General features: G+C 42.9%; 3 long non-coding RNA genes across 3 annotated transcripts; 2 read left to right on the top strand and 1 right to left on the bottom strand.

Moving 5' to 3' along the window:
• The first annotated feature begins 15,494 nt into the window (after positions 1 to 15,494).
• On the top strand, positions 15,495 to 28,078 carry LOC144583425 (uncharacterized). The gene is made up of 3 exons (XR_013537182.1): positions 15,495 to 23,024; positions 23,122 to 23,254; positions 27,392 to 28,078. It is a non-coding gene; the product is annotated as an uncharacterized LOC144583425 (long non-coding RNA).
• Positions 28,079 to 52,413: 24,335 nt separating this feature from the next.
• LOC144583424 (uncharacterized) lies at positions 52,414 to 55,475 on the bottom strand. Its single transcript, XR_013537181.1, has 2 exons — positions 55,251 to 55,475; positions 52,414 to 53,103 (listed from the first exon to the last, which is right to left on the bottom strand). It is a non-coding gene; the product is annotated as an uncharacterized LOC144583424 (long non-coding RNA).
• Positions 55,476 to 66,358: 10,883 nt separating this feature from the next.
• Positions 66,359 to 70,411, top strand: LOC144583423 (uncharacterized). Its single transcript, XR_013537180.1, has 3 exons — positions 66,359 to 67,204; positions 68,393 to 68,448; positions 70,278 to 70,411. It is a non-coding gene; the product is annotated as an uncharacterized LOC144583423 (long non-coding RNA).
• The last annotated feature ends 1,678 nt before the right edge of the window (positions 70,412 to 72,089 follow it).

Raw genomic sequence — 72,089 nt, 5'->3', positions numbered from 1 at the left:
CGGGGTCCTTCCGAGGCCACCGCCGACATTTTCCCCCAGCTGAGCGGCGGGGCTCCTGCTGAGCTGGGGGAAAATGCCCCTTCCGAAGGGGAATGCAGGCGGTGGCTTCGGAAGAGTCCTTCTGAGGCCACCGCCAGCATTTTCCCCCAGCTGAGCAGCGGGGCTTCAAAGCTCCCACCGCTCAGCTGGGGGAAAATTGGTCTATGAGGAAAAATCGCAAAGCGATTTTCCCCCATAGTCAACATCGTAATGCGATCGCAAAAGCGAATTTCCCCCATAGTCAACATCGTAACATTGTCAACATTGGTATGCGGATTCATCGTTAAACGGGGCGCTCGTTAAGCGAGGCACCACTGTATTTCAATTAGCAAATGACCAGTCTAATTGATAATTAAATTTACTGCAGTAAATGATTGCCTACTTTCCCTTTGGCGAGTTTTTCTTTGTCCTGTTACTTGTTGCCTCTCTGAGGATTCTTGGAAACAGTATTGCCTAAGACATCACTTTACTTGGTATATAAGCTACCTGAGAACACATTGTGTCAGAGTAGCATCTTAAAGAAAGCAAGGGATTGGGACCTCTACTCAGGTAACAACTCCTTCCTTCCTTCCTTCCTTCCTTCCTTCCTTCCTTCCTTCCTTCCTTCCTTCCTTCCTTCCTTCCTTCCTTCCTTCCTTCCTTCCTTCCTTCCTTCCTTGAGGTCAAAATATACAAATGGGACATGCCCAATGAAGGTGGTCTGTTCTGGGGAGGAAACTCATGGGTTTCTTTTTAATTTTATTTTTTAGAACGCATCAGAGCAAGAATTTGTTGAGATATAGACAGTGATAAAGAACCGAAAGTCTTTCAAGAAAGAAACACGGCTTGAATGGTAAGGCTGCTGGCAATTTCTCTCTCTCTCTCTCTCTCTCTCTCTCTCAGGAGGACAGTTACATAGATATTTCAATTGTTTTTTTTTTCTTTCTTTCCCTCCCTCTTGGTTTGTTTACAGGAAACAATGGTGAAGCAGGGACCCTCCCCACTGTGGCTGCTCTTCGTCCTCTCCTGGTTGGTAATGGAGAGTCAAGCTTTGGATGATTTTGAATCCTTTAAAAAGAGGAATGTTGATTATCCAAAAACTAAAGCTCCTAATAATGATATCTACTGTGAAAATATCATGGAAAGCAGACACCAGACCCATTTACAAGTCAATGTTTATATTCATGCCCCAGATGATGTACTGAGAGCCATCTGTCTTGATCCATTTGGGAGACCACATAGTGGTGCATGGACATCCCGCTTTCCTGTTAAATATACTGTCTGTCAATATTTTTCTGGGGTTATTTATGGTGTTGTTGGAAAAGATACAATTGCTGTTTACTGTCAGAATGGCTATCCTATTGAATTTAGAAGTCTTAATGTTCACTGAGCACAGTACGCTTTGGCTAAAGAGGTGAAAGCCATTCTGACTAATTCTATCAAGCCATAGTCTATTGTCTCTGGAACATCTTCACCATCCCTATCCAGAACCCTATTTGTGAGTTCACTTTCATGTATCAGTGCTATAATATTCTCAGTTTAGAATCTTTTCCTGTGCTTTTGCTGTACAATCACCAGAGAGTCTTCAAACACCAAACCATGCAGATGCTTGTTAAATAGTCTGCTTTTTTGTCCAGTACTTTCTGCATGTAACTGAGAAGCTTCTACCAGACATATGAATTAACTTATGAATCCCCGTCAGCTTGGTGGGACAAAATGTTCAGTGTAACCCTGAGTTCTGGAGAAAAAGGGGAGAGCTCATAATCAAATATCTGGAACTCTCAGGATTCAGATGTCTTAAACACTGGCTTTCAGGCTCCTCAGGTATATAATCGTATCCCTGTTCCTCCCATTATAGTCAGACAACTGGTAAATTATAGGACTTATGTCTTTTTCCATGTCTGATAAGGATTGTGTCCTGGCTTTCCTGAAATAAATCTTTATTTTATTTGAGCATCACACTCTGTTTTCCTGACTTTCATTCACAAATTCCTGGTGCATATGTAGAATACATCACCATGAAATGAACTGGGAAAATAACAGAAAACCACGGACCTTGTTGAGAGGATGGGTCTAGAGCGCTTTGGTTGTTGGGTCTTGCAGACTGAAGACATGCATAATGTGAATAATAACTTGTTTCCATCCTTATCACACTGTCCATAATAGGTTCCAAGTTCTATCTTTCCGTAATTACTAAGAACAGCCCCAGTTCATCCTGTGCCTTTCCCAATGACATGACTTCCAGAGTTGTTGAGAAATGACTTACTGGAGGAATTTCTAGATATTGGAAATGCTGGGAAAAATCCCTAGAGGAGACCCGCCTGAAGGCGCTTGGATAGAAATCAGTAGAGAAGCCTGAACACCCGATGGTGAAACACCCACAGATTCTCTGCAACAGAAGCCATCTCCAGTTCAAGCAGAAAGACAACTTCTTGAAGAATCCCAAATTCTTTGGGGTGGCTGCCCACTCCTCTAGAAGAGAACCTGGTGGGTGGGACTAGGATTACTATGAAGGCAGATGTTGTAGGAATAAGCTCTCTTGCAGGCACACACACAAACACACAAACAAACACACACAAACACACACACACACACACACACACACACAGAGAGAGAGAGAGAGGTACTCAGACATTTCAGGGTATGTGTAAAAGATTCTCTACCACTACAAAGAATATAAAGGGAAAAAAAGAGTATACATTATCTCTTATTATCTTCATATGAGAACATTTATCATAAAAGAACCATATACCCAGGAGCCACATCAAGTAGATTTAACAGACCTGGATGGGAGTCCAGGCTTCAGTGCCTACAGATCAGATCAGCGCTGGCACCAGCAACAGACATCCTTCGGCTTCTCTGAAGGAAAGCCTGCTCTGAAACCTTTCCTGGATCTTTGCTGGCATACCCCTGGATGGGCAGACATGGATTTCAGTTTCCCACAATGCCCCCAAACACCATTCTGTTGGAAGGTATGTATTTTTGTGGAAAATCGTATCAGCAGGTCTTGGCCCTCTTAGTGGGTTTCAGCCAGAACATAAATATATAAGATGATACCAAGACACACCAACACTTAGAAGTGACCGAGGAGGTCCATCGAGTTTTGGAAGGATTTCCAGTAGGCCGAAGAGAAGGGTACAAATCATGGCTTGGTTGTTTGTCCTGGTTCAGCACAGCGGCCACACATTTGGAAGCGAAGGAGGGAAGTGTGCACTGCTGCCAGTGAGTGGGCAATCGCCCAAAGGAGGCAGGAGACAGAAGCATGGGGCACCCACAGAACCACATGTGTGGGTAGTGCCTCGAACTGGGCTGAACTGCTGAATGAAGGTTCGTGCCCATCTTTCATAGGCAGCATGTCAGTGTCCTCAAAGAAATGTGGACAAGTGGGTTCTGTCAGGTCTCTCTGTGACTCTGGAGCAACTGCAGACCAGTGCAAGGCACCACACTCATCATCTCTGGAGAGAAGAATCACCACAATATGCCTTATATATCTCACTGTGTAGGCAGCTGAGAGACTATGGTGACACGCTCTGTATGGAGGTCCTGGTACAGTGTCTAGTGTGGCTGATAAGGCCAATTCGAGAGTGACCATCCCTTCCACACTGAAGGCAAATACAATCTGTCCCCTGTCCAGCTCTCTGATTTTGCAGCTGCTGGGACTGCCTGTTTGCCTTGGCCTGCTGAACAAGTCTCTCTTGAAATTGGGGGATGCCATGCTGCACCAACTGCCTCCAGGCTGAACGCTCAGAGGTCAAAGTTTCCCATCTGTTCAGGTCCATTCCTAAGGCCTTCAGATCCCGCTTGCAGATGTCCTTGTATCGCAGCTGTGGTCTCCTTCTGGGGCGATTTCCCTGCACTAATTCTCCATACAGGAGATCTTTTGGAATCTGACCATCAGCCACTTTCACAACATGCCAAAGCCAATGTAGACGTCGCTGTTTCAGTAATGTATACATGCTAAAAATTCCAACTCATTCCAGTACTATTCTATTTGGAACTTTGTCCTGTCAGGTGATACCAAAAATGCATCAGAGATCATTGAGCTTAGGTAGAAGTACTCATGAACAACTTCCAATTTTTGTGTGGAGATGGTAATAGAGATAGACTATCAGTAGATAGACACCTTAATTTCCTCATGAAAAGACTTGATGATGTTAAGGAGTCGAGGTGGACCTCCAATCTTGGGAAGTATTTTAAAAAGGCCGAAACCAATTCAAAGGCCTTTGTTAGTTCTATGAAGGCCACAAAGCGTGGCTGTTGCTGTTCCCTACATTTCTCCTTCAAATGTCTGAAGGAAAATACCATGTCAATGGTGGATCTATGAGCTCAAAACCCAAATTGTGATTCTAGATAGATTCTGTCTGCAGGCACCTGGAGCCTCTTTAACACAACATAGGCAATCAGCTTCCCTTCAACGGTGAGAAGAGAGATACCACAGTAATTATTGCAGTCGTCCCTGTCACATTTACGTATTTTGGTACAATGTGACGATGTTTGCATCCTTCATGTCCCGTGGTACTCCCCCTTCCCTCCAGCAAACAAAAGATTTCATGCAGTTCAGTGATGATGAGAACAGGCCCACTGAAGAAATGCAAAATCAGTTTCCTGTACTACGTTTTCCTGCTCAGTGACCCACCTCTTCTCATTATGTCCTGTTACTTTTTGTCTCTCTGAGGATTCTTGGAAATAGTATTGCCTAAGACATCACTTTACTTGGTATATAAGCTGCCTGAGAACACATAGTGTCACAGTAGCATCTTGAAGAAAGCAAGGGATTGGAATTTGTGCTCAGGTAACATCCTTCCTTCCTTCCTTCCTTCCTTCCTTCCTTCCTTCCTTCCTTCCTTCCTTCCTTCCTTCCTTCCTTCCTTCCTTCCTTCCTTCCTTCCTTCCTTCCTTCCTTCCTTCCTTCCTTCCTTCCTTCCTTCCTTCCTTCCTTCCTTCCTTCCAAATTTTTATGTTATACAAATATATGCTAGGTGTGGTTAATGTTTGGTTTGAATTTCCATCAACCTCGTCAAACAGAAAGTTCAGGAGGAATGTTGGGAGGTTTAGTTGAAAAAAGAAACCATATTGGGTGATGCTGGCATGTAAAGGTAAAGATTCCCCTTGACAATTTTGTGCAGTCTTGTCAGACACTAGGGGGTGTTGCTAATCTCAGTTTCCAATCCATAGAGTTAGAGTTTGTCCAAAGACAATATTCTGTGGTCACGTGGCCAGTGCGACTAGACACGGAACTCCGTTACCTTCCTACTATTGTGGTACGTATGGCATTCCAGTAGAACTATTTAAAATCTTAAAAGATGACGCTGTTAAGATGCTACATTCAATATGCCAGCAAGTATGGAAAACTCAGCAGTGGCCAGAGGACTGGAAAAGATCAGTCTCCATCCCAATTCCAAAGAAGGGCAGTGCCAAAGAATGCTCCAACTACTGTACAATTGCGATCATTTCACACGCTAGCAAGCTTATGCTCAAAATCCTACAAGGTAGGCTCCAGCAGTATGTAGACCCAGAACTCCCAGAAGTACAATCTGGATTTCGAAGGAGTAGAGGAACTAACATGTGCTGGATTATGGAGAAAGCCAGCGCATTCCAGAAAAACAACTACTTCTGCTTCATTGACTATGCAAAAGCCTTTGACCTTCCCACTATGGTGGTACCTATTGATCTACTTGCATTTTCATGCTTTCGAACTGCTAGGTTGGCGGGAGCTGGGACGAGCGACGGGAGCCGAGCGACGGGAGCTCACTCCGTTGCACAGATTCAATCTTATGAATGCAGGTCTTCTGACCTTGCAGTACAGAGGCTTCTGCGGTTGATATGAACAAAAACACATTTTTACACTGCTTCTAGTGACCATCTTTACAGTACTTAAGCAAGTACACCTCAAAATGAAAGAGTCTAGTTTATTTTATGAAATGATTTACTTCTTGTTGGTAACATCTGTAAAGCCTCCTTCTGCGGACACTGCTGTGGATGCAAGAGCATTTTGCACACACACCCCGGGCTCGGTGTGCACAGGAAGCCTGATGGGTGGGGGAGCGAGGCTTTCTTTTAAAAGGCTGCTCATCCCCCAGCCTTGTTGTTTTTCTGCTGCACTCATCAGGCCCCCCACACTATATTAAGAGTGAGATTAGCTTCGGGGCCAGAGGGGAATTTTTGGACTGTCCCTATAATTAGTACTAAAGGAGCAGCTGAGTTTTTGCCCATCCTGTTCTTAATTTTGCTTTTTTGACAGTAAGGTTGGGTGAGGTCTCTTATTGTTGGTCACACTGGTGGTTAAGCATGACTTGGAAGGCGAATTCAGTGGGCACCTGGCAGGTGTGTAAGCCATCCCAACTCCCCGTGTTGCAGATCTTGGGATTATTTTAGGATAATGAGCTGGGGGTCCCCAGGGGGACAGATCGCCTTGAGTCATGAGTCTCCTTCAGTCTGTGTCCCTGGGGGGTATCCACTCATTAAGCAAACTCATCTAGTGAAAGTCTGTGTCTGGGGCAAGTCCGACCCCAGAGCCAGATCACCATTCTGCCCTACTGTAGGCCCCCTTGTGAAAGTGGATGTGATGTTTAACCCCCCACCTGTGTCTCGCCTCATTACTCCGGGCTGGTTGGGCAAACAGATATGGGTAAATTCTTCCTGTGGATGATGCTTTGTCAGGAAGTGCTGTCTATAGAGCCAAAAGATCAGCAAATCTCCTCTTCCCAGGAAACGTTGTGGCAGATTCCTGTTTTAGATATTACCAGTAGGATGCAAAGCTGGATTGAGGCCACAGAGCCTTGGAGCTGGCCTCTCTTCACGTAAGGAGAACGTAGGTTTCTGTTGATGCCTATAGGTGTGGACGCATCACCTGGAACTCCCACCGTTCTCCTTAGAAATTCCTAGAGAATTGTGAACAATGGAGGTCAAAATATACAAATGGCACATCCCCAGTGAAGGTGGTCTGTTTTGAGGTGGAAACTCATGGGTTTATTTTATTTTATTTTATTTTTTAGAACGCATCAAAGCAAGAATTTGTTGAGATATAGACAGTGATAAAGAACCGAAAGTCTTTAAAGAAGGAAACACGGCTTGCATGGTAAGGCTGGTGGTAATTTCTCTCTCTCTCTCTTTCTCTCTCAGGAGGACAGTTACATAGATACTTCAATTGTTTTTTTTTTTCTTTCTTTCCCTTCCTCTTGGTTTGTTTACAGGAAACAATGGTGAAGAAGGGACCCTCCCCACTGTGGCTGCTGTTCATCCTCACCTGGTTGTTGACGGGGAGTCAAGCTTTGGATGGTTTTGAATCCTTTAAAAAGGAGAATGTCGATTATCCAAAAACTAAAGCTCCTAATGATTATATCTACTGTGAAAATATCATGAAAAGCAGAGATCAGATCTATTTACATGTCAATACTTATGTTCATGCCCCAGATGATGTACTCAAAGCCATCTGTATTGACATATTTGGGAGACCACTTACTGGTGTATGGACATCCCGCTTTCCTGTTAAATATACTTCCTGTTTTGAAAGTAAGGGGTATTTTCATGGTATTACTGGAGAAAAGAGAATTCTTGTTTTGTGTTGGAATGGCTATCCTATTGAATTTAGAGGTGTTAATATTTACTGAGCACAATATGCTTTGGTTAAATAGGTGAAATCCATTCTGGCTAATTCTACCATGCCATAGTCTATTGTCCCTGGAATATCTTCAGCATTCCTATGCAGAACCCTATTTGTGAGTTCATTTTCTTGTATCAGTGCTATAATATTCTCAGTTAGAATCTTTTCCTCTGCTTTTGCTGTAGAGTCACCAGAGAGTCTTCAAACACCACACCGTGCAGATGCTTGTTAAACAGTTTGCTTTTTTGCCCAGTACTTTATGTATGTAACTCAGAAGCTTCTACCAGACATGTGAATTAGCTTGTGAATCCCCATCAGCTTGTTGGGACAAAATCCTCAGTGGAACCCTGATTTCTGAAGAAAAAGGGGAGAGTTGATAATCAAATATCTGGAACTCTCAGGATTCAGATGTCTTAAACATTGGCTTTCAGGCTCCTCAACTATATACTGTATTTTTTGCACCATAAGACTCACTTTTTTCCCACAAAACAGGGGTGTGGAAAGTCTGTGTGTCTTATGGAGCGAATAAAACAGATTATATTTTCCTGTTTTCTTCTCCTAAAAAATTGGTGCGTCTTATGGAAAGGTGCGTCTTATGGAGCGAAAAATACGGTAATCATATCCCTGTTCCTCCCATTATAGTCAGATAACTGGTAAATTATAGTACTTACGTCTTCTTCCATGTCTGATAAGGATTGTGTACTAGCTTTCCTGAAATAAATCTTTATATTATGTGAGCATTACACCCTGTTTTCCTGAGTTTCATTCACAAATTCCTGATGAAAATGTAGAATACATCGCCATGAAATGAACTGGGAAAATCTCAGAAAACCACGAACATTGCTGAGAGGATGAGTCTAGAGCACTTTGGTTGTTGGGTCTTGCAGACTGAAGACATACACAATGTGAATAATAACTTGCTTCCATTCTTATCACACTATCCATAATAGGTTCCAAGTTCTATCTGTCTGTATTTACTAAGAACAGCCCCACTTCATCCTGTGCCTTGCCCAACGACATGACTTCTAGATTTATTGAGAAATGACTTACTGGAGGAACTTCTAGATATTGGAAATGCTGGGAAAAATCCTTAGAGGAGAAACGCGTGAAGGTCTTTGGATAGAAATCAATAGAGAAGCCTGAACACCTGATGGTGAAATGGCCACAGAGTCTCTGAAACAGAAGACATGTCCAGTTCAAGCGGAAAGACAACTTCTCGAGCAATCCCAAATTCGTTGGAGTGGCTGCCGACTCCTCTAGAAGAGAAACTGGGGGGATTAGGATTACTAGGAAGACAGGTGTTGTAGGAATAAGCTCTCCTGCAGGCACACAAACACACACAGAGAGAGAGAGAGAGAGAGAGAGAGAGAGAGGTACGCAGACACAACATTTCAAGGTATGTGTAAAAGATTCTGTACCAATACAAAGAGGGACGTGGTGGCGCTGTGGGCTCAACTGCAGCAGCCTATGCTGCAGGGTCAGAAGACCAGCAGTCATAAGATCGAATCCACACAAGGGAGTGAGCTCCCGTCGCTTGTCCCAGCTCCCGCCAACCTAGAGGTTTGAAAGCATGCAAATGCAAGTAGATCAATAGGGACCAACTCGGTGGGAAGGTAAAAGCATTCCGTGTCTAAGTCACACTGGCCATGTGACTACGGAAGATTGTCTTCAGACAAAAAAAAACCATGCTGGCTCTATGGCTTGGAAACGGGGATGAGCATCGCCCCCTAGACTCGAATTGTCAAGGGGAACCTTTACCTTTATCTTTACAAAGAATATAAAAGGAAAAAATGAGTATATATTATGACTTCTTATCTTCATACGAGAAGATTTATCATAAAAGAACCAGGAACCACATCAAGTCGATTTTACAGACCTGTATGGGAGTCCAGGCTCCAGTGCCTACAGATAAGCTCAGGGCTGGCACCAGCAACAGACATCCTTCGGCTTCTCTGAAGGAACGCCTGCTCTGAAATTTTTTTGCGGAGATGGTAATAGAGATAGACTATCTGTAGATAGACATCTTCATTTCCTAATGATTGCACCTGATGATGTTAAGGAGTCGAGGTGGACATCCAATCTGGGGAAGTATTTTAAAAAGGCCATCCCTGCTAACCAAATCAAAGGCTTTTGTAAGATCTGTGAAGGCCACAAAGAGTGGCTGTTGCTGTTCCCTACATTTTTCCTGCAACTGTCTGGGGGGAAAATTCCATGTCAATGGTGGATCTATTAGCTCAAAATCCACACTGTGATTCTAGCTAGACTCTGTCTGCAGGCACCTGGAGTCTCTTTAGCACAACACAGGCAAGCAGCTTCCCTTCAACACTGAGAAGACAGATGCCACGGTAGTTTTTGCAGTCGCCCCTGTCACCTTTATTCTTGTACAATGTGAAAATGTTTGCATTCTTCATGTCCTGTGGTACTCCACCTTCCCTCTAGCAAACAAAAGATTTATGCAGTTCAGTGGTGATAGTCTCTTTACAGCACTTCACTGGAAGTGCAGCATATCCCACTAGAGTGAAAAGAAAATCTGAGGAACTGTTGATAAAATATGTATCCAGAGTTTTTGCTTGTGGGAGAACAGACCTCTGAAGAAATACAACATCAGTTTCCTGTACGTACTACGTTCTCCTGCTCAGTGACCCACCTCTTCTCATTATGTCCTGTTACTTTTTGTCTCTCTGAGGATTCTTGGAAACAGTATTGCCTAAGACATCACTTTACTTGGTATATAAGCTGCCTGAGAACACATAGTGTCACAGTAGCATCTTGAAGAAAGCAAGGGATTGGAATTTGTGCTCAGGTAACATCCTTCCTTCCTTCCTTCCTTCCTTCCTTCCTTCCTTCCTTCCTTCCTTCCTTCCTTCCTTCCTTCCTTCCTTCCTTCCTTCCTTCCTTCCTTCCTTCCTTCCTTCCTTCCTTCCTTCCTTCCTTCCTTCCTTCCTTCCTTCCTTCCTTCCTTCCTTCCTTCCTTCCTTCCTTCCTTCCTTCCTTCCTTCCTTCCTTCCTTCCTTCCTTCCTTCCAAATTTAATGTTATACAAATGATACATATATGCTAGATGTTGTTAATGTTTGGTTTGAATTTCCGTCAACCTCGTCCAGCACAAAGTGCAGGAGGAATGTTGGGAGGTTTAGTTGAAAAAAGAAACCATATTGGGGGATGCAGGCATGTAAAGTTAAAGGTAAAGTATTCGCAAAGGCTTTCACGGCCAGGATCTAATGGTTGTTGTGGGTTTTTTGGGCTCTTTGGCCGTGTTCTGAAGGTTGTTCTTCCTAACGTGTCACCAGTCTCTGTGACCGGCATCTTCAGAGTACAGCACTCTGTGCTGTTCAGTGCTGTACTCTGAGGATGACAGTCACAGAGACTGGCGAAATGTTAGGAAGAACAACCTTCAGAACACGGCCAAAGAGCTTGAAAAACCCACAACAACCACTAAAGGTAAAGATTCCCCTTGACAATTTTGTCCAGTCGTTTCCGAATCTAGGGGGCGTTGCTCATCTCCGTTTCCAACTCATAGACCTAGCGTTTGTCCGAAGACAATATTCTGTGGTCACATGGCCAGCGTGACTAGACACGGAAAGCCGTTACCTTGCATGCTTAGGAACTGCTAGGTTGGCAGGATCTGGGACCTGCATGGATTCGATCTTATGACAGCAGGTCTTCTGACCTTGCAGCACAGAGGCTTCTGCGGTGGCAATTTCTCTCTCTCTCTCTCTCTGAGGAGGACAGCTACATAGATACTTAAATTGTTTTTTTTATTTCTTTCACTCCCTCTTGGTTTGTTTATAGAAAAACAATGGTGAAGAAGGGACCCTCCCCACTGTGGCTGCTCTTCGTCCTCATCTGGTTGGTGACGGGGACTCACGCTTTGGATGATTTTGAATCCTTTAAAAAGAAGAATGTCGATTATCCAAAAACTAAAGCACATAAGTATAAGATCTACTGTAAAAATATCATGGAAAGCAGACACCAGACCTATTTACATGTCAATGTTTATCTTCATGCACCAGATGATGTACTGAAAGCCATGTGTCTTGATTCATCGCGGAGACCATTTACTGGTGGATCGACATCCAGCTTTCCTGTTAAATATACTCTCTGTCAAGATATTTCTGGGGTTTTTTCTGGTTTTGATGGAGAAAGTAGAATTACTGTTTACTGTCAAAATGGCTATCCTACTGAATTTAGACGTATTAATATTCGCCGAGACCAATAAGCTTTGGCGAAATAGGGGAAGGCCATTCTGACTAATTCTATCATGCCATTGTCTATTGTCCCTGGAATATCTTCAGCATTCCTATACAGAACCCTATTTGCGAGTTCACTTTCATGTATCAGTGCTATAATATTCTCAGTTAGAATCTTTTCCTCTGCTTTTGCTGTAGAATCACCAGAGAGTCTTCAAACAACCACACCGTGCAGATGCTTGTTAAATATTCTGCTTTTTTGCCCAGTACGTTCTGTATGTAACTGAGAAGCTTCTACCAGACATATGAATTAGCTTATGAATACCCATCAGCTTGGTGGGACAAAATCGTCAGTGTAACCCTGACTTCTGAAGAAAAAGGAGAGAACTGATAATCAAATATCTGGAACTCTTGGGATTCAGATGTCTTAAACATTGGTTTTCAGGCTCACCTGTCAGCTCATCAACTATAGAATCGTATCCCTGTTCCTCCCATTATATTCAGACAACTGGTAAAGTATAGGAGTTACGTCTTCTTCCATGTCTGATATTGATTGTGTCCTGGCTTTCCCGAAATAAATCTTTATTCTATTTGGGCATCACACTCTTTTCTCCTGACTTTTATTCACAAATTCCTGGTGAAAATGTAGAACACATGGCCATGAAATGAAGTGGGAAAATCTCAGAAAAGCATGAACATTGCTGAGAGGTTGAGTCTAGAGCACTTGGGTTGTTGGGTCTTGAAGACTGAAGATGCCTGGGGACTCAATTTGGGATCTTTGCCCATTGCGTGTGGCAGATCCAGCTGTTGCTCTTCAGGGACCAGTTTCCTTGATCCTAAGCAGTCTAAAAGTTATGCCCAAACTTAATTGTGCCACATCGCATGGGATGCTGCATTTTGCTGAGGGGAACAGCTGTTGGGCAACATAGCCTGGTCCATCAACACCATGAGGTTGCTTGTTGCTTGGGCAACTATCTGCCCCTCTCTCCACTAAGCCATGTGTCAATGCAGTATCATCCAAAGAGAGAGGATGGGTGAGTCTAGGAATCATCCCCAACGTCCTCTTCCACAAAGAAGGAGCTAAGACAATGCTGTGAAAACCAGTGGGCCCATCTACTTCCTTCCTTTTTTTGTCTTCTGGCTCATCTTCCAACATGAATGAGGGCATAAGGGTGTAATAACTGCTTTTGAGCCAGGAGTTACACATGAAAACCAGCATGCAAGCCTTTTCTGGAAGAGTGGCCCCACCAGGTTCATTATGCCTTCTGCCACTGCATTTTCATGGCCCATATCCATATCTTTAACAGCTGCATGATCTCTGGCATTTCTGGAAGTGGGGGGGGGGGGGAGGCTGATCACAAAGCAGGATTTTTCCAGGATGCAGTTCCTCCATTACTTTGGTGTAAAACAAAGTAATGGAAGAAAAACAAATGGCAAAAATGATCCAAAAATGCTAATTCATCAAGCCTTGCACACCAGCCTTGTGAGGTAGGACACCCAAAGAAGAGATATAGCAAACATAGCCCTTGTAGCTAAGAAACTTTCTTTAGACACTCAAACCCTTGTTTCCTCCAAGGATCACACTTACTTCGGTAAAATAGAAAAGATTTATTTTAAAAAGGGTAAAAAATTATAATACATAAGAAATACAAACGAGTTATAAACTGTTCTGTTAAATGCCAGGTTTTTAAGGATAAAGTAAGCTTCTGTCATTCCTATAAAACAATAAAAAGATTAATTAACTAACTAGAGTATAATGATTTTACTACTTAATTACCATGCTATTCTAAGTCACCATTGCTAAGTCGCCTAATCAATCAAAGAAGGCTGTAAAACCAATTTCCTCCTCCTCCTCTTTCTTCTCCAGCTCATACACACAAACAGTACCCCTTCCTATAACTTAAATCAAAGTCTCTGCTTCTAGATGGTGTCCAATCGGCATGCAGTCCTTTGTTCACAAGTCCACACCCAACTTGTAACTTTCTAGAGTCCAGTCTCCTGTTCCCAGGCTGGAGAGCAATTAGGATGGAATTCAATGTTGATCAGTCTTGAGATGTAGCTTTGACTCATCCCTGTCGAAAGTCACAACAATCAACTAGATCCCAGGCTGAGATCCTGAACACCTGTGGAACTCTGAAAAAGAAGTACTACAAAACCTACATCCTCGGAGGGTCTTTACTCACAGCCTTTGATGGAACGTTTTGAAGACGACACCTTCAACATCAAACAATTCCATGGGTTTTTCACCACTCTTCCCAAGTTTTAAATAAAAAATAATGACAAACTATCCCCATGTTTATTTCGGAGTCCTTTTGGATATAATTGTACATATTGACAGTGGTAATTTTCTAAATGAAGTATTTGTATGTGTTCTGTATGAAGAAAGATGTCAAATAAACCTTTTGGAAAGAATAATGCTTCCAACCTAAGGGAAGGTAGGAAGCTGTCTGTCTTTTGAAGGATTCAGAGCTCTTACTTGGAGAGTAAGTCAGAATGTCTTCTCCTCCTTGAATGGCTCTCTGGACCTACTGCAGTCCTTGGTGCCTTGGTTCCACCTGTTCCTAATTGCTACAGATAAATTTCAGTCTTTGAATGGCCTGATGCCTTTGGGTAATAATTAACTGGTTTGGGAAATCTTGGGAGAAATGCCAAAAGCCAGATTTCCTGAAAGGTTTTGAACAAGAGTTTCAAGAGAAACCTGAAAATCTAGTCATGAAACGGCTGCCTACCCACTCTTCTTCACTCAGAAACAGAAAATCTTCGCTGACCTAATTGTGGATACATGAATTGCCCTTTGTACCACCCTGAAGATGAGAAAGAGTCTCAGTCCTTCCAAAATTGTTTTCAGGAGGAGTGGGAGATATTGTAGCTGACACCATTGAAGTGGTTTCATTCCCTCCTCCTCTCAGCTGTTTGCCGCCATTGCCATCTAAGGGAAGACAGCTGAGGTAACTATAGTGACAGGCCCAATGCTTGAAAGGGTGACAAAAAAAGCAATGGTTTCCTTCCTGAGGGAATGCTCACCCCCCCCTCAGCACAACCCAATTTTAACCCTTCTTTGTTACCTCCACCTTCCACCACCCATTGAGGAACTGTCAGGGGCAAGGGGACAGGTTTTAACAAACACTCAGCCACAGACTTTGAAGCTGGGTGCCTAGCTGCAAGTACAACTATCTCAATAAATATTAGATCAGCATTACATTCTGAAAAAAAATCTATTTTTAATCTTTCATTTCTTATGGAAGTAGCAGTGGCCTAACTCACTGGTTCTTAACCTTGGCTTACTCAGGAGTTTTGGACTGCAACTCCCAGAAGCCTTCACCACCAACTGTGCTGGCTGGGGTTTCTGTGAGTTGCAGTTCAAAAACATCCAAGTAACAAAGGTTAAGAACCACTGGCCTAACTCACAAGCTTGGCACACTAACTCTAGACCTCTGTGTATCATATGAGGACTCAGAAACATGTACAGTCCTGATTCGGCCTATCTTTCTTTCATATTATGTTTACGGCCATGACCAAAAATAAAAAGTTGAGCATGGCTGCTCTAGACTTAGGACAATCCAGACAGATTATCAGCACCCTGTCTGTACTTCATCTAGAGCTGGAGAGTGGTAGAATCTGAATTGTGGGCACAAACACTGCATTTCTCACAAGGAGCCCAACTCCCTTGAATTTCTGGGAGAACAGGAGTAGATAGACATTTTAGAGAGATTTCATAAGTGGTTTCCCTAGCTTTTCTAGTAATTCCTATCCAAAACCTTGCCAGAATTTGGCCTTTCTCCCAGGATTTCCAAAGCTATTATAGGGATAATCCAAAAGATCTGAGGCAATGGGTAATAAAGACACAGACAGTTCAGGGACTGGCCTAAGAAATGAGCCAATTCTTTTAGGCCATACTAACTTGTAGAAGTTTTAAGTGTGTTCCCCTGTGCATGACCATGACATAAACATTTCCTAAATGTCATAGAGAAATGAAATGGATTTACGTTTCAAATTGATAGCTATCGGAGTCAAAGAATGGACAAATTGAGATGTAATCCCAAGAAAGACTCTGGAAAGCACATAACTACTTCAATTACTATAATGTCTCATTAATGTTGAGCAGTGCACATGTAAGCAGTACCTGTCTCTCCCTGACATATTCAAAATCATGTACATTCACTCTCCATATGAGACAAGAGTTTTAATGTCTGTTGCAATTGGTGATTGGTGTCTATGTGTTTTCTGGGGACTGCTAGGTTTACACAAATTCCTCTGCTATGGATATGAACAACATATAAAGTTTTGTTTGCTACGCCATAAACGCGTAGCTTGTGAGAACTCCTTAAGACTCCTTTTGCCTCTGTACTGTGGGGTGTTCTACTCACTGGTCAATAACAGATGAGTTTAATCACACTCTGCTTTTTGCTGTTGTTTCTAAATCTTCACTGTGGAATGAACCTTTAGTTAATTTCTCCACATCAGTCCCGCAAGCCAGCCGTTCAAGGGAACAGTAGACCATTCCAGCAGCAGAGAAGCAAAAGGGCCTCAGGGAACAGAGTGAGGATGGTTGGCCTGTGGTCCACAATCTGCAAGTTGTTGCCCCAGCATCTGGCTTCCCTTTGGGCTCAGGTGGAATGTGGGCATCTAGAAGGGGCCTGGGTATAGCAGAACACAATGGCTTTTTCCCAGAAGGCAGTCTCCCTCCTTTGCAGAAGTTTGGAGGCACTGTAGCGGAACATGGCACCTGCTGTGGAACAGCTGTAGATTATGGAGTTCGGAGTGCGCTTTAGCTGGTCTAAACCAGGCTCAGCCAGCCGAAAGCCAGCTTAGATTGGATTCTGGCTCAACTTGCTATCTCTGTCAGGATATCCTAAAACAATACAGTGGTGCCCCGCACAGTGACGATAATCCGTTCCGGAAAAATTGTCGCTATACTGATTCGTCGCTATGCGGAACAAAGAAGCCCATAGGAATGCATTGAAACCCCTTCAATGCGTTCCTATGGGGTTAAAACTCACCGTTATGCGAAAATCCTCCATGTGGCCACCATTTTCGCTGCCCGGTAAGCGAGGAATCCCGGCAAAAACACAGCGGGTGGCCATTTTATTTACCCGGTGGCCATTTTGGAACTGCTGATCAGCTGTTAGAAAAAACATCGCTATGCGAAATTTGCAAAGCGATGTTTTACCATTAGAAACATCGCAATGCGATTGCTTTTGCGATCGCAAAAAAGACATTGCTATGCGGATTCGTCGTTAAATGAAGCGCTCGTTATGCGGGGCACCACTGTATTATCTTAGACATCTGCTTGCTTAGAATATAAGCCACCTGTGATCAAGTAGACCCATAGAAACATCCAGAAGAGAGGAAGCTATTGTGAACAAAGGTCATATAACAGATAATTTTTATATATTTCTTCTCATTCCATTTTGTGTGTGTGTGTGTGTGTGGGAGATAATTTTCCATATTATCCATGGCATCTGCTAGGCTTTTGTGAACTTTTGACTTGAATTTCCCTTTGGTCCATCCAAATATCAGAAATGCTGGCAGAAATCTCAAAAGAACTGCCTGAAGCTTCTTGGGCAGAAGTTAAAAGTCCGAACGCTTATACACTTAATGTACAGTCTTCTGACAGAACAGACCAACTCAACAAACAGAACATCAGTTTCCTGTACTATTCCTGATCTGAGGTTCCTCTCTTCTGGTAAGTCCTGCAGGCTGCCGTCTCTTTCATACCTTTGTGACACAATATTACGTAAGTCATCACCTTTCTTGGTATATATGATCAACCACCAGTGAATCCAGAGTCTCACAAAAGCATACTGGAGAAAGGAATGTATGAGGACCTGTGGCTCTAGTAAAAAATGTTCTTGCTTGCTTTCAAAACTCTTCTGCCTTATACAAATCATACATTGCATCAATGGGGATGTGTGAACAGGAATTCCCAGAATTCAATGGAGGTTTCTGGGAGGAGGTGTCTGTAAATTACATGTGACAAATCCTTCCTGAAGGAGGTCTGTTTGTGGAGAAGCTATGCAAATTGGTGTGGGTTTCTTCAGAGCATGTATCAAAGCAAGAATTAAGATAAAGAAATGGATAAATAATTGATCTCTCCCTCCCTTCCTCCCTCCCTCTCTCTCTCTCTCTCTCTCTGTGTGTATGTGTGTGTGTTTCAGTCCCAAAGGATGGCCACATTGATACTTCCTTTCATTTTTTCCTTCCTCTCTCCCTCTCTTGCTTTTTTAAAGAGATGCTCGAACAACGATGAAGAAGCGATCCACTCTACTGTGGTCCTTGTCCACTGGTGATGAAGTGTCAAGCATCCAGTGGTTTTGAATCCTTTAAACAGGAGCAGTTGATTATCCAAAGACTGGAGCGCCTAAGAAGGATATCTACTGTCAAAACATCATGCAAACCACATGTTACAGACACTTACATGTCAATAGTTCTATTCATGCCCCAGATGATGTGCTAAAAGCCATCTGTCTTGATCCATTGGGGAGACCACATAGTGGTGAATGGATATCCAAGTTTCCAGTTAAACATATTATGTGCGGTGTAAGTTATCATCATATATGAGGTATTGGAGATGAAACAAAAATTTATTTATTTATTTATTTTATTTTATTTATAGCCCACCTATCTGGCCTAATAGACCACTCTAGGCGGCTTCCAGTATAGGATAAACGATAAAATAAAGCAAAAATTTTTTTACATAATCGTATTATAACACACACAGTACAAGGATAGAGTAGAAAATAAATAAAAGAAGAGTAAACAAAAATGTACTTTACTGTCAGAACGACTATCTTACTGAATTTAGAGGAACTGACAGTTCTCATGCTAACTGAACAAAGGCCATTTTGACTAATTTTACCATGCCTTAGTAGTGACCCTATAACTTCTGCAACTTTCATATGTAGAATCCTTATCCTGTGTTTTCTTTCCTGTATCTGTGACATAATATTCTCAGATAGGATCTTTTCCTCCACTCATGCTGGAGACTCGCCAGAGAATCGTCCAACCCCACACTTTACAGCTGCTTAATAAATATTCTGCTTTTTTTGTCCAGTATGTTCTCCAAGTGGCTGATATGCTCTTATCTGGGAAACTTGTATTAGCTTATGAACGTCTATCTGCCTAGATGGACACAATCCCCTGCATAGCCTTCACTGCTGAGCAAAGAGAGGAGATTCTCGAAGGCTTTCATGGCCGGGATCCGATGGTTGTTGTAGGTTTCCAAAAAACCTACAACAACCAAAGAGAGGAGAGTTGACAATCAAACATCTGGAATGGTCAGGGTTCAGATGCCATAAGATTGCTTGCTTGTCACTTCCTCAACTGTATAATCAAATCCCTATCCAGGAACTGCCCCCCAAAGTCTGTCCAACAAAGAAAAACAATGCAACAATCATCATCATGTCTTTTTCCCCCTTCTGGCTCTTCTTGGAAGAACAGGTGTGTATGTGTGGGCGGGTGGTTAACGGCTTCTTTTGAGCTGAAGCTGCTTTGTGACGCGCAAACCCTTTCATAGCAGGATGATGCCCACTGGCTCATTATGCCTTCCTCCCCCGCATGACTCATATCCATATCTTGAACTGCTGCATAATCCCTGGCATGTGTGTGGATGTAATTGATCATCTTTGGTTTTCTCAGGTTGCAACTCAAACATTGTATTCCCAGGGTTGAGATCCTTGATATTTCCCCACATGAGGAACCTTGATAGTGATTTGGATATTGCAGTTTAAGAATAATGCCAACTGGTGCAGGTGCAGAAGAGGGCAACAAGGATGATCGAGGGATCTGGAAACCAAGCTCTATGAGGAAAGGCTGAAAGAACTGGATCTATTTAGCCTTGAGAATGACCTCAGGAGCATTCGAACACTGGAGGAATTCAAGAGGAAATTAGACAATCACCTGGCGGATATTCTTTGATTTGGATTCCTGCATGGAGCAGGGGCTTGGACTCAATGGCCTTATAGGCTGCTACCAAATCAATGATTACCCATGATGGTGTTTTATTTAGAATCTGCTGTTTGTAGATTTATTCCTTTTAATATTTTTATGGTTCTACTTTATTTTAGTTCTATGCTTTAATTTATTTTTTTAATTAGCGTTTATGTTAATAAACCATTCTGAGCACAACCTAGGCGTAAAAAAGACTGGGAATAAATTCAAATATTATGACATTACTCAAGATAATAACATTATAGGCAATCATCAAGGTTTTGATGATCACCTATAAAGTCTCTCATGGTTTGGGACCCCATTACCTGTTGCAGTGTCTTTTCCGAAGGTCATCTACTCATACCACTAGGTCCACCCATGCACTCACTGGTCTTCTGGGTGGCCACTCCAGGGGAGGCAAAAAAAAAAAAAGATCTACTAGAACCAAGGCCTTCTTCGCAATGGCACCAACGCTATGGAATCAACTTCCAGTGGAGCTGCCCCTGGCTTCTTCCCCATCAACATTCAAAAGATGCCTGAAAACATTTCTTTTAGGAGGGGCCTCTTTTTTTGGATACCTGCCTTGATTTTTTCATATGCCTCTCTTTCACCTTATAAGTTACAATTTGCACATCTTATGTCACTGACTATGTGTGTTTATTTTACCTTGATGTTGTTTGTTTTATTTTGGTATAAACTGCCCAGAATAGTGCATGCATTACTGGGGTGGTATATAAGATGTATTGTTAGTTAGTTAGTTAGTTAGTTAGTTAGTTAGTTAGTTAGTTAGTTAGTTAGTTAGTTAGTTAGTTAGTTAGTTAGTTAGTTAGTTAGTTAGTTAGGTAGGTAGGTAGGTAGGTAGGTAGGTAGGTAGGTAGGCAGGCTTGGGCATGTCGTGAGAATGGCTGATAGTTGGATTCCAAAAGATCTCCTGTATGGAGAATCAGTGCAGGGAAATCACCCCAGAGGGAGACCACAGTTGCGATACAACGACATCTGCAAGCGGGATCTCAAGACCTGAGGAATGGACCTCAACAGATGGGAAACCTTGACGTCTGAGCGTTCATTCTGGAGGCAGGCGGTGCATCATGGCCTCTCCCAATTTGAAGAGACCCTTGTCCAGCAGGCCGAAGCAAAGATGCAGTCCCGAAAGCAGCAAAACCAGGGAGCTGGACAGGGGACAGATTGTATTTGTCTTCAGTGTGGAAGGGATGGTCACTCTCGAATTGGCCCTCTCAGCCACACTAGACGCTGTTCCAAGACCTCCATACAGAGCATGTTACCATAGTCTCTCGAGACTGAAGGATGCCTACTGAGTTAGTTAGTTATATACAGGAGAAGTTTGAAGAGACTATTACCCCCTTAATAGATAGAATCCCAGGACGTTCAGAGGGAAATAGGCTTGAGTTCCTTCTCTCGGATGTTGATATGCAGATCACCTGTCAAGTTGCGAAATTCTGTGTAGCAATACTTCAATTGCAGAAGTTAAATACCAATTAAATAGTAGCTGCCAGCTGTATGTATGCCAACGTGTATAATGTAATATAGAAAGTTAGAAATTTTAAGGATTTATAAGGTTTTATACTTATGTGGCGAGCCTCGTGAAGAGCTTCTTATGAAGAGCCTCGTGGCACAATGGTTAAACCGCTGTATTGCAGCCAAAACTGTGCTCACGACCTGGGGTTCAATCCCAGGTAGCAGCTCAAGGTTGACTCAGCCTTCTATCCTTCCGAGGTCGGTAAAATGAGTACCCGGCTTGCTAGGGGGGCAACTGCATAATTAACTTATAATCCGCCCAGAGAGTGCTTGAAGCACTATAGGGCGGTATATAAGCAGCACGCTTTATATAAGCAGCAAGCAGCTTTGCTATGTGACTGGTCTAAGGACCGTAAATAAATTATTCTAATTCTACAACAGTGGTTGGAGAGTCACTTCTAGTTTTGGTTTTTATGGATGTGGGAAGTTTAGGGCTTTCAGAGTCCCCGTCACTTGTTATATATATGCATAATAAAGGAAAGCCATTATTATTATTATTATTTTGTCACTGGCCATACTTTGGCCATCTTAAGAGCTTGGGATTTTGGTCAAGTATATATCAAAAACTTCTCCTTTTGACAGGTGATAGGAACAGAGAGGCAGTGAGTATTGAACTGTAGCTTGCAAGATTCATGGTTCGAGGCGTCACATAAGTTAAATTCAGAGTCATATCCTAAAACAGCACTTCTATCAATACTAGAGATTGGGCATGAACTTCTATCAATACAAAGAGATGGTTTGGCGGTTCGTGCTGGTTTGTGTTTTCTTTTGGTGAATAAGTGTTCATCACTTCACAGCCCCACCTCTTCTGATAGGTGCCCACTCAAAGGCCGCACCCTGGATTCCCTGTCCTGCCTCCTCCAGGCATTGTCTCTGAGTGGGTGCCCACCGGAGGAGGTGGGGCTGGATAGTACCAAACATCTATTCAGCCCAAAACCAAACTGGTTCGTGCCCATCTCTAACCGATACCTGACAAGACACAACACAATTGGTCAACTAAAGAATTAATTTCAAATGTAATAACAAAGTCAAGATTAATGATAGCTAGGAACTGGTAAAAAAAGTATGATTTTCACTTAAATGACTGGTATAAAGAGGTCTGGAATATACGTAGAGACTGATGATAAATTAATGTGCAACATCAAAATAAAAAGGGGGAAATGTCAGATAAAAATAGTTTTATAGATATTTGGGGAGCATTTTTTGATTTTGTATTAAGAAAGGGAAAGGGATGCGTATCTTGGGGGCCCACGAAGGGAGGAAGAATGGTTATATCTCCAAATGTTCCTCAGTTGATGGGGAGAGCATGGTCTGTAGACTTGTTTTTGATGTTTTGTGTTGTTAGTGTCCCCCCCCCCCCGGTAGATTTGTATGCTTTTAAAATGTTTGTTATGACATTTTTTAAAAGATTAAGCAAACTTTGACTTTCCCCCTTCATTCAATGACTGTGGGAGGTCTTGTTTGTAAGTTTTCTCTGCTGCTGAGTAGTCAATTTCACAATATTAGATAATGATTTACCCAACACATCACCGTCTGTGGTAAACAAAGACAGCTGGAATTTAGGTCATGGCTTCCCGAGACGCACTGAAGGAAATGTTCATGTGAGCCATAGAATAACATGGGAAAGAATTGCACACCTTCATGAGCTCATGCACAGGGTTTGGGATAGAGGGAGGAACTGAGAAAGAAGATGATGCACGGCTGAGCATTTCTCAGAATTCAGAGTCAATGTGCAACTGGTCATCAAATGTACATATCTTTTTCTTCATTTGCATAGCATGTTTGGACATTCAAGTGTTTTGCATTTCCTAAATCCTGTCATCAATTTTTTTTTGCATAATTGCAGAGGGAAACCATGGCAAGATCTGCTTGGCTTTTGGCTATATAAGGCACAAGTGGCCAATGGTTAGTTAGACAGATCCTACTTGAAGAAGACTGTCGGAAGAAGCCTGTGGGAGCCATCGTCTGCATTGTATCAGGTGAGAATGCCTAGCTATGCTTGAAGAAGCAGCAAATCAAATAATAACTAATACTCATGTGCTGTAAAGTCAATTCTGACTCATGGAGACCCTTTTCAGGACTTTCTAGATGGACTATACTCAGAAGTAGCTTCGGTGACCCTGTCCAACCATCTCGTCTTCTGTTCTGCCCTTCTCCTCTTGCCTTCACACTTTCCGAAGATCAGGGTATTTTCCAGGGAGTTTTCTCTTCTCCTGAGATGGCCAAAGTCTTGGAGCCTCAGCTTCAGGATCTGTCCTTCCAGTGAGAACTCTGCTGTCACCATCTGGAATGATCATGGAGCCCAAGAAAGTGAAATCTGTCACTGCCTCCATATCTTCCCCTTCTATTTGCCAGGAGGTGATGGGACCAGTGGCCATGATCTTGGTTTTTTTTTATGTTGAGCTTCAGACTGTTTTTTGCACCCTCCTCTTTCACCCTCATTACACGGTTCCTTAATTCCTCACTTTCTGCCATCAGAGAAGTATCATCTGCATATCGGAGGTTGTTGATATTTCTTCCTGCAGTCTTAATTCCAGCTTGGGATTCCTCCAGTCCAGCCTTCCGCATGATGTATTCTACATATAAGTTAAATAAGCAGGGGGACAACATACAGCCTTGTCATACTCCTTTCTCAATTTTGAATCAATCAGTTGTTCTATATCCCGTTCTAACTGTTGCTTCCTGTCCCACATATAGGTTTCTCAGGAGATAGATAAGGTGGTCGGGCACTCCCATTTCTTTAAGTACTTGTCATAGTTTGCTGTGGTCCACACAGTGAAAGGCTTTTGCATAGTCAATGAAGCAGAAGTAGATGTTTTTCTGAAACTCTCCGGCTCTCTCTATGATCCAGAACATGTTAGTAATTTGGTCTCTAGTTCCTCTGCACCTGCGAAATCCAGCTTGTACTTCTGGGAGTTCTTGGTCCACATACTGCTGAAGCCTACCTTAGAGGATTTTGAGCATAACCTTGCTAGCGTGTGAAATGAGTGCAATTGTCCGGTAGTTGGAGCATTCTTTGGCACTGCCCTTCTTTGGGATTGGGATGTAGACTGATCTTTTCCAGTCCTGTGGTCACTGTTGGATTTTCCAAACTTGCTGGCATATTTACTGTAGCTCCTTAACAGCATCATCTTTTAAGATTTTTAATAGTTCAACTGGAATGCCATCACCTCCACTGGCCTTGCTGTTAGCCATGCTTTCTAAGGCCCACTTGACTTAACTGTCCAGGATGTCTGGCTCAAGGTCAGCATCCACACTATCTGGGTTGTCTGGGATATCCAAATCTTTCTGGTATAGTTCCTCTGTGTATTCTTGCCACCTCTTCTTGATGTCTTCTGCTTCTGGGAGGTCCCTCCCATTTTTGTCCTTTATCATGTCCATCTTTGCACAAAATGTTCCTTTAATATCTCCAGTTTTCCTGAACAGATCTCTGGTTTTTCCTTTTCTATTATTTTCCGCTATTTCTTTGCATTGTTCATTTAAGAAGGCCCTCTTGTCTCTCCTTGCTATTTTTTTTTTGGAAGTCTGCATTCAATTTTCTGTAACTTTCCCTATCTCCCTTGCATTTTCCCTTCTTTTCTCTGCTATTTGTAAGGCCTCGTTGGACAGCCACTTTGCTTTCTTGCGACTAGTAGAAGAGTTTGAATAAGACTGCCCTATCCCCAGGGGGATTGTGTTTTATTAACCTTACAAGTTCACAGATAGTTGACAGTATACAGATAGCTGACAGAGTTCAGATAGGACAATAGTTACATAATGCCATTAGGATTGGCCAAAAGAAAGGCTTTGAAGTTAGCTCCCTATCACTATGAGAAAGAGGAAGAATGGGTAACACGCCTCCTCTCAGAAGCAGCTGTGACATCATCCAGGAGAATTTGCACTACACTGAAGAATCAGCCAACAGCTTAGCAACTTTGGGGAGAGGTGTTCCCCCACAGTGCCCAAGTAGTCCTATTGTCAGGAGATGTTCCCCCATGATATCACCCAACTTATAGAATAGTGCCAGACTCCCACACCACAAATCCATTCCCACTCCCCCCCTGTTGTATGTAGATCCTATAGAATTCTCTGTTAACTATTCCCTGGTCACATGTGCTGTATCCCAACCCCTGATTCCGGAATACAGAAGGTACAAAAACCCCTGCCACCATTCTTTAGGGTGGCCAGTCTACCTCTTGCTTGGGAGAGGCTGCCGCGTCAGGCTACGAGTTCTTTATCTGATATATCGAATAAACAAAAGCCTTTTTGAATTCTCTCTCGAGTCAAGATTTCTTGGCAATTGATTTTGACTTGGAAAGTTGAGGGTCTAGCCCGAACTCAACAGTTTCTCAGTTGGATTGCAACCTGCCTTCTCATTTGAATAGGGCACGAGTCAATGGAGAGGGTTTCCCTCCTGAACCGGAGTTAATCTGACTTATTTCTCCATTGCTCCTATGGGACCTACTCCCTAGATATGAATGGAAATAAATTCAGGTGTGTTGAAAATACATGCTTTGCATTGTGGCAACATCACCCTTAGACACACGGTATGTCAGCTGAAAACTTTCAAAGCATCTGGTTCCTCTTCCCTATTTTTTTCCTTACCATATATAACATTTGCTCCAGTCTAGATTTCTCACTCTTTAATAAGAAAAGTGGTGTGTGTGTGTGTGTGGGGGGGAAGGAATGAGAAAACAGTGAAGGGATGTAGCTCCAAATTAAAAATGGTGCTCTCTGGACCTCTGCAGGAAGTGATAATAGAATGATAGAATAATTCAGTTGGATGAGTCTTATAAGGTCATTGAGTCCAACCCTCTGCCCCATGCTGCTGGAATCATGATCAAGATAGATAAGTAAGACAGGTTTGATTGCATAATTAAAGGTTTGCTTGAATGTATCTTTACAGATTTACTGTGACAGGGTCACAAGAATTATTAATCGGGGAAAGTCCCCCTCCCCCTTAGAAGGATTACGCAGTCTTTGAAAATCCACCCACCAATTTTGAGCCGACTGTTCCATTTCTCACACCGTATGTCTTGTGAGTTATTGGTCCCATAAATGAGATCAAAAACCATGAAACAGGAAAATCCAGGCTCCCTTCATCCCCGTTCGGAGCTAACTGCTTGAGTCAACACAGTTCCCGGGACATGAACTCTTGGCAGCCTGCATTTAAAGTCTGTTTTGATTTTAGTATATGTGCTGCCGAAGAAAGAAACCACTTAATACCGCATCTTTACTGTTTAATGACTCAATTTTGGTAACGTAAGCCAAATTAATTATCTATAGGGAAACCGTTCTGTTCAAAGGACTAGAAAGGCCAATTATTAAACAACATAAGTTTATTTAAGTGAACAAAGAAAACATTTCTCTACAGTTTCATTTCTAAGCAACAGCATAACAGTTCAGCACCTTCTATAAAAATTAACTATTAAACAAAACAAAATCTAAACTATAAACTAAGGTAAACAAACGATATTCTTACGCAGTCCATATTGTTGAATTAGGTTCCTTCACTTGGATCAAAGAGATGCAACGCCATGTTTTCAGATACCCAAAACTCTCTTCTCCCTCCCCAGTTACTTTTTCCAACCTCTTGTAAATTTCTCCAACCTGCCCCCTCCTGACATACTCAACCAATCACGAAGGCAAGAATTAGCATAGGGCACGCCTTACTTTCCCACCAACACCAAAGAATTGTTTATCATTCAGGTTAGAGATATTTTGACTCTGCCGTGTTTTCCTCTCCAGCTGCAGCAATAAGAAAAGCTGAAAATAACTACTAGTAATTTTCCAGAACTTAGCCTGTGTCAGACTCAAAATGGATTCCTCTATGGTTAAGACATGACTACATAACCCATCTCTAATTAGAAAAATACACTTCATCACATGTCTGGTTAAGTGGATGAGTCCACAAAAGCTCACATTAATATATAACAGTCTTTCAGGTGCCACATGGTTTTGACTTGTTTTGTTTCTTTGGATTTTGCCGAATAATCGTGAGGTGATTCTTTGACGTGAAATGTGAAGCTGTGGTGTGAGCATGAATTGATGATCACTTCACATAGTTTTGAGAAAGCTAGCTCCCTCTGGTGATCAATGTCAGCCTTTACATATCCCTTTTCTCTTTTTCCTTGCAGGAGATTTTTTTAGCCCAGGAAATCTGAGAATGGCTTTCCAAGGATCCGGCCCTGTTCTCTTCGTGCTCCTGGCCACTGTATTCATCCTTGGGGCCTATGCCGCTGACTACCAAACCTTCCTACGACAACACTACGATAATCCCAAAAGCAATGTCGGCAAGCGTTATTGTAACACCATGATGCAGAGACGCGGGATGACCAAACCTCAGTGCAAGGCAGTGAATTCCTTCGTCCATGCCTCCAAGAAACAAATCATCGATGTGTGTGGTGCTGGAGGGGAACCTCATGGCAATAACTTGCGACGTAGTCGTAAGCAATTCTCGGTCACAACCTGCAAACTCACAGGGGGTTCACCACGTCCACCTTGTAACTACAGAGAGAACTCGTCACAGAGGTTCATCATCATTGCTTGTAGAGGCGGGAAGCCTGTTCATTATGATGAAGGCCAGATCTGAAGAACGATGCCATTTTCCTTGCTGCTCCTCTGAAGATTTTTTTTTCTGAATTGTAATAATGAAATTCCTGCTTTCTCTTCTTTTGATTTACTGCTCTTTCCTGTACTTTCCTTGCATTGATTTTGCCATTTCAGACTTTAACAGCCCAACAAGCTATCAGCTTGTATTCACCCAATCCCAGCTGAATGTAAGTCCATACTGTGCAAACAATAAATATATTGCAGACACTTCAGCTGAGTGATGTTTCATTTCATAACTTTATTTCATCATTATCCAGGAGTGGGAAGCATGAACCTATCCGAGATGGTCTTCCATGTTATCCCATCCCTGAAGCAAACTTATACTCAAATGATGTTATTGTAATGTGCCATCAAGTCAGAACTGATTTATAGTTACCCTAATAGGGCTTTCAAGTTAATTGAGATATTTTAGGAGTGATCTTACCAAATTTCACTCCCCCAGTGAGTTTCCGTGGCTGAGCAGAGATTTGAACCCTGGTCTCCAGAGTTCTAGTCCATCACTCTGTCCACTACATCACACTGGTTTCCCCTCAATATTAAAATACAGAAGTGAAAAAGACAGCAATGTTGTGTGAGATTTCAGAAAAACCTTGTTCAGAATCTCTGAAGAGATTTCTAGTAGACTAGATATGTACAATAATAGAATAGTGAAGTTGGAAGGAGCCAATAAGGCTATCAAATCCAACCCCCTGCTCGATGCAGGAATACAAATCAAAGGATATCTGCCAGGTGGTTATCTACATTTCTCTTGAATGCTTCCAGTGTTGGAGGACTCACCAACTCCCGAGGTAATGGGTTCCATTGTCTTACTGCTCTAACAGTTAGGAGGTTTTTCTTGATATTCAATTGAAATCTGACTTCCTATAACTTGAGTCCATTGATGCATGCCCTGCATTCTGGAATGATTGGAACAGATCCTGCCCCTCCTCTGTATGACTGCCTTTCAAGTCTTTGAAAATTGTTATCATATCACCCCTCAGTCTTCTTTTCTCAAGGCTGAACATGCCCATTTCTTTCAGACTTTTCTCACAGGGCTTGGTTTCCAGCCCCCTGATCATCCTTGTTGCCCTCCTCTGAACTTGATCCAATTTGTCAGCATTCTTCTTTGTGTGTGGTATCCAGAATGGGCCACAGTACTAACTAGGTGAGGACTAACCAGTGCTGAATAGAGGGAAATTAGCACCTTGCAAGATTTGGAGACTATACTTCTGTTAATGCAGCCTAAAATCGCTTTTTTTTTGGGGGGGGGAGTCGCATCATCATTAATAAACATGTTTAAGAGCACCAGATCCAATACTGAGCCTTGTTACCTCCTCCCAATTGGAGAAGGAGTTATTAATCATCACCCTCTGAGTACAATTATGTAGCCAATTGTGTATCTACCCAACATTTGATCTATCCAGCTCACATCTAGTTAGCTTGCTAATCAGGATATCATGGGACACTTTGTCAAAAGCTTTGCTGAAGTCAAGATATGCCATGTCTACAGCATTTCTTCTGTCTATCAGGGAGGTGACCTGATGAAAAATAAGATCAGTTTTTTATTTTAGATTTTAGATTTGTAGAAAAAAGGCATGTTGCTTATATTCTGCCCCATGGTGCTTAAAGTACTCTCTGGGTGGTTTACAGGTTAATTATGCAGGCTACAAATTGCCCCTTTACCAACCTTAGAAGGGCAGAAGGCTCTTTTATCTATCTATCTATCTATCTATCTATCTATCTATCTATCTATCTATCTATCTATCTATCTATCTATCTATCTATCTATCTATCTATCTATCTATCTATCTATCTATCTATCTATCTATCTATCTATCTATCTATCTATCTTTCAGCTTTTACCCTGCCCATCTAGATTCAATGAATCTACTCTGGTCGGCTTACATTCCAATTCCAAAATTTAAAATACACACTATCAAATGACACAGAGATAAGAAAATCCAAGATGGTAAGACATAGGGAATTAAGAAATGGAAGAGGGGAAGGCCTGCCCGAAGAACCAAGTCTTCAGCTTGCTCTTAAAAATTCCCAGCGAGGGTGCCAGGCGGATCTCAAGGTGCAAGATGTTCTAGAGCAGTGGTTTCCAACCTTGGGCCTCCAGATGTTCTTGGACTTCAACTCCCAGAAATCCTGGCCAGCAGAGGTGGTGGTGAAGGCTTCTGGGAGCTGTAGTCTAAGAACATCTGGAGGGCCAAGGTTGGACACCACTGTTCTAGAGGCAAGGGGCCACTGCTGAGAAGGCCCGGTTTCTAGTTCTCTCCTTCCAGGCCTCTCTTGGGGTCAAGCCCCTCAGCAGTGACATGAGTACAGCTAGGTGGGAGCAGGTGCTCTGCAGGTATTGAGATCCTAAACTGTTTTAGGGATTTATATGTAAGCATTAATACCTTGAAGCCAATGTGGAAAAGAATGGGGAACCAGTGTAAGGCTGCCAGACTGGGGGAAATGTGATTCTATTTTTTCACCCCAGTTAATAGTCTGGCAGAAGTGTTCTGGACCATTTGTAATTTCTGCATCAATCTCAAGGGCAGCCCCACATAGAACGCATTACAGTAGTCTAATCTCGAGATTACGAGTGCATGGACCGGAGTAGAGAGCACCCGAACATCAAGATAGGAACACAGATGGGCAATCCGCCAAAGATGAAGAAGGCAGTGTGGACCACAGACACTACCTGGGACTCCATGATAAGTGCTGGGTCAAGATGGACCTCCAGGTGGCGGAGCACACTCTTTGTGGTGAGAGTCGTCTCTCAAAAAAGAGAGGGAGCTTCCCAAACCACTGATAGGAGAGGTGCCCACCCTCAAGGCAACCAATGCCTTTTCCATACCGTGAGGCAGCCTGAAGCCCGACTGGAGTGGATCCGGGGCATTGGTTTCATCCAGGAGAGCTTGAAGCTGATCGGCCACAAACCTCTCTACAACCTTGCTAAGGAAGGAAACATTGGAGACGGACCTATAATTGCCAATATTGTCCATCACCAAGCCCGGTTTCTTCCTAATGGGCTTAATGAGTTTTTCCTTGAGAGCAAGGGGGACCCTGCCCTACTGGAGAGACCCATTTATTATAGCAGTGGCCCATTCGGTTGTTACGGGCCTGGCCGCTTTGATTAGCCAGGCTGGGCAAGGATCAAGGGAGGAGGTGGTGACAGCATGGTGTCGATCAATTGCCTTGTCAACCTCAGGTGACATCACCGGCTGAAAGTGAGTAATTCTCACCAGACAAGACAGGCTGGATGTCTCGGCTCCATCTACTGGTTTCAAATAGGGGGTTAGGTCCCGGCGGATGGCCTCCACTTTAGCTTTAAAAAATGCTGCAAATTGGTCAGGTGAGATACTAGGCGAGGGGGGAGGCCAATCACTATGACCCAATCCAGATAGATCTCGTACTATGAGGAATAATTCCGCCTGCTGGTTGGAAGCTTCGCTTATCCGGACTGTGAAGTAAGCTTTCTTTGCAGCCTTTATCTTAGAAAGGTAAAGGTTAGAAGCGATCCTAACAGCTTTTAAGTTATTTTCCATCAGGTTCCGCCTCCAAATGCTCTCCTGTTCTGCTTCATAGCTCTCAGCTGCTGGTTAAACCAGGGCGCTGGTTGAGCTCTGCAAGGGAGAGGATATTTAGCAGCAATTGGGTCTATAGCCCTGGTGGTGGCAGCAGACCAGCCGTCAACGAGTGCCTTGACAGGAATGCCAGCCAGTTCAATCGGTATCCCTCGCATGGAATCCTGGAATCTTATAGGATCCAGTAGCCTGCGAGGTTACTATAATACCAAACAATGTGTTTATAATTGTGATGGACTGTGCCTGGTTTTTCTGAATAATAACAATGTGCCATCCAATCTATTGCAACTTCTGATGATCCTTCTCAAAGATTAGCTATTAAGATCTCAGAATTGGTTTAGTCTTCCCTTTTTTCTTGGGTTGCTCTGAGACCAGGTAGCTTGCCCAAAGCTACGGAGGCTGGCTTTTCTTCCAGAAGGTAGACTGGGAAATCATACAGCTGACCTCATCTGACTCAGTAAACGCTTCCGCCGACTTGTCAGCAAAGTATTACATGCCAAAATGGGCTTATTCCATGCGACCCACCCAATGGTCTTTGAAGGAGGGCCCCCATGCTGTGATTCAAATAAAAATCTATGATGGCACTGAGCCAGAGGGCTCTCACTAAACAGATCCATGTGTGGTAGGGATCATAACAGCATGATAATGGATAATTTCCCACCGATTAAAAGTGATTTAGGATTGCATGCGACTCACACACAATGCAATGGCACTGCCTGCACCCCGATTAAAGGAAGCTTTTAAAGAAGTAATGATCATCAATGCATACTCAAAGCTGTAGAACAGGATTGCAGTCACAGAATTGGTCACCAATTACTGTGGGAGTTTTCACTTACCTCAAAAACTGAATGAGGTTTCTTAAGCTTGCTTCTGGTTCTTAAGACTTTAATGGCACTCCCTATGCATCCTACATAGTGCTATTGGTAATCTTAGATGGGCTTTCTATAGTCCTGATTTTTATTTTTATTTCTTTTGTTACACTCCTGTGCACTCATATGCCAAGCAATGATATCTCCACCTCAATTCCCATTTCCTTGGTTGCTCAGAATTGTGAAAACCTTTCTTGCTGGGCATAAGATTTCTCTAACTTGCAACATAAGTTGTTTGTCTAACCACAGGTCCAGGAACTGGATGTATGCTAACATCCAAACTGCCAGTGGCTTTCAATAATGACACAATTTCAGCTAGAGACTGACGAGAATGTCATTGCAATAAGCTTTCAAATAAGAATTTACGGATGTTTACAGCTGTCTTCACTTCCAGAGCGGAAACCATTTGGAATTTAAAACAAAACAAATATAGAAGGGGGGAAAAAGTGAAATTGGAAAATCCATTCACCTGCTGAGAGCATTCGGAAGTCTTAATTCATCCATTCTTGGTCTCAATGCCTCACTATTCAGCAATGTTTGGCCTCCTGAACTAGGGTAGCCATTTTTTGATTTTATGTACAGTGGTGCCTCGCTAGACAGTTACCCCGCATGACAGTTTTTTCACTAGACATTGACTTTTTGTGATCGCTATAGCGATTCGCGAAACAGTGATTCCTATGGGGGAATTTCGCTGGACAATGTTTGGTCCCTGCTTCGCAAACCAATTTTCGCTAGACAACGATTTCGACAGCTCCCTCCACACTCGCAAAACAGGTGTTTTCGGGACCTAAGCTTTGCAAGACAGCTATTTAAACAGCTGATTGGCGGTTTGCAGAACTGCTTTCCTATGACCGATCTTCACTAGACAACGACGGTTCTTCCCCATTGGAACGCATTAAACAGGTTTCAATGCATTCCAATAGGGAAATGCCTTTCGCTAGACAATGATTTCACTAAACAGCTATTTCAGTGGAATAGATTATCATCGTCTAGCGAGGCACCACTGTACTTGGAATAATGTTCATAGTACTGGAGATCATAAACAAAGACTTTGGAAACTATAAGATGCCTGCAGGTGTCATCTGATAAAAGAGACACTATGGCTGTTGAGAATACATTCAAAAGAGATACTCTTTGCACATGCTCAGAATTCTTAATTACTTGAGAATCCTATAGTATAGGCAAATTCCAAGTTTAAGTTTATTGTATTAGCTAAAAGCCATCACAATTGATTGAGATACAACTATGATCAAATAAGATGATAAGAGGCCTATCCACAGGAAGATTTTAAAAAAGGGGGGGAGAAAATCAGGGGGACACATATGGTTTCCCCTTCGTATCTACGAGTCCCCCACACAATTGATTGTGATGGCTTTGAGGAAAATACTGCAGATATTTCTGGCCGCTTTTGCAAACAGCACTGTTCTGGATTTTACATAAGGGTCACAGTCCAAAAATAACCTGCCCACCTTTGTTAGGAGCCTCTTGGCGCAGTGGTTAACCGCTGTACTGCAGCCAAAACTGTGCTCACGACCTGGGGTTCAATCCCAGGTAGCAGCTCAAGGTTGACTCAGCCTTCTATCCTTCCAAGGTCGGTGAAATGAGTACCCAGCTCGCGGGGGGGGGGGCAATGTGTAGCCTGCATAATTAACTTGTAAACCGCCCAGAGAGTGCTTGATGCGCTATGGGGCAGTATATAAGCAGTACGCTTTGTTTTTGCTTTGCTTTATCTGAGGGCTTTCCTCCTGTAGGGCAACCAAGATGTTTCCCAGGAATTTTTATATAGAATTTTGATAGAGTTGACAGTTGAGTAAATAGTGGACAACATCCTTTATCTTACCTGCTCCGCATATACACAACCTTAGATGCTTAGGGACATTCATGGACCTGCTGTCTAAGACAGCAGTTGGCATGGTTTTAAAATGAAGTTCTGTGAATGCGGTTCTCAGGGAGGCAAAAGTAAGTATATGTTAGTATTGCGCCCTTGAGTGGTTTGTTTTCAGCAGATGGTACACGTGAAAGAAATTTGAAGAGTCTATTAAGGCTAAGTCTTGATCATTATCCAATTTATAGATCCAGTCCCTCAACGTTCTTTTAACCCCAGAAAAAAGCAAAAATGTCTGTGGAGAGGGATTTAGATTTCAGTAAGGTTTGAACTGAAGTTGCCCGGCCACAACTCTTCAATTGCGCTTTCATTTCAGTAGACAGTGATTGGACATATCCACCACCCTCTTATAGTAGGAGAATATAGCTAGAACTGCCCTGGCTTTAATGGACACCACTATAGCCTAGACATCTCTTTCCAGTTATGATAAAGCATCTGCTAAGAAGGAAACTGATGTCTTTCCCCTGAGATTCTGGATGTTTTCTCTCTGAAAGTTGCCTTAGGGCCTTCCCCACCCTTAGATTTCCTCAGCACTACACCTCCATATGTATGGCATTACAAATCCCGTCACACCAGCCTGCAGCTCTGAGCAGCTGGGAATGATGAAATATGTAGTCTACAGAGGTCCCCAACTCCCGGTCTGCAACCCGGTGCAGGTCCATGGCCTGAGTTGGACCGGGCTGCAGAGGCAGACCTCCTCCCACCCCCACACAGCCAGTTTGGGTCTGTGCGCAACCACGCCCACGCGAGTGCTCCACTGCCCTTTGCATATGCGCATGAGCGAACGCACACCCGTACGAGCACCCCCTGCTCCTTTGCGAATGCGCACAAGAGTGCACACAGCCCTTCGTGCATGCACTAGCACGCAAGGGGGTGCCCCGCCTTCCCCAGCCAGTCTGCAGGGCTAAAAAGGTTGGGGACCGCTGGTCTAGCACTTAGAAAGATTCAGAGACATTAGGAAAAAAAATTACAAGAAGATTGTGTCATCTTGTGTCATCCGTGTGGTTTCCTGTTCTGCTTTTTCCTCATTCCATGCATTATCCATCCCATAACTGTATGTTCAAGGAAGGGGGTGAGCTTCTTTGCCTCTCTTCTATAAATACTTTTCTCTTCTATAAATACTTTTCTCTCTTCTATAAATATTCTCTATACTTTTCCTCTATCCCTGGAAAAGTATTTATACATGAAGGTGATTTGCTTAGGATGGAAGGGATCTAAGAAAGATTTCTCCCTCCACCTGAACTTTGAATCTATCACCTTTTCAAAACAGATTGGCATAAATTGCAGGAAATAGCAATTTTTGAGTCTCTCTCTCTCTCTCTTTGCTGCTATACTTAGTTGGCTCTAGAGTTATTTACAATGAAAGAAGTCTAGAGAAGAGACAATAAATATAAAGTGAGGATTACTGGGCTTCTTTTCAAATTCTTTGTAAAAGCTCCTCTTCTGTGAATTGTAATGGATTAAAACTGTTGTTGTACACAATAGGGTGCAGTGGATAGAGCAGTGGACTCAGACTTAGGAGATGTTAGTTCAATTCCTTCACTCTGTCATGGAAATGTACTGGCAGTGGGATTGGAACTGGCAAATAATTCTTTAAAACCCTATATTGGTCGCTATATAACGGTGTCATATAACAACAACAGAACAGACATTCCTTTACCTTCCTTTTACCTCCTTTCCATCCTTACCCCCATCACCGTGGGTGACGGGGCAAAATGGAGCAAAGTGAAATCCACCCTTGAATATCCTGGGTGATGGTCTCTCTTCCATCAGGCAGACACAGTTGAAATCTAAAAAGGAATAATGAGTGGAGGTGTTGCCTCAAAACTTGCCAACCACACAATAATAGGATTGCAACTTCATCTCATTTTTTAAAAAATTCTTACTTCCCATCCTCTATTTCTTTTTGCAAAACCTTGCCTGTTAATGGTGGCTGGATAGCTTGGTCAGGTGGAGCATCCTGTAGTCAGGTGTTCATTTCCCGCTGTGCCTCGCAGGAGATGAGGCAGCCCATGTAGCCACGAGCAAGCTACACAATCATACACAATCACAGACGAAGCTCAATAGAAGGACCTGGTAAAGCACGTCTGAGTAGTTTATACCTTGGATATCCTAAGAAAGTTTACCACAAGTCAGAATCAACTGGAGTGCACAGAATTAATTTTAATTATTATTGCTTGTCAAAGACTTAAAACCTCCACTCCTTTTGCGCTTTTTCAGTTGGCCTTATAAAAGCATCATTCTAAAATAGACTTTGTTTGGCTGTTCCTGTTTAATTAGAAATAACTCCCAGTTTGTTCAGTGGGGTTACATCGAAAGCCAAAATCCTGTTGGGATTTTATACCAGTGAAGGTGACACTGAGTAAGTCACAATGGCTAATTGAAAGCAATGCACAAGGTGCTGACTGTGTGCCTGATTACACACCTGGTCATGCCACTGGCGTGCAGACAGACACATGACTGGCACCTCATTAATTAGCCACCACAACTTGCACTAAAAATACATGTCCAAGAGGGTCAAGTGACAGGAGGATTATTTTAGAAATGAGACATTGCTTCAAGGCCTTTAAGTCCCTTCAGGACTAACATCTGGATTCAAAGGAAGGTGTTTGCACAGAAAGCAAGCATGCGACAGTCAAGATATAAAATTTTGAATACTGTATCTACAGTGCTTAAATAATAAGGGGCTGGACTCGAAAATGTAATCCTGAAAATATACACTCTATTTTATAAATAAGGTTTGAACACAGTTTACTAAAAGTAACCGTTGGCATATAAGACCACCAGTGAGAATGGGGTTCCTAAAAACTACCAATCCTAAGGCAACACCGATATTAATTACTAATTATACCAGATATTTGAAATACTTGCCTATTACACAAAGTTAGAAAAGCATATGTGGTAAGTTTGACAGTAACCTATTAATTTTCCAACATGTGGTACAGTATTTCTCTAGATACAGTATTTCCAGAATGTTTATGAGGCTTTGGGTTTACAACATTGTGCATCTTAGAGCAGTTAGCAAATAGCATTGGCAAATAGTATTTGAGAAATCCATCCCATAAACGTATGTTTAAGGAGGGGCGTGAGCTTCTCTTCTCTTCTTCCCCATCTCCGGAAAAGTATTTATACACCAAGGTGATTTGCTCAGGATGGAAAACATCTAAGATTTCTGCCTCCACTGGAATCAGTCTTCAAGACAGATCAGGGTAAGTTGTGGAAAACAGAGATTTTTTAAAAAACTGTCTCTGCCCTGCTCTCTATAGCCGGTTGATTCATTTAGATAAGAGACAATAAATAAGGTTGCGATTACTAGGCTTTTTTTTCAAACTCTTTGTAAAAGCTTTATCACAATATATTGTCATGGCTTAGAACTGTCCTTGTACCCAGCGTGGTGTAGGAGTAATGGACTAAGATTCAGGAGACCTCATTTTGATTCCCTAGCTCTGTCATGGAAACTCATTGTTGACTTGATCGGAACTGGTAAAATAGTGATCATATGCCACTAAGTCAATTCTGACTTACAGCAACTCACTCCTTAAATACCTAATTGATCTTGAAAAACCTATTAGGGTCACTCTAAATCAGTTATGATTCGATGGCGCGTAAGGACAAGAGAACTGTCCTTACTTATAAATATCTTTGTTCCTCCTATAAATTGCAAAGATTTGCAGACTTTGGCAACTATATCCTTGTTAACTGGATCCATATTTATCCATCAAAGATTTACCCATCTTTGGGACATCCATGTTCTAAATCTGGCAGACAGCTTTCCAGAACAGGGAAGTCTCTCCTCTGTATATGTAGATGACAATAAGAACCATGACATAACCATGACAAAAGGCTTATGCTGAGGGCGTCCTTCATCAGGCATTTGTGGGCAACCACAAAGTCTGCTTATGGTAAAGGCAATCTCCACCACCACAAAAGCCACAGTGCTCTCATGCAAATGTTCTCCAGGCTGGGCGGATGCTGGAAAGTCGGAAGCCAGATATTTCTCCACTGTTGCACAGTTAGTTCTTCAGAGACCAACAGTCTCTTGTGCTTAGTGAGAGATATGCATATCAATTGCTACCCTCCCGTGAGGGAGGTGACTTGCCTTTCCTAATGAGAAGGCCAGGCCTGTCTGAGGAGGCTTCCTGTCTCTTAATAAAGGGTTTTTCTAGGTTGAGTCGCAAAGGCTTATGTCTGTTTACTTGGGGAATATTATATTCCTCATTCACACAACAAGACAATGGGAAGACCATGATTGCTACTTTGATTTGCATCTCAGCAAGAACCGGTTCTGGCAGTCACAGCAGTATTAACTCAAATTTACATAGATTCCTCCCTCCTGGACACTCCACACTCTGAGGAGAGGTAGGGTGGACCAGTTCTTCTACGCTAATGAGCTTCCTGAATTGCTCATTAACTGCCATGCCTGGGTAAAACAATGTAACTAGCCACAGACCTATTGTTTTGTTTCTTTGGATTTTGCCAAATGATCGTGAGGTGATTCTTTGACGTGAAATGTGAAGCTGTGGTGTGAGCGTGAATTGATGATCACTTCACATAGTTTTGAGAAAGCTAGCTCCCTCTGGTGATCAATGTCAGCCTTTACATATCCCTTTTCTCTTTTTTCCTTGCAGGAGATATTTTTAGCCCAGGAAATCTGAGAATGGCTTTCAAAGGATCCGGCCCTGTTCTCTTTGTGCTCCTGGCCACTGTATTCATCCTTGGGGCCTATGCCGCTGATTATGAGACATTCCTACGGCAGCATTACGATAATCCCAAAAGCAATGTCGGCAACCGTTATTGTAACACCATGATGCAGAGACGCGGGATGACCAAACCTCAGTGCAAGGAAGTGAATTCCTTCGTTCATGCCACCAAAAACCAAATCATAGATGTGTGTGGTGCTGGAGGGGAACCTTATGGCAATAACTTGCGGCGTAGTCGTAAGCAATTCTCGGTCACAACCTGCAAACACACAGGGGGTTCAACACGTCCACCTTGCAACTACAGAGAGAACTCGTCACAGAGGTTCATCGTCATTGCTTGTAGAGATGGGAAGCCTATACACTATGATGAAGGGCAGATCTGAAGAACGATGCCATTTTCCTTGCTGCTCCTCTGAAGATTTTCCTTTTCTGAGTTGTAATAATGTGGTACCTGGTTTCTCTTCTTTCGATTTCCTGCTGTTTCCTGTACTTTCCTTGCATTAATTTTGCCATTTCAGACTTTAACAGCCCAACAAGCTATCAGCCTGTATTCACCCAATCACAGCTAAATGTTAAGTCTATACTGTGCAAAGAATAAATATATTGCAGACAATTCAGCTGAGTGATGTTTCATTTCATAACTTCGTTTCATCATTGTCCTGGAGTGGGAAGCGTGAACCTGTCCGAGATGGTCTTCTGTAGCATTTCATGAGGTAGACTTTCTCAAGAAGCTCACTGTGCTTAGGTCGAGAGCAAGATATATATTGTTATGAGGACTGGAGTATTGTGGTTTGTGCTGACAAGAACAATCATTACATATTAGCTTAATAATAAGCATTAGACCCTTTGCTTTTGAACACTCTAAATAATCCAGTGGACAATAGATATTTCATTTCCAAGCCGGCTTCTATTTCATTTGTGTCCTTAAACACAGCAATCAAAAGAGTCTAAACCAGATTACACCGTGAGGGAGAGGGGCCTAACATGGGAAATTTAAACGCACCACTGAGTGTCTTCTGTAATGTCTCTCTTTCTCTTGACCAAAGCTTATTTTTCATGATGAAAATACTTGTACAGTACTGTGGTATTGGGCCAAACAAAATCAAAACAATAAATTTAATATGGCGAGGCTAATAATTATACACTACCTTCTTTTGGCCAAATATGAGAGGGGAAGAAAACCTCCCTCTAACAAAATGCATGTTTGTGAGGGCGAACATTTTTCACTTTGTTACCAAAAATAGCTATTTACAGTTTTATAAGGTTGTAAGTGCGGATTCTTTATTTCAGGCAGACAGCTCCAAGCCATAGTTTGGTGGAAAGACCGAGAGTATGGCTTCCATTTTGAAAAGGAAGTGCTTACATAGCAGTGCCAGTCCCTCGCTTACATTTAGGGGCTCTGCAAGAGGTTTTTCTTGTTTTAAAGGTTAATATTAAGCAGATTATTTGAAGATTTTAACCAAGTGTTCCTCTCCTTTCCCACACACTACTGAAATGTCTCACCCCAGCCAGCAAATAATTTTTTAATTTGTATAAGCCTAAGCATGACACATACATTCTTCTTATACAGTGGTGCCCCGCATAGCGACGTTAATCCATTCCAGATTAATTGTTGCTATGCAGAAACATCGCTAAACGGAATGGAAAAAGCCATAGGAACGCATTAAACTTCATTTAATGCGTTCCTATGGCTCCCAAACTCGCCGTTCAGCGAAGTTCCTCCATAGCGCCGCCATTTTCGCGCCCTTGGTAAGCGAGGGCAGGGCGTGAAAACACTTGCAGCGGCCATTTTGGGCACCTGGCGGCCATTTTGGAACCGCCGATCAGCTGTTTAAAAACCATCGCAATGTGATGTTTTGCCTATTCAATGCCTTTCGCTTACCGATCATCGCAATGCGATGTTTTGCCTATTCAGAACATAGCAATGTGATCGCATTAGCGATCTAAAAAAATAGATCGCTATGCGGATTCGTTGTTAAATGGTGCGCTCGTTATGTGAGGCACCACTGTATACTCCCTAAAAGAGGAGCAGTTTCTTGCTTTTGTTTGGTTTTCCCCATAAAAAAAACTTTCCCTTACACTAGGAACTACTCTGTTTCCCCAAAAATAAGACCTAACCTGAAAGTAAGCCCTAGTATGATTTTTCAGGATGTTCATAAAATATGCCCTACCCCAAAAATAAGCCCCAGTTAAGTGAAAGCCCACCACCATTGTGCAACAACCAGAAGATGATGACATGACTGTATTTGAATAAGTGTAGATTGTTGTACATTAAAAAAAATCCCCTGAAAATAAGCCCTTGTGTGTTTTTTTGGAGCAAAAATTAATATAAGACTCTGTCTTATTTTTGGGGAAACACGGTAGTGAGCCCACAAGCATGATTGTCAGTTGGGAAAAGGATGCTAAGCTTTTCATAGCAAAGGGAGGCCTGAATGTTGACAACACCATGTTGACAACTGTTGGTGAACAGGAGATATTTGTTCAATGGCCACTCATGAGTGAGACAGTGGGGCTGCCCCCCAAAAAAATTGGGGATGGGGCACCCCTGTCCCATGCCACCTACAACTTCATCAAACAGAATCCAACTTGGAGAAATATAATTAAAAACACCACATCATCATTTCTGGCGACCATAAAAGTCTACACACATTTGGTACAGAGGGGTATATATTTGGCTATTGTCCTAGCAAAAGTGTTACTGATCTCTGGAATTTGGAATATTCTTCTATAAATTTGCTGTAAAGCTTTCTAATCCTACAAAAATGCCCGTGCTTTTGCTTTGTTTTTCAGTGGGTTGACACTTCAAATCGATTTCTCTTCAGAAGAAGGAAGTTCATTTGACTTCCGGACAAACATACATATGAGGGTCAAGCCACATATGAATCCATTGTATTTACAATGAGCCAATAAATGTTGAATATCTTCCGGTCCCACTTTCATTGAGTCTCTTGAAATCTCAGCAACATTTTCTCTGCATTCACGCCACTATGATTTTGCAGTCTATCCAAAAGAATAGTAAAGAAAACTATATTAAACTGAGAAGCTAAAGAAAGAGAATTATGTTTGAGGTTTACAGATTTTGTAGAAATAAAATTGCCTCATGGCCCTTCCCAGGCCCGGAATAAAGCACGAGACAGCAATATGGGTTAAATGCGGGCCACACTTTATTAAATATACATTCAGATTCAAAAATTTTATTCTCTTTCAGAAGTAGGGGGCCTGCTGTAGTGTGGAAACAGTTAAATGACATATCTAAATACCCCTTGATCGGGGCGGGTGCCCGGCCCCCAGGCTCTGGTGAGCTTAAGGACAGCAGTAACCTGGCCAGCCGCTAATAAAACACCACGAGACCTCGACCCCCCTTTCTTCAAGGGGTGTTAGTCCGGAAATGGCCCAGCGCATCTTCCCACCACAGGCACTGTAATTGCACGATCCTCAGTGCCAGGCGGTCGGATGTACTGTTGGCTTATTTGAAATTACCACAGGACTCACCGTAAATACCTGTTTTTTTCCGCACTACCCGCCAGTGTGACCAAAGTTTATTCCACCAAGTTGCCACAACCCTCTTCCAGTGTGGGATAGGCAAAAACTCCCCCATCCAAAGGCCAATCAGGATGATGGTCAAAATTCCTATCTGGCCCCTAACAGGCGACGAGAAGAACTCACACTAGAAATAGGGAGGGCGAGTGGGTGCCCGAAAAGAAGAGGGTCTTCCAGAGTGGAAAGCCTCCTTAAACACCCTGACTTTCCCCTCCCACTTCAGAGTCCCGTGAGACAAATCTGTCTCGCGATATCCCCGGTGGATGGCAAAGGCCAGCTTTGCTGTTCTAGTTCCGGGGACCATCCTGTCATTTGAATGTGTGGAAACCATCTTACCACCTTCCGTTAAGCAGATACGGTTTAACCCTAGAAAGAAATAATGAAGGTGCCCCCAAACCTCACAAACTATGACTGCAAATTCAAATCATTTTAACATTCTTCCTACCTTCCTACTTTTGACAACACTTAGCCTGCATTTCCTCTCTTTGACCAACAACAATTTGTGGGGAAAATATGTACGTGTACAGAAATGAAAAGAATCTTCAAGACTACACAGGAGAATTGCCTTTACAACACAGCACAAAAATTTGTATACTTTGCACTTATCAAGAACAAGAGAAGTTTCTTAGGGCCACCAATTAGAATGGGGAGCTTAAAAACTATCAGTCCTAAGACATATACACCTTATTCACTAATTACACAAGATATTTAAAATGCTTGCCTATTATACAAAGTTAAAATCGTAGAACCATTGAGTTGCAAGGGGCCTATAAGGCCATCGATTCCAACCCCCCTTTTAATGCAGGAATACAAATCAAATTGGTGGTTCAAATTTCTCTTGAATGCCTCCAGCCCTTTCTTACCGTATGCCAGGAAGCATATGTGGCAAGAAAGCAGGTGTTTTGATTAGTTTAACAGTAACCTGTTCATTTTCCAGTTTGCTTATCTAGGTATTTCCGGGAGGTTTATGGGGCTTTGGGGTTTACAATGTTGCTCGTCATGTAGCAGAGCAAAGAGAACAATTTGCCAATACTATTTGCCAATAGTATTGGCAAATAGTATTAGAGCAACTCTAGGCAGAAATAACAAATCTTGTCTATCAGTACTAGAGGTTATAAACATGGACTAGGGAAATGCTAAGATGCATGCAGATATAGACTGATAAAAGAGATACTCTTTACACATGCTGAGAATTCCTAATGACTTGAAAATCCAGTGGCATTGGCATCTCTTTCCAGCTATGATAAGGGATCTTGTAGGAAGGCACATGAATGTCTTTAAATTGAGATATTGGATGTTTTCTCTCTGAAATATGTCTTCGGTTCATCCCCATCCTTCACTTTCCTCAACCCAGGACCTCCAAATATATTGCATTACAAATCCCGTCACACAAGCCAGCAGCTCTGAGTAGCCGAGGGTGATGAAGGATGTAGTCTAACGTGCCTGGAGGGGTCTGGATGGACATTTGGACATTTAAACCACAAGAAGAGTTGTGTCATCTTGTGTCATGCTTGGGGGTTTTCTGTTCTGAAATTTTCCCCATTCCACGCACCATGTTTCCCGTAACTGTTTATTCTTTGTGCATATGTGTGTGAGAGTGTAAAAGAGGGGGTGTGCTTCTTCTCCTCTCTTCTATTCCTCCCACATCCTTGAATAAGTATTTAAACACCAAGGTGAATTGCTCAGGATAGAAAGCAGCTAAGAAAGATCTCTACCTTTACCTGAAGTTTGAATTGATCTCCTTTTCAAGTTGGATCGGGGTAAGTTGTGGAAAATACAGATTTTTTATTCTCTCTCTCTTGGCTCTGGAACTTAGTTGCTTCTAGATTTATTTACAGTACAAGAAATCTAGATAAAAGACAATACTGGACTTCTTTTCAAACTCTTTGTAAAAGCATTGTAATGAATTAGAACTATCCTTGTAACCTGTATGGTGTAGTGGATAGAGTAATGGACTAGGATTCAGGATACGTCAGTTTGATTCCTTCGCTCTGTCATGGAATCTCACTGGCAGTGGGGTTGGAAGTAGTAAAACCACCCCTTTAAGACCTTTCTTGCTTTGGAAACTCTATTAGGGTCACTATAAATCAGTATTGACTTGACGGCATATAACAGCAACAGAACTGCCCTTATTAAGAAATACTTTTGTTAATAAGGATGCCGGCCACAGAGACTGGCGAAACGTTAAGAAGAACAACCTTCAGAACATGGCCAAAGAGCCTGAAAAACCCACAACAACCATTAGATCCTGGCCGTGAAAGCCTTCGCCAATACATTCAATTGTTTTTTTCCTCTTATTAATTGCAAAGGTATGCAGCCATCAAAAACGATATGCTTATTAACTGAATCCATATTTAGCCATCAAGAGAAGCCGAGTAGAACTAGTTTGGTTGTTGTGGGTTTTTCGGGCTTCTTGGCCGTGTTCTGAACATGGCCAAGAAGCCCAAAAAACCCACAACAACCATTAGATCCCGGCTGTGAAAGCCTTTGCGAATACATAGAACTAGTTTGTTTATCCCCACCTTTCCTCTTTGTGTGCGGACTCATCTGAAGATGGGCGATGCATGGTGTCTTACCGCCTGAGGCAGAGAGACACAGGCTGTTTGATTAAAAGAAAAATTTAACAAAGACAATAACCTTGTGGCATCTTAAAGTCTAACTATTATATGTCTGAATATATCTGAAGAAGTGGACTTGATCCATGAAGCAAACATTAAATACAATGGCTAGTCTTTAAGGTGCCACAAGCTTTTTGTCTTTATTTTTTTTTCTCCCTTGGGATTTTGCCCGATATGCTTGCACATATTAACATGGCTAACACTTCTAAGGCTGTCTCCTCCTACTGTTCAAATTCTTGTTCTCTCCATTATTAACTTCATCCCAAAGGCTTACTGTGTGTTGGGGGGAATGAGGCTTTATGGGTTGAATGACTAAGTGCTGGGACTACAGAACCTAGAATCATAGAATAATTGAGTTAGAAGGGACCTATAAGGCCATCGGGTCCAATCCCCAGCTCAATGCAAGAATCCAAATCAGAGCAGGTCTGACAGATGGTGGTCCAATTTTCTCTCGAATCACTCCAGCGTTGGAGCTCCCGCCAACTCCTGAGGTAACTGATATTTGCCACAAATTTGAAGTTGTGGATTTGAAATAGCAAGTTGGTTTTCACTTCGCTCTATTTTGAGAGAAGTAACTCTTTCCGGTGGTAAATGGTAGCTTTTATACATTCTCTATCTTTTTTTCTCTTCCAGGTGCCTTTTTTTAGCCCAACAGACTTGACAATGGCTTTCAAAGGATCCGGCCCTGTTCTCTTTGTGCTCCTGGCCACTGTGTTCATCCTGGAAGCCTATGCCGCCGACTACAAGACATTCCTACGACAACACTACGATAATCCCAAAAGCAATGTCGGCAAGCGTTATTGTAACACCATGATGCAGAGACGCGGGATGACCAAACCTCAGTGCAAGGCAGTGAATTCCTTTGTCCACGCCTCCAAGAAACAAATCACAGGCGTGTGTGGTGCTGGAGGGCAACCTCATGGCAATAACTTGCGTCGTAGTCGTAAGCAATTCTCGGTCACAACCTGCAAACACACAGGGGGTTCGACACGTCCACCTTGTAACTACAGAGAGAACAAGTCACAGAGGTTCATCGTCATTGCTTGTAGAGGCGGGAAGCCTGTTCATTATGATGAAGGCCAGATCTGAAGAATGATGCCATTTTCCTTGTTTGTCGTGAAAATGTCTTTCTAATAATGCCCTTCTATTTTCCCCTATTCTTTTTGAATTACTGGTATATTTTCTCTATATTTCTATACTTTCCTTGTGTTCATTTTTCTATTTCAGGCTTTAAGAGGCCAACAAACTATCAGCATAATCACACCGACATGCATGTCCATGTCGAGCAAACAATAAACATGTTGAAGAAAACTTAAGTTGTGTGACCTTTCCTTTCTGGTTCTTAAGCATGGCAACAAATAGAGTATGGGCTAGATTACATGCCACGCTGTGAAAAAGAGGGTCCTGATGGGGCAAAATGAAATCCATCACTGATGGTCCTGCAAAATGGTCTCTCTTTCTCTTCACCCAAGCTTATTTTTGGTGCTGCAAATTCTTGTATTGTGGTATGGGTCCAACTAAAATGAAAACAATTATTGTTAATTGGGCTGGGTGGATAATTAGGAACTCTTTTCTTTTGGTGAAAGATGAGGTGGGAAGTAAACCTTCCCCTAAATGGACAGGGAAATTCCTGTTTTTGAGGGTGGATTAAACCGCAGAAGCCTCTGTGCTGCAAGGTCGGAAGACCAGCAGTCGTAAGATCGAAGCCACGCAATAGAGTGAGCTCCTGCCAACCTAGCAGTTTGAAAGCATGTAAATGCAAGTAGATAAATAGGTACCACCTTGGTGGGAAGGTAACAGCATTCCGTGTCTAGTTGTGCTGGCCACGTGACCACGGAAACTGTCTATGGACAAACGCTGGCTCTACGTCTTGGAAACGGAGATGAGCACCGGGCCCTAGAGTTGGACACGACTGGACTAAAAGTCAAGGGGAATCTTTACCTTTGCCTATCTTTTAAAATATAAAATAGGTGGACACAGAAGAGTGTTGTTGTGTACTAAGACTCGGGCATTGTTCCTCATTCCTTCTCCTCTTTGCATAGGCTAATCTCAGATGATTCAAGTTCAATGAACAAGGCAGGAAGCACCAGTATTCAGATTATTAGTTACTGCACAGGCCAGCTAGTCATTGGAAGATCTGCTCATTTTGCTTTCTGCTGCCTTTGGGGTTTTTTTTTTTTTTAAATCTAAATCAATTTCTCTCCCAAATGTGGAAGCCCAGCAGTTGTGTAACTGTCTATCTATGGCATTCTTTTGCATAATCACTTGCACAACCCATCTTTTAACCAGCACAAGAACTGATATGTACCCTGTTTCCCTGAAAATAAGACTGGGTCTTACATTAATTTTTGCTCCAAAAAACGTATTAGGGCTTATTTTCAGGGGATGATTTTTTGTGTGTGTACAATCTACATTTATTCAAATACAGTCATGTCATCTTCTTCTGGTTGCTGCACAAGGGTAGAGGGCAGGCTTTCACTTAACTAGGGCTTATTTTTGGGGTAGGGCTTATATGACGAGCATCTTGAAAAATCATACTAGGTCTTATTTTCAGGTTAGGTCTTATTTTCGGGGAAACAGGATACCAAGGAGGCTGGTGGTAAGGCAGAAACACTTACAGGGTTGCCTTTCTGCTTCTCATGCAGGCAGCAGAACTCTGGCAAAAGAAATTTGTGAATGTTTGTACTTTCCCCCAAAACGAACTGAAACATAATTCTCAAAAGAGGGTGCTGAACAAGTTCAACACGGACAGCACATCTAAGCATGAATAAGACCACATTGAATCTGCCTGGAATATAAATAATTTTAAAAAAGGAATCTATGGGGATTAAAAAAAGGAATGACAGCTTGAATTCAGTATTAATGTAGCTGAATATACAGAGCTTCAAACTCAGTCTTTTCAGAAGGAAGCATTCAAACACCAGCCAAAGTTTTGGCCTGGAATGATTTATTTGTTGATTTGGTTTCTTCTCCCTACAATTGGGGGGGGGGAACCCCTCCTAAAGTACTTTCTGTCCCAGACAGAATACACTTTAAATCAACACTCAATGTTGATAAGATGCTGATATAAGATGAAGACTCTGTGCATGTTTATGTGATACACCACATGTTCAATCCCTGTATTTTTACATCTTCCCTCGAAATCAGTTGTAGAAACAAAACTTGGAGTCTTCTCAGATTGTGAATAAATTGACCTCCTCTAGTACAGAATATGTCGTGTGCTTGAGCCAGAGCTGTCTTAAGAAAGTACACAATTTGATGCTTAAGAAGATTTATTTTAGCAAAAAGTGGCTGGTGGGGAGGACTTCATGTTAGGAGAGGAAAGTATCCAGACTGAGTAATCAACTGCTTTCTGATTAAGTACAAGCTTTCCAACTTAAATGCTTCAGAAGTAGGGTTAGAGATTTGGCCAAGTGTGAGGTTCATGCAAAGGGACCTTTCAAATACATAGATGTTATCGGCTTTGTCATAGCGGCTGACTGTGAATTAGGAGGACAATTCTTTTACATCCATCCAGTTTAACCCGAGAGGCAGGTGTGGTTACAAAAGCCAATCATCTCTGCTCTAACCTTGGTCTACATTCCTGCCAAAGGACTTAAAAATCGACAGCCTCATTCTATTCTGTCTTGACTGGTATGTATCTACGGAAGCCATTAAATTCAACCGGAAATCCTTTCTTACACCGAACTTCAAATATTCCCGTGAGGTATTCACCAGTGAAGGCCAAATCGCGGTTTGTATCATAACAGTTAGTAACTGGGAGGGGGGTTGTATTTTTACGGTATCCAGAGACTGGTTCGCCATCGACCGTGCAAATGGCTTTCAGCTGGTCTTCCGAGGCATGAACGATGTAGTTGTGAACAACCCGGTAGCCGAAGCATCTCTTGCTCATAATCAGTCTGCAATAGACATCATCATTCCGGGCCTGTGTTCTTGGAAAGTCGACATTCTCTATGAGGAAGGTTTCATAATCGCCAGCTGCTTCAACCCTTGCCATCATCCAGGTGAATGCAAGGATGAGGCATATTGGGTAAGGGCTCCTTGAAGCCATGGTTTGATGTGGCTATTGCTGTAGAAAAAGGGGGGGAAATCAACAACAATGAGGTTCTTTATTTGCCCCAGTGGGCAAAAGGCCCTGAGTAATTATTGATACAATATTGAACTGCATCTTCTTTGTCATATGTCTCCCAATAAACTTAGAACAAACTAATCATACTGTTTTGCCTTCACAAGAGTCTCAACTGATAGTGTGTTCAGTTCCTGACTAAATCTCAGGAGAAAGTCACCAGCAGGTCATTGTTTATTGAAATATGAAGATGGCCATTTAATCACTCAACCCAAACCCAGCAGCCCTGGCTGTATAGTTAGCTATGTGTCGGAACCAACTTATTGTGACTCTAATAAGGCTTTCAATGTAAAATGAGATTCTTTACTACTGTTCACACTTGTCACGAAAAACCCGGACAATTGCTTTTTGTCTGGCTGGGCAGTGGTTAACTGATAAAAAAAAGAGCTTCTGGGATTTCCCCTTGCTTGATGTCACTTTGTGAACCATAGTGAGCACAAGAGGGTATCCTGTAGACCATCTTGACTGCTGCCATTCATGCTGTCAACATTCAGGTAAAACCCAGCATCTTTTCCCCTGCTGGCAATGCAGGCATGGTATTGTGCAGCAGTACTGGGCCATTCTTCAGCATCTTGAATCAATGCTACAGATGCACAATATCCCACATTCATAAACTGGATGAGTTTTTTTTTTTGAAGAATTGTGTATAAATACGTAGATACATATAGATATGGGAGCACATGAGACAAATAGAGACTTGTCTCCTTATACCCCTCCTCTGCAACTGGCATGTTGAGGTACCTTCCTTTGAAACCTGGAGATTATACATCTCCATCACGGCTTGTCACCTGAGATGAACGTTTCCTCCAGAAACCTGTCCAATCCGCTTTTAAAGGCATCCTGTCCAGATGCCATGACCACATCCTGTGGCAAGGAGTTCCACAGACTAACAACAAAAGGAATATTTTCCATTTGTCTGTTCTCACTCTCCCCACACTCAGTTGGAGTGGATGTGCCTTGGTTCTGGTGTTGCGTGAGAGGGAAAAGAGATTCCCTCTATCCACTTTATCCACCCTCTGCATAGTTTTATACGTTTCGATCATGTCCCCCTTCAGGCACCTTTTCTCTAAAGAGGTCCAAATGCTGTCGCCTTTCCTTATAAGGGAGGTTCCCCAGCCCAGTCATCATTTGAGTCACTCTCTTCTGCACCTTTTCTAGTTCCACAATGTCTTTTTTGAGGTGCAGTGACCAGAACTGTATGCAATACTCCAGGTGCGGCCTTACCATCACTTTCTGCAATGGCATTATAATGTTGGCTGTTTATTCAACATGCGGCAAATAACAATGCATGGACCTCTTCTGCCTCTCTGCCTTGACATGGCAGTACGACAATGGAAACAATTACCTCTCGAGGTGGTGAGTGCTCTAACACTGGAAGCCTTCAGGAGAAACTTAGACAACCACCTGGCAGATATCCTTTGATCTGTATCCCTGCGCTGAGCAGGGGTTTGGACTTGATAGCCTTACAGGCCCCTTCCAACTCAATGATTCTGTGATTCTATGATAGAGATTGTCAGTCAATCACTGGTTAATGTTATCATGCTACGACATTTTTATAATACTTCAGATGTGCTCAATACAATAAGATGCCTTTGTTCCAAAAGCATCTGGCTCTTATTTTGGTTGTTTTGATGTTTTTGGTCAATTTGTGGGCATTTGTTCTAGATGGTCCCCTTCTACTTCATCGTTTGCAGAGAGTCTTGGATCCATTGACCGGTTCTTAGTGCCCTCCCTGTTTCTGTTGCTGTCATATTGGACCAGTATCTCTCTCTTTCTTTCTCCTAGATGTAGTACAAGAAAAGAGTTTTCCCCTTGAGTAAAACACAAGAGACCTTCTTCTTACCTTGTGTAGTATGGATCGATCGCTCAGCGCACAGGCCCACAGGTCTCTCTTTGAATCTCCCTTAGCCCCTAGAGACTTATAAAGAGGGTGGCAAAGTGAGCATCCTAAGATCACGTTGAAACCAAAGCAGGATGTCCTGCTTGGAAGATATACTACAGAGGAAATGCCAGCAGGACATGGCAATGAATCACAGACAGGTAGAGAACATAGAAGCCAGAAAGTATATTTGCTGTTACTTCAAATTCTCTAAAATGGCTCTTTGTTCCTAATCTACCTCTGCATTTTTGCCTGTTTCCTGATCGCTGTGTGTGAGTTCAATGTGTGTAGAAACTGCTTGTTCCCCACAAATCCACATTCTCCCTGGCTTGTTTGTTGTACACACTGCATGCCATAAATTCTAATCGTTCCTGTTTTTGAGGAATAACTACTATTTTGGCTTATCAAAGATATCCTGTTAAAATCATATTCCATGTCAGCTACTGTAGGTTTTAATTTTATTCTGTTTTTTTTTCAGAGTTAAACAAAAGAAGTTCAAGATTCCATTGAAAAAAATCTTGCTGTATAAGTAAAGTACCTTACTGAAAATTAAAATCACAAGCTGAGGGAAATGTGGACCTCACAAATATATTTTACAATATTATCCCTCCAGGCATGCAAAGCTTTCAAGACTACATGCCTGAGATATTGATTATGCACATGAAGCCACGCTGACCAGGAGGTACTTGCAGACGAAATGTGTAACTTTCTGTAGCAATATTTGGTGAGGCACCAGTGTGCATGCTAAGTAGACCCATTTGAGTTCAGCTACAGAGGAGTGGGCTCACTGAAATCCCATAAATTCAATGGCCCGGCTGTAAAATAATCTACTACACTAAGTCATAGGAATTTAGTCACTGCTGTTGTTGAAATTCTTAATAAACAGATACTTGTGATCTATCAGTTTCCAGCTACACATTTGTTTTCCCCACAACTGCATAGTTTGTGTCTAACTGCATACTAAACCAACAACAACAACAACAACAACCAAGCAGTTGGAGGTGAGGCTGTTAGCAAAAGGTGTACAAGTAAAAGCAACAGAGGCCTCTTCTAGGTTTACTACCACTTAGGAAAGTGTGAAGGAAAGAGGAGAAGGGGACAACAGAGGACGAGATGGATGGACAGCGTCACCGAAGCAACCATCATGAATTTGGCCCAACTCCGGGAGGCAGTGGAAGACAGGAAGGCCTGGCGTGCTCTGGTCCATGGGGTCACGAAGAGTCGGACATGACTTAACGACCAAACAACAACAATTTACCTCAAAGTGTCTGACTTACAAAAGAAGGACCATCTCATGCCTACCAGATTGTATCACCCCACTGTGATAATTTTCAAATAAAATAATTATGAAATGAAACACTACACATTGGAACTGGTATGCAAAAATTTTATTCTCGTTTACATATATATGTATTTAATAGTGCAAAAAGATACTACTAGCTTGCTGGGCAGTTAAGGTTTGGAAAGGCAACAAGAAATGCAAGGGAAGGACAGAATCATGGAAGGAAAAGGATTATATTTAACTCATAAAAACGGGGGTAAATGGAGAACTTTCTTGCGACTCAGAAAGAAGTCCTCATAGGAAAAACAAGGATAATGGCGCCGTTCTTCAGATCTGGCCTTCGTCATAGTGTACAGGCTTCCCACCTCTACAAGCAATGATGATGAACCTCTGTGATCTGTTCTCACTGTAGTTACAAGGTGGGCGTGTTGAGCCCCCTTTTAGTTTGCAGGATGTGACTGAGAATTGCTTACGACTACGCCGCAAATTATTGCCATGAGCTTGCCCTCCAGAACCACACACGCCTATGATTTGTTTCTTGGAGGCGTGGACAAAGGAATTCACTGCCTTGCACTGAGGTTTGGTCATCCCGCGTCTTTGCATCATGGTGTTACAATAACGGTTGCCGACATTGCTCTTGGGATTATCATAGTGTTGTCGTAGGAATGTCTGATAGTCGGCGGCATAGGACCCTAGGATCAAAACCATAGCCAGGAGCACAAAGAGAACAGGGCCGGATCCTTTGAAAGCCATTCTTGGGACTCTTGGACTGAGAAGACTCCTGTGAGGAAAAGAGAGAGAGAGAGAGAGAGAGAGAGAGAGAGAGAGAGAGAGAGAGAGAGAGAGAGAGATATGGATGTGTAAAGGCTTCCACTTACCAGCAGAGGGAGCGAGTGTGTGAATTGAAAAATCAACTTATTATTTCACATTCACGTGGCTTCAAATGTGTGCCAAAAACACCCAGCATTGGGTCACCATTATTCAGAATATGCTGAGAATTTGGCTAAAGAATGGTGCAATCATCTCAAGGCTGGCCAATGAACTTTCAGAGCAAAATTCTTCCCAGGAGGAAAAAAAAAATCCCTGAGGTCACATTGTTTGAGATAAATAATAATAATCATGTTCCACCAAGTCAATTCTGACTTATGGAGACCTTCTCCAGGGTTTTCCGGGTACAGAGTATTTAGAAGTGGTTTACCATTCCCTTTTTTTTAAAGGGAGCATTCTGGGACTGTGCAGCTTGCCCAAGGCCACACAGGCTGGCTCTTCACTTAGAAAGTACAGTAGTAGGGAATCAAATCCCCAACTTTTGGCCCTGCAGCCACATACCTAAACCACTGACCTACCCAGCCAGCTTATTGATTGAAAAGGCTCACCATAATTACTAACTCAGCAAAGATGCATCCAATACAGGCTCTAATTATACAACCAACCTGCCCCATTCATAATTTCTTGCAGGGATCCAGACAGCACCATCTTTAGTTTGTACCTGTTCCCACCAAATCCTCTGTATTTTCCTACTTTCTTCAATTTTTGAAAAGTAAAAGATAACATTTCATTTGTTTCAATGTAGTTTTGTCACTGATATTAAAGTATATGCTGCAGCCAACTTTTTAGCAATCTTCTGTGTCAGAACAATGCAAGGCAGGCAGCTTTAATGCAACTGAATTTATTTCCATCCGTTTCTGGGGAGTAAGTCCCTCAGGAGCAACAGATGAATAAGGGAAATTGGTGCTAAGAACACTCTTGACACCAGAGGGTAAACTGCTATTGAACTGGGAGACCTGGCTCAGAAAACAGTCTCTTACAGGAATTAAGTTTGCTGCTGTGAATTAGGAATATAGTGTTTTCAAAGTAAACAGACATAAGACTCTGTGACTCAGCCTATAAAAGTATTAAGAGACAATAGGTCTCTTCAGACAGTCATGGCCTTCTTATTAGGAAAGATACTTACCTCATGGGGTAGAAAGTAAAGGGTGGCAATTGATACGGCTACCCCTCACTAGTCGCAAGACACTGGTGATTTCTGTGCAAGCCTTCTTTTCTGTTGAACAAAGGCTGCACCAGCATAGAAACATCTGGCGTCCAACTGTCCAAGGCCCACCTGGCCTGGAGAGCGTTTGTCTGACAGCAGAGCATTGTGGCTGTTGCGGTTGTGGAGACTGCCTTGGTCACAAGGAGTCTTTGTGGTTGCCTGATTCATAATGCCTGACTCTGAGGAAAGACCCCCCTCAACACGAGACTTTCGGATGAAGCTAGTGGTGAAAAGAACAGGGTGGAGGCGGCACTGAAGAATGAGCCTGTGTCCCTCTGCTTGCGATGGTGAGACACCATTGCCCATCTTCAAGTGGGTCTGCCCACAAAGAGGAAGAGTGGGGACAAACACACTAGCTCTACTCTGCTTCTGTCGTGGTCCTCATCGACTCAGGCTTGGGAGAGACTTCGCTATCCATTGAGGCTCTCTACTAAATTAAGATTTTTTAAAAAATGATTAAAGAGATCCAGTCAATAAGCATACAGTTGTCGAAGGTTGGAAGCCTTTGCAATTTATAGCAGGAACAAATATCTATAAGGATGGATCCAATCCATAACAATTCATTGGAGTAAAGTTCTTACAGAGAGGCTGAAACCGTTTGCTTGGTGTAGAAAGTTGCAATTAGAAAGTAGACACATTTAATCAGTGGGGATTTGGTAAGTTGATGCCTCTATAAGTTCCAGTGATTCAACAGGTCTACTCTAATTGTGACTTACTATGCTAAGTAACAGGGTTGCAGCCAGAGTTTGAAAAGGATCCCAAGAATGATAACCTTATATTTATTTCCGCTTATCTAGATTTCTTTTACTGTAAATGAATATAGAATCAACTGAATATAGGGACAAGGGAAGAGAGTATTTTTTTTTTTTAAAAATCTGTTTTCTATAACTTACCCTGATCTGTCTTGAAAAGGATATCGTCCCAAAGTTCAGGTGGAGGCAGAAATCTTTCTCAGATGCCTTCTTAAGCAAAGCACCTTGGTGTATAAATACTTTTCTAGAGATGGGGAAGGAACAGAAGAGAGGAAGAAGAAGCCCAACCCCCCCTCTCTCTCACACACACACACTCACAAACAACACACACACACACACACACACATACACAGAGAGAGAGAGAGAGAGATGGGATGAATTTCAGAACAAAAAACCACATGGGTGGCACAAGATGATACTAACTTTCTGGCAATTTAAATGTTCCAAACCTCTGGAGTCCTCCAGGTGTATTAGACTACACCTTTCATCATTCCAAGCTAATGGCTGGTGTGATGGGATTTGTAATGGAACACATTTCAGGATGCTAGGCTTGGAAAAGGTAAGGGTAGGGGAGGCTGTGAGATTTCTTTCAGAGAGAAAGCATCCAGAATCTCAACTCACAGACATTTTTTAGCCTTCCAAGAAAATGCCCTTTGTTGTTGTTTAGTTGTTAAGTCATGTCTGACTCTTCATGAACCTGTGGACCAGAGCATGCCAGGCCCTCCTGTCTTCCACTGCCTCCCGGAGTTGTGTCAAATTCATGTTGGTCACTTCATTGACACTGTCCATCCATCTCGTCCTCTGTTGCCCCCTTCTCCTCTTGCCTTTACTCTTTCCCAACATCAGGGTCTTTTCCAGGGAGTCTTCTCTTCTCATGAGATGGCTGAAGTACTGGAGCCTCTGCTTCAGGATCTGTCCTTCCAGTGAGCACTCAGGGTTGATTTCCTTCAGAACGGATAGTTTTGATCTCCTTGCATTCCAGGGGACTCTCAAGAGTCTCCTCCAGCACCACAGTTCAAAAGCATCAATTATTTGGCGGTCAACCTTCTTTATGGTCCAGCTCTCACTTCCATACATCACTACTGCCCCATGCCCTACCATGGGCCAATTCAGTGAAATAGGATCCCAAGTAATGACAGATTCTAAGCAGGTGCAAAGAGAAAGTATTTTATCAAACAATATAATGTACAATAGGTGCTGTACAGTTTCCAACATTCTCCAGAACCGTCCTGCAGAGTTGTTCCTGGCCACTTGGGCACCCAGGGCAAGCAGCATCAAATCACTGTGCCTGTAGGCTTGGACATGAAAAAGGAGAAGAGGTTTGGCAAGCTCTAAACAAATACCAGCATGCAGTTAGACAGTCAGCAGTGGGTTGGGGGCTATCCCCGTGTTTTGCATCAAGTGTTATATATATGGCTATATGCCTCTTGGGCAAAAGTCATGGGTGTGTCCTCGTTGCATGGAGTTCCAGGAACCCAGGGAATGGGTTCACTCTCTTGAAATCTTGGCTATGGATTGGGAGAAGCAGAGACACAGAGAGAGAGGGACGACGGTGAGATTTCCAGAGTCCTTCAGGCATCGTCCCACCTACAGACAAGCAACTCCTCAGCTGTTGGGATTGGAAGTCTCCGGGCTGGACAACACCAATCTGGAGAAGAGGGAAATCATCCCCTAGAGCAGTGGTCCCCAACCTTGGGCCTCCAGATGTTCTTGAACTGCAACTCCCAGAAGCCTTCACCACCACCTCTGCTGGCCAGGATTTCTGGGAGTTGAAGTCCAAGAACATCTGGAGGCCCAAGGTTGGGGACCACTGCCCTAGAGGAGATCCCTTCTAGAGGGGACGGGCCTCTACACAGTTGCACTGAGGATACTCCTTGTGGAGAAGGGGGAAGGGGGCTTCTGGTAATGGGCAATTCGATTGTCAGGAACATAGAGTGAGGGGTGTGTGACTGTTGTGAGGACTACATGGTGATTTGCCCGCCTGATGCAAAGGTTGCGGACATCACGTCTCGTCTGGATAGGCTGGTAGAAAGTGCTGGCGACGAGGTAGCAGTGGCGGTGCATGTCGGCCCCAACAATGTGGGGAGAGGTAGCCATGAGGTCCCGGAGGCCAGATTTAGGTTGTTAGGGAGGAAGCTCAATGCCAGGACCTCAAAGGTGGCATTTTCGGCTGCCTGTTCCACATGTAGGGCCACCTAGGCAGGTGGAGCTCAGGGGTCTCAACACGTGGATGAGACAATGGTGTCAGGGGGAGAGATTTAGATTCGGCACTGGGGAACGTTTTTGGGACAAGCTGGGCCTGTACAAGAGGGACGGGCTTCACCTGAATGAACATGGAACCAGACTGCTGGCGTGTAACATTAAAAAGGTGGCAGAGCAGCTTTTAAACTGAATCTTGGGGTAAAGCTGATAGGAGCCGAGTGCCATTCGGTTTGGGACTCCTCGTCCCTCTGGAATGAGGGTGGAGAGGGTAGAGAACCACAAAGTGATGACAGTGTAGGGATTAGGACTGGGAGAGTGATGGGATGGGATAGTTCATCCACTGGAAGGAGAAGCTGTGAGGAAGAAAGAAACAAACAGGCAGCCCTTCTTGGGGGACCCCGTACGCAGGTGCTTTTATGCAAATGCCCGAAGCGTCCGAGCAAGGATGGGACAGCTGGAACATTTGGTGGCTAGGGATGACATTGATATAGTGGCCATAACAGGAAACCCGGTGGAATTCGGAGAACCAGTGAGAAACCGCAATCCCAGGCTATAAATTCTATAGGAGTTTATAGGGAGGGGCGGAGGTGGGGCGGCCATCTAGGTCAAAGAACGGGTAGAATTCAGCAGAATGGAGATGGACAGCAGGTCTGACTCCATCATAGAATCGCTGTGGGTTAAACTACCAGACTCAAGGAGTGATGTGATAGTGGGGGGGGGGGGTTGCTATCATCCTCCAGATCAAAAACATGAGGGGGACCTTGCAATGAGGAGACAAATCAGGGAGGTGTCCAAGAAGGACAGGATTGTAATCATGGGGGACTTCAATTATACGATTCCTCACATCAACAGGGCCAGGTCAGGAAAGAGAGGCTGGGTTTTTTGACGTGCTAAATAACTGTCCCTTGGAGCAACTTGTCATGGAGCCCACCACAGGACTGGTGACTCTGGATTTAATACTGTGTGGTACTCAGGACCTGGTTATGGATGTGAATGTCACTGAGCCACCAGAGAATAGTGAGCATGCTGCAGTCTCTTTTGCCATGCAGATCTGACACAAAAACTCTTGATTTCTGAAGGGCGGACTTCCCTCAGTTGAGGAAGCTAGTTAGAAAGAAGTTGAAAGGTAAAAAGAATCCAGTCTCTCCAGAGTGCATGTACCCTGTTTAAAACAATGGTAGTAGAGGTCCAGCGGAAGTGTATACCACAAAGAAATAAGGGCCCAACTAAGTCCAAGAGGGTGCCGGCATGCTTAACGAGCGGAGTTAGAGAGGCTTTGAAGGTCATGGAGTGGTCCTTCTGTAAATGGAAAAGGTAAAGGTAAAGGTTCCCCTTGACAATTTTTGTCCAGTTGTGTTCGACTCTAGGGGGCGGTGTTCATCCCCGTTTCCAAGCCATAGAGCCAGCGTTTGTCTGAAGACGATCTTCCGTGGTCACATGGCCAGTGCGACTTAGACACAGAACGCTGTTACCTTCCCACCGAAGTGGTCCCTATTTATCTACTTGCATTTGCATGCTTTTGAACCACTAGGTTGGCGGGAGCTGGGACAAGCAACGGGCGCTCACTCCGTCGTGTGGATTCGATCTTACGACTGCTTGGTCTTCTGACCCTGCAGCAAATGAGGAAAATAAAATAAAATAAAATAAAATAAAATAAAAAAAAATAATAAAAAGGAACACAAACTCTGGCAAAAGAAATGTAGGAAGATGATAGGGAAGGCAAAGAAGGACTTTGAGGAATGTATTGCCAGCAATAGAAAGGGGAATAATAAAAGCTTCTTCAGATATGTTAGAAGCAGGAAACCTGCCAGAGAAGCGGTTGGGCCTCTGGATGGTGAGTGAGGGAAAGGGGAAGTAAAGGGGGACTTGGAGACTGCAGAGAAATTGAATGAGTTCTTTGCATCTGTCTTCTCGACAGAAGACCTTGTTCAGATTCTGCTGCCCAAATAATGAATTAGATCAGATATAGGTTAAAAGAAAGGACATTTTAGAGCTAATTGATAAACTGAAGATCAATAAGTCACCAGGACCAGATGGCATCCACTCAAGGGTTAATCAGGAACTGAGGAATGAAGTTACTGATCTCTTAACTAAACTATACGACTTGTCCCTTAAAGTGGCCACAGTGCTAGAGGACAGGAGGATAGCACATGTCATGCTGGTCAAAAGGAAAGGAGGGGGGACCCGGGAAACTACAGGTCGATTAGCCTAACCTCTGTTCCCAGGGAAGATGGTGGAAAGCCTCATCCAAAATAAAATCTTAAAAGAAGATTTTATCTTCTTGTTGTGGGAAAATCAGCCTGGCTTCTGTGAGGGCAAGTCTTGCCTCACAAACTTTTTAGAATTCTTTGAAAAGGTCAACAGGCATGTGGAGGTGGGCGAACCAGTGGATATTGTCTATCTGGATTTTCTGAAGGCGTTTGACACGGTCGCTCACCAAAGGCTGCTGAGAAAATTCCACAGTCAGGGGATAAGATGGCAAGTCCTCTTATGGATTGAGAATTGGTTCAGAACCAGGAAACAGAGAGTAGGTGTCAAGGGGCAATTTTCACAATGGAGAGAGGTGAAGAGCGTTGTGCCCCAGGGATCTGTCCTGGAACCGGTGCTTTTCAACGTGTCCATCAATGACCTGGAGGCAGGGACAAGCAGTGGGGTGGGGAAGTTCGCAGATGACACGAAACTTTTCCAGGTGGTGAAGACCAGAAGGGATTGTGAAGAGCTCCGGAGGGATCTCTCCAAATTGGGAGAATGGGAAGCAAAATGGTAAATGTGTTTCAATATAAGAAAATGTAAAATAATGCACATTGGGGCAAAAAAATTTAATAATCATCAAAACTTTATTTATCTGCTGATGAGTTCTGAGCTGTCCGTGATGGATCAGGAAAGAGATCTTGGTGTGATGGTGGACAACTTCATGAACGTGTCAACCCAGTGTGCGGCGGCAGTGAAGAAGGCCAGTTCCATGCTAGGTATGATTTTAAAAGGGAATTGAAAGTAAAGCAGCCAACATTCTAATGCCACTGTACAAAATAATGGTAAGGCTGCACCTGGAGTGTTGTGTACAGTTCTGGTCGCCGCATCTCAAAAAAGACATTGTGGAACTGGAAAAGGTGCAGAAGAGAGTGACTCAAATGATGACTGGGCTGGGGCACCTCCCTTATGAGGAAAGGCTACAGCATTTGAGGCTCTTTTGTCTAGAGGAAAAGCGCCTGAGGGGGGACATGGTTGAGATGTATAAAACTATGCAGGGGGTGGATAAAGTGGATAGAGGGAATCTCTTTTCCCTCTCACGCAATACCAGAACCAGGGAACATCCACTCCAATTGAGTGTGGGGAGAATTAGAACAGACAAAAGAAAATATGTCTTTACTTAGTGTTTGATTAGTCTGTGGAACTCCTTGCCACAGGATGTGGTGATGGCATCTGACCTAGATGCCTTTCAAAGGAGATGGGATAGATTCCTGGAGGAAAAGTCCATCACAGGTTATAAGCCATGATCCAGGCTTAAAAGGATGGTACCTCAAAATGCCAGATGCAGGGGAGGGGAGACAGCAATCCAGTTGTCGCGTGGGCTCCCGGAGGCCTCTGGAGGGGCCACTGCAAGAGATAGGAAGCTGGACTAGATGGGCCTTTGGCCTGATCCAGCAGAGCTCTTGTGATGTTTTTACGTTGTGCCCTCCAAAAAGAGGGAGAAAGTTTGAGCTTTCAGAAAAAGAGTCCTGAAGTGGGCTCCATATGGCTGTCAATGAAGAGGTAGCTTTGCCTCTATATTCTAGTGCCTCCTAAATTTTGGCTCCTCAAGGCAAAGCCCCAGCCTCTGCAGTTTAGCTATATCTACTCATAAACAGGCCGGCTAGTTCTCCAAAAGCAAAACAAAGGGGAGCTTGAATGAATGCTTCAGGCCATAAATGGCCCCACAGTTAGGTCTAGTGGAACGACTGATTATGATGGTTTATGGATGTTGACTTACATCCCATCACTGGACCTGGGGTTACATAAACACATTTCTGTTCCAAATAAGGGAAACCACAGACTGAACAAAATTTTCACAACTCTGAGAGGGTGGGCTGTGAGGATTTGCTCAAGGTGGAGAAAGTATTTCACCAGTTTGTGTGTACATGGAAGTGTTAATGAAAGAGGAAAACAACTATCTGAAAACAAATATCTTAAGCCCATATAAAACCATATAAGGTTACTCCAACAGAAGCACAAATGCTTTTATGTTTTGGGAAGCGTGCCTTATATCCTCAGAAATCACAGGTCACTAAATTGGTTCTCTTCTCTTCTGTCCTTCACTTTTGACCATTGGTGGGGATGTAGAGAAGAGGATTTGTAACAAGAAAACCAGATTCTTTTAAAAACATACATATGTGCTTGTGGCTCTCTTTTATTGTGAATTATTGTCAAGTGCATTTTAAAAGTGTTCATTTGGGGTTTTTTTCATCTGGTTACAGTTGTTTGTTTGTTTATAACCTGTATTTCTCGCTGACAGTATGAAAGGCAGTTGACAACTATGCTGAAAATCAGGTGCAACTAAAAAAAAATACAGACAATTTCTAAAACAGTCTCTCCTCCTCTGCCATTTTGAAAGCCGCCTTGGGTTCTTGATTTGGAATAGAGGTAAGAGAGAAATGAAATGAAACCAAACATGGACAGGAAAAAATGCAGTTTTTTAAATATTTTGTTTGGTTCGTTTAAAAGAAAGGATATAATTACTGTTCTCTTCATTTGTCTATGAATAAAAAGCTCCATAATCATAATTTTGATCATCCATACAAGATTGGGTTAGCTGGAAGTCGAGTCATGGCAAGTGAAAGAAGTCCAGTTGCCATGACTCAACTTCCAGATAACCTCGTATTTGGTCTTCCTCTTTTCTTGCTGCCTTCCACCTTTCCCAGCATTATTGTCTTTTCCAGAGAATCCTGGAAATGGTACTGTACAGTATTATGAATAGATGACATTATAATACCCATATTACTATGAGGTAATGCATGCCATACTCAGACCGGTGCTGGTCCGTGGCCATGGCAGGACCAGGCCACGGAGAGAGATTCCCACCCCCCGCACCCAGTCCAAGTACGCATGACCCACCACTCACATGCACGGGTGCCCCGCCCACCTATGAGCGTGCCTCTCCCCTCAGCGAGCACGCCCCACCCCTTTGCGCATGCGCATGAGCGCGCTCTGACCCTCCATGAGCATGCCCCACTCCTCCGCGAGTGCACCCCGCCCACCCTGAGTGTGATGGAGTGCCCCACCCCCCCAACCAGTCCACGATTCAGAAAAGGTTGGGGACCACTACAATAGGCCATCTAAATTCTTTTACATAGTTCTGTCACCAGTATAATTAGTGGCCTTTAGCTGCCATTTTGTCTGCTGAGTGCTACCTTCCCTGTGTTCCCAAATGACATATCATGATAACACCATTCTGCCGCAGCAAAACGGCAGCCTCTGTTGATCAGTGGAGGCAGCCACTTGTGTCTGGTGCTCCTGGGGTACGTGTAGCTAACAAAAGTCTGTGTGCAGAAAAGAAAGGACCGGAAGACACTGCCTCGCCCCCACCCTCTTTCCCCACCTAAGTTCCTAGACACCAAAATTTCTGAAATTTGTCCTTCCACCTCAATAAAAAAAAATGGAATCCTCCTCTTCATAAGTCACTGACGAAGCTGCAAAAGCATTTGTGCGCACACGTAAAGATTATTGTCTCAATATTATTTGAAATCTGTGCATTAGAAAGAAGAGTATTTCCCCTTTATTTTTATGGAAATTATGCTCAACAGTATTCAAAAGCAGTCAAAAGAAAGAACCCCAGTTGTTGCCACAGCCTTAGACAACTCCAACCCCACATTTCAGTGAATCTGTTTGATAATCCATTCTATGCACATAAATAGCTTTATTCCACTTCTTCAGAATGAACTAGAATTGAGTCGCCTACATGTCTAGTCTATGCTGAGTGTTGAAAGATTATGCAGATGAAAATATAGGAAGAATCAATGCGAAAAGAAGTGTACAAAGCAGAATCATGAATACAGTGGTGCCTCGCAAGACGAATTTAATTCGTTCTGTGGTTAATGTTGTCTTGCGAAAAATTCATCTTACGAAATATGTTTTCCGATAGGAATGCATTGAAATCTAATTAATGCGTTCTGATGGGCAAAAAAAGTCAGAACAAAGTCAAATTTGGTTTACAAAGGGTTTATTAAGTGCTCTTTAAAGCCATACATGATGATTTCAAAAGTTTCAGTCAAAAAACTGTAACTTTTTAAACATCATAGAAAAACATTTAAAAATCAGCAAACATGAGGCAGGAACAAATTTTGGAAAACATTCATCTTGTGAAGCATGGCCATAGGAACATTTGTCTTGTGAGTCATCAACCCCATCGCCAAAAACATTCGTCTTGCGAGTTTTTTGTCCTGCAGGGCATTTGTCTTGCGAGGCACTACTGTATTGTTTGAAGGATATTAAGGACTACTTTGAAGGAGTAATTTGAATGCAGCACCACATCATAACTTGTATTGGTCGCCCATCCAAAATCAGTGAAGCCATGATAATGCCCAGGCTATGATAAGAAGCTGAAGGAATGTGTGAAGCAACTGTGTAACTACAGTGGGGTCTTGACTTGAGAACTTAATCCGTATTGGAAGGCGGTTCTCAAGTCAAAAAGTTCTCAGGTCAAATCTGCTTTTCCCATAGGAATGCATTGAAAACCATTTGATCCGTATCTGCTCTTTTCCGTCCATAGAACTAATGGGAAGCTGCTATTCCGTCTTCGACCACTAGAGGGGGATATTTTGTTTCTTTTTTTCTTAGGTCAAGAAAGGTTCAGGGAAGGCAGGGAAAATACAGTCCAGGCAGTACCAGGCAGTCCGAAGACTGTCTCCCAATCCACTCTCTAAACGCTGGGAGGAGTGAGGAAGCAGACAGGCACCCTTTTCACTGGCCAACAGTTAAGTGAAAGTTCAAATTTTGCACTTTCCCTGCCTCCCACGTGGTTTTTTTTTCCAGTTCTTAACTCAAATCTAAGTACTTACGTCAAGTCAATATTTTCCTATGAGAGCGGTTCTTAAGTCAAAATGTTCTTAACTCGAGCCGTTCTTAAGTCAAGACCCCACTGTAATTCTGCTAATTCTCTTGACCAAGAGAAATAGGAATCTCTCAGGCAAACATGGTTTAGAAGAGTTACAGGACATTAATATTCATTTCATATGCTATCCTGCCAAGATTTTACAAGAAAACAAGTTGTACTATCCTTCAGCTTAGCTTTTTTCTATCCAGAAGAAGCAAATGAGACTTGCTTCGCCCCAGCCTCAAGCCAGCCAGTTTGAGATACATTTATTAAAACAGAAAAATAAAAAATAAAGCCACGAGCGTTCTGAAGACTATTCAAAGGACATCTCCACTCACTTTAACCTCACAAGAACATCAAGACTAGTTGAAGCGAAAGATTACTTAGTGAGCTTTTATGACCAAGACAGGATTTTAATTAAAGGACGGTCATTCTTCAAGAAATCACACTGTTTGGCTTGTTCATGCTTCAAATGTCACATGATTTCATGAGGCTTTCATGTCCCCTTCAATAAAACTCAGCTTTAAATCCAGTCCAGAAAGCCAAACAATTCTGGCCAGTCCCTGAGCCAACACAGTTTGGGGTTTTCACAAAAAGAGGTTTATCTTTGTCCTATCATTAGCAAACAAAGAAGAGTTTATTTACAGGGGAAATGTTTCATCTTAGCTCAGCTCAGGCATACTTTAAAAAGGGAGATTATGGACACCGGGGTGGTGGTGGTGAATCCACTTTTTAATTTACAGGGATGGTCTTGTTGAACCAACAAAAGCATGACTAGGGAGAAGATTTTAAACCACACTCCAAAAATTCATTGCTCTTGCCTGTAAGAGCTAGGAAATTCATACACGTACAGTGGGGGCTTGCTTAACGATTGCCTCGCTTAACGAAGAAATCGCTGTGCAATTAGGTTTTTGCTGTTGCTTTTGCGATCGCAAAATGATGGTTTAAATGGTTTTTTTTTCGTTTAAGAATGATCGGTTCCCTGCTTTGGGAACCGATTTTTGCTTTACGCCAAGCAGCAAACAGCTGATCGTCGGGGTTCAGAATGGCCGCTGGCTGAAGAAAATGGGCCCCCGCTGTTTTCTAGGACAGATTCCTCGCTTTACAGGCACCGAAAATGGCCGCCGTATGGAGGATCTTCGCTGGACGAGCAGGTATTCAGCCCATTGGAATGCATTGAAGAATTTTCAATGCATTTCAATGGGGTTTTTAAATTTCGTTTGAAAATGTTTTCCCTCTACAGCGATTTCGCTGGAACAAATTAACATCGTCAAGCGAGGCACCAATGCACCAGACAACCTGGGATATGAGGTGCATTTAAAATAGAATGAGTCAGCAAAAGCTACCAGATGGTATCACAGCTCCACCCAGACACACTGTGTGGACAGGGCTTTATAGTACTGTCAGAGACTTGCTGGAATCTTATTGGTGTTTGCATAAAGGGTGGACAACTAATTGTAGTTAATTGTTGAGGTGGCGGGGTGCAACTCATTTGCCCAATTGGGCATATGACCAGGCACAGAACTGGGGCACGTTCCAGCACCACCTGAATTAGCCACAGCAAGCTACACAAATCTTACATGAACACCAATAGGATTCTGGCTGATATGTTTGCTTGTTTGATGACAGACAGTACAAAAATATTTTCAATGCACACTCTTTAAAGAAATTATTGAAGCAAGCTAAGACATTCCTGCCCGGTATATGGACTCACATGCCGTTATAGTTGCTATCAATGATCGTTTCGCAGCCACCATGCACAAGCGCCCGTAGAGTCATGGCTGTGGCCTACATCTTGTTGGATGATGCTGGGACATAATGGCATAATGACACAATGGCCCTGTTACTTGCTAGCATTGCCGGTTTGCAAGGGGAGATCCCTGTTACAGAGGCCTCACTTACATTTATGAAAACAGGTTTTGGGTAAAATTGAGGAGGAAAAAAAGGCAAACATCATTATGCAAGTGGTCAACTGAGTCATCAGTTGAGTCTGAGTCACTGAAAAAAAGAACAAACAACTGGAATTTGAGTCGAGTCACTGAAATTTGACTTGACACCAACTCCTGCAACTCATGTCCCCATTGCTGAATAGAGAGGACACACAGTACGTAGTACCCTTTCAAGTATTTCTTCTTTGTAAGGAACATTGCTCTGGTTAAATAGTTATCCTCTTAATATAAAGTTGCCATAATGTTGATCTTCTTAATGCCTCCATCCTGCCAGTTCCTCTCTGTTAACTGGCAGAAAAGCCTGTGTAACAGGAAAGTAGCCAGTGAATGTTCTCCGCCTTCCTCTTCCGCATAGTTTAATTCATCCCAGATGTTCTTCATATATATATATTTATAACACACGCATACAATACACACACATATCCATTCTGTGGTTTATAAACACAAGGGTGCTGATCATTGTCAAGAATGCAGCTTCTTTTATCCGAGTGTTATATCATTCCCGGTGCTGCAAAGGGAGGAATCTCTCTGTAGAAATAAAATAAAATAAATAGAGTTAGAATCTCCTGGGAAAAAGAAGCTGGATTTCTCTCCAACCCATTTCATTTCTCTCTGTGTGGTTGAATTTTTGTTATGTTTCCCGCCCCTTCACGAGCAGAGTCTCTCGTTTCTCCCAGGAGGTCCGGATTGCAAAATATTTTGGCTACTAAGGATTTTTTCTCAGAACTTGACCTCCTCCCATGTTACAGTCTTGGCAAAACAAAGCTCTCCAGAATAAGAAAAGCAGTTTCAGCGAGAGAAGTACGCTTTTATTTTTTTGTCTTCTGCTCCGCAAGGCAGGCGGGAAGTGCGAGGATTGGGACCTGGAGCGGCAGGTGAGTTGCTAGGAGTGAATGGATGGGCAGTTGGTGTTGTTGGTGGCATGCTGGTGGGAAGGAAAAGCAGAAGAACTGAATTAGAGGGTTGGAACAAAGCACAGAGGCCATTTTATACACCCCCGTTACTTAATGCACTTTATAATACCAGATGCAATAATATCCTAGATCATCATCTCCTTAGCTTCCCACCATAGATGGAAGGTCCACCAACCACCCAAGGCAGTCTGTTCCAACACTGAATAGTATTTATTTACCACAAAAACGTTTTCCTAATGTTTAGCTGAAATCTGTTTCCCTGCATTTTCTACCCACTGGCAAGTAAGAGCACGGTTCCGCCCTGTGTGATAATTTCTCCAACTCTCTTCTTGTTGTCCTCTTCTTCCTTTGCTTCCCCCTTCCTCTCCTTCTTCCCAGCCTTTATTCCCGGAGATCCCTAACTCTCTCACACATTTCTTCTATTAAAATACAATCTGTCTGAGAGATTCTTTTTCTGGCACTCCACATCTAGAACCAACAAGTTAAGGGAGTGGTAACTGATGAAATTATGTGGTGGTGCTGCGGGTTAAATCGCAGAAGCCTCTGTGCTGCAGGGTCAGAAGACCAGCAGTCGTAAGATCGAATCCATGTGACGGAGTGAGCTCCCGTCGCTTGTCCCAGCTCCTGCCAACCTAGCAATTCGAAAGCATGTAAAAATGTGAGTAGATAAATAGGTACCACCTTGGTGGAAAGGTAACAGCATTCCGTGTCTAGTTGCGCTGGCCACGTGACCACAGAAACTGTCTTTGGACAAATGGTGGCTCTACGGCTTGGAAACAGGGATGGGCACCGCCCCCTAGAGTCATACACGACTGGACAAAATGTCAAGGGGAACCTTTACCTAACTGATGAAATGGCTTGTTCAGTGGTAGTGCCGCAAGGCTTAGAAAAAGTCTTTTTTGGACTGAAGCTCCCGGAATCACCCAGCCAATATGACCATTGGCTGAATGATTCTGGGATTTATAGAGTAACTTTTCTCTGCTCTGTGTTATCTCAGTAACAGTAGGTTTTCCTCAAGTAAGTCTATCCAGCTTGACCACTCTGTAACTCCTTTGACTTGTCCACAAGTTAAGATATTTTAAATTTTAATAACAGATGACTGACCTCTTCTTTGTGTAATGTATTTAAAATGATTTTTTTGGCTTTCAGAAGAATCATTTTCTACAGAATTCCCACTGCAAGCTACTTCGAAAGAAAAACAAAAGGTATACAATAAGATACGGATGGCTACTGGATTATCCCTCCAGTATGATCACAGTCTCAATATTAATCTTTATTGTACTGTTATAAACAAAATGTTACACAGAGAACATACAGTGGTGCCTTGCATAGCAATGTTAATCGGTGTGGCAAAAATCGCCGTTAACCGAAAACATCGCTATGCGATTTAATAAACCCCACTGAAAAGCATTGAAACCCCTTCAATGTGTTCCAATGGGGGAAAAACTTACCTTTAAGCGAAAATCCTCCACACGGCAGCCATTTTCGCTGCCCGGTAAGCGAGGAATCCGTCCCAAAAAAGAGCAGGTGGCCATTTTGTTTCTGGCAGCCAATGTGGTGGACAACCACATTAGATTTGGGTGAGGACATTTTATTTTGTGTTTTTTTAGGTGAGGAAGGATCCTGCCCTCTTCTGATTTCTTCATATCTGCTTTAGAGATATGACAGCTACCGTGAGATGGTCTTACCAGGGAATTTTAAGAGAATGAGGTTTATCAATCTGGTTTGATCTTCTCTTTAAAAAACCGAACACATAGATGTGAATCAATGTTTCCATAAGCCTCCCTCCATCTTGCTCGTAACTAGAGATGGGCACAAACCGTCAGTTCACATTTCATACGAACAGCTGTTCGGGACTTCCCAGTTCTGCCTCTTCCAGTGGGCACCCACTCAGAGATAGCGCCTAGAGGAGGATGAAAAGGGAATCCAGAGCGCTGCCTCTGAATGGGCACCCAATAGCGGGGCTGGGAAATGCCAAACATGAACTACGAACCAGCACAAAGTATGAATTCGTGCCCATCTCTAATTGTAATGGTCTCAGTTTCTCACCCTGCTGCATTCTGAACTCCCCAAAGCTTTCACTTTAAGCTTGTAGTGCTGTTCAGTCACTCCCTGCCCACAGTGAATGGAGGTAAGAAAATTACCCATTTATCTCAACCTTGTGATCAATAAAACAGCTCGTGATCCCATAAATAGCCTCTCTAGATTATGATCCCTTGTTATACCAGTGCTACGAAAAAAAAATGGATAATAAACTTTCCTTCTCATTATCTTTCTCTGTTATTGTTTTTGCATGTAGTCTCCTAGTAAACGCCTTACCTCTGTCATCACTCTTTTTCCTCTACGGAGCCCACGGTTACCTCTTTTCCCGGATGGCTTTGTGACTTTTTTGAGAACTGAAACTCTTCCCAGAAACTGCACTCTTGATAACCTTCCACCATTAGCTGTTTCTCTCAGCAGTTAGAATGTTTGTGGTATGATACACGACATCATGACAGTTCAGCCTGGAGGAGACAATCGTACCAAAGGGCCATTCACAAAGACAGAGAGAGTGAGAGTGATACAGTCAGACATTGAGTCCTTGCTCGTCCTTAATAGGGCAGATCCACTGGCCAAAATCCTGCTGCATACTTTAGTACACCACACTGGAGTTGACCTATTGAATCAATGGCAATTGGGTGAGTCAACTCATATGTAAGTTTCATTGATTTGAAGAACATACTATGCTAAAGAAAGAGGCAGTTAAGAGTAGGGCCATTTGAACCAATGGAATTTGGTGGAGCTGACTCACCAAATCCCCACTGATTCAATGGCCCAACACTAATAGGATTACTATCCTAAGCAACAGGATCTTGCCAAATGAATTAATGGAATTTACCTAACGGCTGACCCACCATTCAGCAGCTGATTCAAATAATTCACCACAATTAGCCTTTGGATGTAGGTCATTATTTAATACAGATCTACTGCTTGCTTGTACAGGTAGAATTTTTGTCTGTAAATTGCTTTTAAAGAATCTCTCCTCCTCCTCTAGGAGGGGCTGATACCATGGCTCAAATCCCAGGCTGCTCAGTGTTGCTACTCGTGATTGTCCTGCTGGGGCCATTCCCAGCATTCACCCAGAGGGAATCCCGTCACGACAAGTTTCTCCGCCAGCACGTTGACTTCCCAAAGACCAACAGCGAGCTCGATGCAAGGCGCTACTGCAACCTGATGATGCAAAAAAGAGGCATGACCACCACGTTCTGCAAGCCGTCCAACACCTTTATCCACGCGTCTCATTCTGATGTGGACGCCATCTGCAGTGACGGGGGAACCTACTACAGCGAGAATTACTACGACAGCAACAGACCCGTTGCCCTCACTGCTTGCCGTATTGTGGGAGGAAGTTCCCAAAACCCGCCCTGTAGCTACCGAGGCCGAGTCAGCTCTCAGTACGTGCGGGTGGCCTGTCTTAATGGCGAGCCAGTACACTTCAAAACAACTCTTTAGAAGCACAGATGGGAGCATTTATGGAAGCGTTTTTTAGTGTCATCACTGGGGGGTGACACACATTTCTAGCCATTTTAGAATCCAATAGGAATCAGCCATTTCAGCTGCAGTTCACTATTGCCAAATAAACTGCTATCACTTCTTTCTCTCTTTTTATCCAATGCCATTCTTAGGTTTGCACTTTGATGATATGTACGCTACCATGAATTGACTGTCAAGCTTCCTATCCATCCTAAAACCCAGTTTTTCTCTCCCTCCCACCCACTTTCCCCAAATTTCTCCAGTGCTTTCATATCTTCAAGCTTTTCCAGGATCATCCTGAAAAAAGCCCTTGGAACATATCTCGAATACAGAATCTGCAGCCCGTAGGCCACCCAACAACTCTCCAGATTCATTATAGGGAGCTGTGGCACAGAAAATTGTATAACTATCCACAATTTGACAATTGGTCTCCAATAGGAAATACACGGGGGGCATCCCTTTCAATATCAGGTGGCTCTTTCCTGTCCTTGTGATAGAAAGGTGGTATGTGATCCACCAGGCAGTAGACGACATTTAAAGCCACCAGCAAATGGCCAAATTTCTTCAGGGCAAGAATCCCATTGGGATTGCACAGCACAAACCAGAAATCACACCACCAGCGTGTACAATCATAAAATAATGGAGTGTCTGGTGTCTCTCGTGTTATGACACACCCTGTACAGGTGCTCATCTGTTGCATACCCAGTTGTACAAAAAAAAGGTCATCATGAAAATTGCTTGTGCGATCTTCCTCATGTATGTGGCATTTTGGAATAGGATTTCTGCCATGGCATCTAGTCTTGTTCTGTTGAGCTGTGCCAAATTGAAAAGTTGAACAACTAAGTTAGTCCCAGGTTTTTGCATCTATGCCACCCAATCCATCTGTCTGTACAGGTGGGTGTCACTCTCTTAGCTGGAAATCCAATACAACATATTGTTCTTTTTTAGAATGGGTGGAAAGTATTGATATGAAAAATGTGTAGTTTTTCCTCAGGCTGCCAAGTTTAACCTGTATCAGAATGATCTTCTCCTGCTGCTCCATGCAATAAATTGTTTCTGCATCCATGTGTGATGGAATCCTTGTCACGAGGAAGGTGAGTGGGGCATGCAACAAAAAGTTGCAGTGGGGCACACAGCCCATTCATTATCCTAGTCAAATCAGCCATACCAATTTCTACCCACAAGTAAATGTCAATCAACATTGCATGGGTATTCAACATGCTTAGAATTGCTTTTGCATTCTTCCGCCTCCCTCAGGTTTTTGCACCTTAAAGTCTGTGACTCTGTACTTCTGCCAACTCTCAAGCTGGCTAATACCTCCTTGTTAATAGCT

This window comes from Pogona vitticeps, chromosome 6 (assembly GCF_051106095.1).
Source record: "Pogona vitticeps strain Pit_001003342236 chromosome 6, PviZW2.1, whole genome shotgun sequence".
NCBI classification, from domain to species: domain Eukaryota; kingdom Metazoa; phylum Chordata; class Lepidosauria; order Squamata; family Agamidae; genus Pogona; species Pogona vitticeps.
The sequence above is the reverse complement of the archived record's forward strand: the minus strand, read 5'-3'. Positions and strand labels throughout refer to the sequence as shown.